At 34.4% G+C, this 72,089-nt stretch overlaps 1 protein-coding gene across 1 annotated transcript; it reads right to left on the bottom strand.

The window, feature by feature from the left end:
• Positions 1-27,727: 27,727 nt before the first annotated feature.
• On the bottom strand, positions 27,728-54,644 carry LOC124366747 (glutathione S-transferase-like). The gene is made up of 5 exons (XM_046823348.1): positions 54,542-54,644; positions 38,959-39,074; positions 36,977-37,106; positions 35,707-35,849; positions 27,728-27,987 (listed from the first exon to the last, which is right to left on the bottom strand). The coding sequence occupies exons 1-5, from the start codon at positions 54,642-54,644 to the stop codon at positions 27,820-27,822; spliced, it is 660 nt and encodes a 219-aa protein (XP_046679304.1). The 3' UTR covers positions 27,728-27,819.
• Positions 54,645-72,089: the final 17,445 nt, after the last annotated feature.

Here is a 72,089-nt window from a genome sequence, read left to right as displayed (position 1 = left end):
GTTGTTAGATATAGTGGACTGGAGACTTCTTTGCTGCCTAGAAGTACTTATTGAAGTACGTTGGATAGGTTTAGATCTTTCTTTGTTTCTTCCCGTAAGGTTTCATATTTGTTGAGTTGATTGTGGTAATGACTTTTATTTTTGATTCAAAATTTTGATTTACTTCAATGTTTATTGAGTTTTAAGTGTTAGGTGGTGTTTAAATTGGTGCTCTTGATAAGCAGTTAGCATTTGTGTTGTCGCTGCCTTTCTTATAAATTACCTCATAGTTTAAACCTGATAGGAATGCGGCATACCGCTGGAGTCGAGCTGAAGTTATTTTGGGGTATTTTAGAGTTTTGATGAAAAATCCTTGCTGATAAAAATGTCCTACTGAGAATACAATGGCCAAAGGCCTCTCTGTTCAACTGCGAGTAATGTTTTTCAGCCTGCATAAGAGAAGTAGATGGGACAAAGGCAATGAGTCGCTCTTGTCCATCGATGACGTGAGAAAGTATCCCCCCAACACCTTGAGGGCTGGCATCGCAGGCGAGTTGAACTGGCAAGGCTGGTTCAAATGGTGAACTAACTTGTTCACTGGCAGTGTCTTGCTTGAGTCGAGAAAAGGCTTTGATGCATTTTCTTTTCCAGTTGAACCTGGCGTTCTTGACTAGAAGTTGTCACAGAGGCGCTATGAGGGTTGAAAGATTGGGATAAACCGTGAATAATAGGTTACCATCCCTAGAAATCTCCTTACTTCTCCAATTGATGTGGGATGTTTCATTTTCAAAATTACATTGATCTTCCCAGGTTATTTTAGAATTTTGATGTGTTCGACAATGTGACCTATGAATTCTATGCGTTCTTGAAAGAAATACCACTTTCTTCATTGATGTGTAGGTCAAATTCCTGCAGTTACTTGAGACAGGCGTATAAGTTGGATTTGAATTATTTGATTTTCGAGCCGTGGAATATAATGTCATCAAAGTAGTATTCGGTCTGGGTTAAGACTCTGAGAATTTTGTTGATGATACGGTAAATTCTGCTAGTGTTGTTTTGATACCGAAGGATAGTTTGTTCATTCTGTATGTTCCTCGGTGATTGTTATTGTCTTTATCTTCTGGATGGATCATTGACCTGGATGTTTAGATACGTCTTGTACATATCCAATCGGCAGAAGTATTTACGTAATTTACGGGCTTGGTGCCTTTTCCTAGATGGGTGATACTTTGAAATCGGGTATACAACCTATTTTCTGTTAAATATTGCATGGGATGGTGATGACACGTCTTCGTTATTGATAGAGTTGATGGGATGAAAACTTGCTTGTTGGGTATCGACATCAAATAAGTCGATTTTGAGATTGCGGATCCATACTCGCCCTAATATAGGCGGGTGAGTCTAGTACGATGTAAATTTCGCCTTTGAAAGCATTCGATGTGTAACTCACATAAGCTTGTACCTTCCCATTTGGAGTAAACACATTATAGGTATACGACCTAATTGCTATGTTTGTAGGCTGAAGTGGTAAGTTTAGATTTAGTTGGTTGAACATGTTTCGTGGTAAAAAAGTATATTCTGACCCTGACAACTTTACTGGCGTGTCTTCAACATTTCTAAGGCATTGAAACGCTTGGTTTGATGGAATTGATTAATTTTTAAATGTGTACGATGTTTTCAATATCATACTGATTGTTTTGTATCTCATGTACTTGGTTGGTTGACTATTTGTTGGATTCGGACTTTTTGGAAGTAAGTGAATTGATGCAAACTTTACTGGCTCCTAGCCTAATATATATGAAGCATCTTATCTTGTTTTATCTGTACGACACATTAGATGGTTTGATTCGCCGCAACGTAAACATAGCCCAAAGTGTCCTAATTCATCAGAAATTTCAGATTGCAAGATTTTCTCACGGATAGAATTGTCTTTGATTCCACGTATAAACTGGCATTGATGTTTTACAATTGCAGGCAGATGTGTAGTTAAAGTTTGTTATTTTGATTCTTAGGCTGGTTACAAACTCTGAAATCGATTGCTGATCGTCTTGATAGATTGATAGAAATGATGTTGAGGGACAAGAATAAGTTTCTTAGACATATCTTAGTTCGTTAGGTAACTTCGTTGCAGAAAGTGATGAAACCATGTTGAAAATACTAGGCCCAATTGGATTTAGTAATAACTTCCAATAAAAGCACAATATTCTTCCTTGAACGTTTTTCGTTTTCATCTGGGTGTAACTTTCAAAATGTTGTTGTAATAGTTTGAAAGACATTCTTTTTTAGGATGAAAATTGGAAAAAAATTGGAACATACGCTACAGTTTGTTTAGTTTTTTTGATTCGTTTGTTGTTCAAACTAGATTTTCGTTTCTTGATGATGTTGAAAGTTTACTTAATAAAGTATTAATCATTGCTTGTTATTACGAAAACCTGCTTGAATTATTCTGGATCAATATTTAATTTGATATAAAGTTTTAGGTGCAAAGCATATAAGGTTATGTTGATGTTGGTGGGCTGGTATATAGTCGATCACTTACTCCCGTTGATGTTCTGGTTGTTTTCTTGTTTACTCATCGCCAATTAACTTGTCGAGTCTTTATGTGGTGCACTTGTTTATCTGTAAAATTTTAAATGATGTAAATAAATGTTTATTTTACAAGACTTGATAATGATCAATGTTAAATGTAAAATTATTAAAAAATGCAATAGATGACATAAATTATAACTTGAAATAATCATGGAAGAAGTTAATAGTAATATTAAAAAAAAACATATGTTTGTTTGTTTACATTGAGGAAACATTTAAGAATAAGTGTACAATATTTTTAACATCTGTTTAAAATACTATATGCAGTGTATTTTATTCATCGGTACAAGTCAAATTTACCTATAGTACTGAAAATACCTTAGACCGAAAGTAGTTAACAAGAGCTGGAAGTAGATGCTTTTTTACAGAAGTAGGTTTTGTAGACCTGAATATGTATATATTATTTTAATCGGGAGCAATCATGCAAGCCTACATGTGACACGAATAAATTTTTGATTCCAATGAGCGAAATTAGAGGCTTATTGACAGAAGTACGCTTTTAAGTCCTGCGTACGTATATATAAGCAAGACCGTAAGTATATTAAAAGGGGTGAAAGAAACTCGTTTGACCAAAGTAATATCATAGAACCTACATATTACATCGTAAGTAAGCTAAGGAGATTGATTTAAAATGACGTGGGGAGCAGTTGGTGACGGCAAGTAACTTAATATAAACGGTATTTTTGTAATTAGTTAATCAGGAATAAAAGTTTCTTCTTTGAACGTAGCACTATATTATATATTTTTTATTTATAATATTGTATTATACTATATATATATATATATATATATATATATATATATATATATATATATATATATATAATATTTTTGTTTGATTTAAGTTGAAACTTCGATGGGAGAAATGAGATAAATATATTAGTATAAAATATAAGTATTTTTATAAGGATTATTTCGTTGATTCTTATAAAATTTCATAGTAAACCATCAAAAAACGCACACGGAAAATTTTTAAGAAACAAAATAATTAGATACTCAGCTGAATTTTGCATGCTTGTTTTATAAACCGTAAGCAATATAGATCAGGAAATTTTTCATTTTGTCACGTCAGAACTTAGAGATTGATTTAATTATTATTTTTATCCTAGGATTGATACCATTACGCCTGTAATGGTAATTTTTTATGATTTATTTCAGGTGAATCTTTATTACAAAATACATTCTATTTTCAAAATTTTCTTTATTAAAAGACTTATCTGATGATCAACAACGAACTAAGCCAAATTGAAACAAAAATGAAGGTAATAATAAAGATGTTGGCTTACAAAGTCAACTGTGCTTTTCCCCTCAAGTTGAAAGCCTTTGTCTGCAAATCATAAATATTACACGACTTGTACCTTTTGACAGTCCTTTCTAGAGGTAAAGAGAAGAAGAAATTGCTGAGGAGCAAAGACTCCATAATGCAGTATTTTAATTTAAGAAATGACAAATTGAGAAAATATATTTGATCATAGTTAATTAATAGCTTAACAATCTCCCAACAAATAGTACTGTGTCACAATATATCCGAGACAGCTTTCTGGGACTGAGACCAAAAACAAGTTAGAACATGCAAAATTAACATTGATTTCCAAATAAGAACCAAAATAATGAATTTTTATGTTTATAATTTTTCTGTATTTTAAATCTAATTTAAACTCGATTATAGTATAACTATGTTGTGATAGACTCTTAGGTATATTCTTTAATGTTAAAATACTATCGATTACTAAAAGAGTTGTAGGATAATTACAATCCCTACATATGGTCTCCCATTGCTGATTATAGAACGGCTAAGAAACATTTCCGAAGAGTTATATCCAATATTTCACTGTAGACAACGATGATCTGGAGTTAAAACTACAGTAGAGGTAAACAACAATGATTCCTCTCTACCTGATTCGAAGTTCATCATACTGGTTAACAAAGAAGATTCTTGATATAGAGATTGACAATTAGAGATGTCATACCCTTGTCACTGTGAGGTATAACCTTTTTGTGTGGGACTGAAGAATCATCTCAACCACCGAGTGACACAAATAAAGCTGACGGGTAAAAATGTTCAAAGGTTAAAAGCAAACAAACATTCATTTTTACTTCATCTCACTCCCTTTCTTTACCATACAGCTTATTCCTGTCATGTTTTGTTCGCATACTCAACAAATTCAACTTTCTAACCAACATAAAACTTTTTGCAACAATTAAGAAATTTCTTTAAATTGCTGGTATGCCAGTGCTCCCAACTGGGCTCTTATAACACTAATATAAAAATAAATGGAACAGTAATTTAACTTCTTGGTTTTTAACACATTTGATACTTTTTAATTTGATGACAGTCTAACTAACATTCATGAAGTGGAAAGATTTTAAGCTTAAGCTATCTTTGTAAATCCGAGTCTTTAATTTAAACTTATCAACTAGAAACGCTCTAAATAATTTAAATCCTTTTTTATATTTTTTATATTATTTGCTGCTAGGCTCTAAAAGTATTCGGAAAGGAACAATAGAGTAACAAAACCATTAAAGGTTGATTGTAAAGATTAAGGAAATATACTAAATGAAGCAATATATGTATAATATGTTGTCATTCCTAATACTGATATTTTAATTTAACCTGGATACTGAAACCGCACACCTGGAATCCAAAGATGGAACTGTTTCATATGAAAAATGTATCCCTTAATATTTCTATTTACGTTTTTATTTCGTCAACGAAATAGAAGCTTGAATTTTCATGGTTTAGCAGTAGAATAGTTCTCATTGTTAAATCTTTAAAACACATTTGTATACTACCGTACTATGTATTTGAATAAACATGTGACTGAACTGTACAGAAATCTGTATTCCTCAGTAAATCCTTTCATGTAACTCAAAGGTTTATTTTCTGTGGAGCGCATAGGCAAGTCTATTTTGGACTATTTGATGCAAATTTACTTCTTGGGTGGTTTTGCTAGATCTTCTGTAACTGCTTCAATGTTAATTGGGCACTTGGAATGTAATGTTAACTCTACATCTATTGATAATGTATAAAGTTTTATTTTAATCTAAATTATTTTTTATCTAAATACGAGAACAATAATTAGATTATTCTTGATAAAGAATTCAACACAAACTACAACAAAACTTAGTTCTACAAAGATTTGGATTAAATAATTTTTTTTAATCATTAGTATGTTTACTGACAATAGATATTAGAGTCCATATGAACTAGTTAGTTAAAAATTATAGAAGCTGCTACTGACCAAAAGCATGAACAGGAAAGATGAACAAACTAGGGACCTTTTAGAGGTAAGAAAGTATAGTTTACCCCCTACCTAAGGTACCCACCCCTCATAGTATTAATCAATTTAGACCAATTTCAATTTTGCCTGCAATGTCAAATATTTTAGAGAAAATAGCAACTCGACAACTGATGAAACATATGTATGATGAGAATATTTTACCAAAAACTCAATCTGGTTTTCAGACACAACCACGGCACTTGCACTGCCTTGACAAATCTGTTTTGTGATTTTATTGATGCTAAAGACAGCGGAAAGTATAGTTCAGTTGTCACGCTGGATTATTCGCAGGCTTTCAACTCAATAAGTCATAGGATGTTTCTGGTTAAAATACACTTTTATGGTTTTGGTGTAAATGCTATTGAGTGGGTGAAGTCTTATATTGGAGAAAGAAGCCAAGTAACAGAGATCGAGAATGAGACATCTGCCTCTCTAGTCAGAAGGCGAGGTGTACCTCAGGGAAGTTGTCTTGGTCCTGTACTGATTAATCTGCACACTTCTGACTTCCCTACGTGTATCAAACATTGTACGGCACATTTGTACGCCGATGACTGCCAGTTGCACTTGGCCTATGATCCTGGTTAAGTGCATGAGGCTTTTAACCCATATAAACTCAGACCTTGAGCACATAAGTAAATGCTCTGTTGACAATGGGTTAAAGCTCAATGTAGGCAAGTGCACTGTCCTTCATGTCATCCCACAAAATCTGGTACGGGCCTTGACGGATCGAGGTGTGGGAATCGCTCTTGATGGTGAGTTTTTGGCAGTGTGTGACCAGGTCAAAACTCTAGGCATCTTGCTTGATAGCGACCTAACTTTCTCTGATCACGTCACTCATGCTATCCAGCGTGATTTTGGCAGATTAAGAGACCTGTACAGATTCAGAAGTCTGCTGTCGGAATTCGCCAAGCTTCAGCTTATGCTGTTGATGGTCTATTCTGTCATTTACTACTGCTATCCTGCTTACGGTAACAGCATCTCGCGGAGTGACGTCGGTCGCATTCAGAGACATCAAAACTCTGCCATACGTTTCATTTTCAATTTGAGACGATTTGATCACGTATCCCTCTTTTGGGATGCTGCTAAGTTTCTGCCAATGGAATCCGTCTGCAGGATGCTGACTGCTGCATGGTCCACAAAGTCCTATCACACAAGGAATTACGGTACCTGAGTGAGCGGTTGTTGTTCCGGGAGGAGGTCTCGCAGGTGTAGCACCCGCCATGGCTTGTTCCTCATTTAAAAGGAAACTTAAAGACTTTTTGATTGTTGAAAATTCACTTAGTTAATCTATTAGTATGTAAGAATAAGAAATGTTACAGTTTTTACCACTGCATTATTTAAAAATTAGCTACTAGATTTTATTGTACCTGTTTAAATTAAGTTTTTGTTATCTAGTTTTTAAGGCATTCAGTGACTTGAGTTGTTCTGAAAAACAGTAACTGTACTGAGAAACGCTTGTAAATAAAGGCATTTTTATTTATTTATAAGTCTTTGATTCATATACCTTCAAACTCTTAATATTTAACACATACTACATATGTTTAAATGCCAATGATTGCCATTGATTTTAGGATACAGAGTCTTAAATTAATTTATAATCTAGTAGCTCCTAGGAGTAAAGTTCATCGAGAATAATAATGGTGTTCAAGGAAGCTAGGCAGTGGTTCCACAAAAAGAACGGGAAAGACTTTTAAAAAGGTAAGAAAACAAAAACAATGTATTTCATAACGGAAACGTGTTGGCCGATTAATACAGGTCTGACAAAAATCTTTGACATCTTTTAGACTAATATTGCTATAGTCAGTGCATTTTAAGGAATTTTTATATTGCCTATACCGTAAGACCAGATACCAGTGGTTTTAAATGCTTGAAGTTTATTGAATCTTATGGTCCTTATGGTCAGAGACTTTTAAGTGAATCTATAACAGGAAGAAAATAATAAATTGTAGAGGTCAAAGGAATTAGTGAGTATTCCTAATTATTAATTATTCCTGTCAGGTATTCCCTAACCTGACAGGTGATTGGTCTCTCAAAAACTACACATTTATAAGAGCTTAAATTTTTATAGTTTTTATGGTAGTTTATTTTTATAATTTTAATGTGAATAGTAGTAACATATAGTTTTACGTTAAAGCTTATATTACTTTTACTTAAAAATATAAACTTCTTGTATTATTATGTAAATTTATTATGTAAATCAGTTTTACTCACTAATTAAAACTATTGCACATGTCCATTATAAGAGTTATTAGAGAACGCAATTACAGTATTCATGATAATAAATTAAGACGTAAACAAAGAAGTGGTGCTCTTTGGGGTGAAAAGAAACTGTTTAATTCCCTTGGGTATTCGCTTTAAGTCGGTTGGTATTTTTAAGTGACTCGGTTTGTTACAGAGTTAGTATTACCTCAGGTATGTAAAGTGATCTATTTGCATAGAATAATTGCTTTATTATTATGAAATTTAACTTAAAATATGTTTAAATATATTCTTTTATAGAATAACAATTTTAACCTTATTATTCTCGTTCTCATGTTCTACTGCAAGAAACTTATCAAACACAAGAAGGGAGGATACTAAGTACAATGTAATTAATTATGTTTTAGTTGATCTAAAAACTCTTAATTATTGTTAAGAGGAGGATTTTATACAGAATTTTAACATGACACATTTAATACAATTTATCATGTCGTACTCTACGACGATCATTATAAAGACGCCAGAAGAGAAGTAAATATTAATTTTCCTTCCTACTTGGCACGAACCTTAACATACCGGTAAAATAGGAACACAATAGAGATGTAGGTTTGACACTGAGCCTTATCATACCCTTGTCACAGGTAGCATTGTGGTTTTGGGAGGGTTATTTCAACCGCAAATTAACACTTCACACTCTCTTTGTCACACACATATTATTACCCCCTTGCTTTCTTTTTTCCCGTTTCGTTTTTGGAAGTCATCGTAAAATGTGAAAGTGTGATAATAAAGAAGAAATCTCAAGCAATGACTGTTATTTCAGCTTCATGACTTAACATTCCAATCCACGCAAATATAAATACACATTTTCAATAAAAATTCATTTGTTTTTATTTAAGAAGTGCTAAAAGTACTCTTAATTTATAATTTTATATTTCAGCTGTATCTTTATTACCTGACGTCTATATATTTATAAGTGGTCAAAAAATGTATTACTAAGGGGAAGAACAAAACGCTAACATCACAATCCACCATAGTCGTAGAGCATAACCTTAATAAACATACACCATGGAGTATCGAAGCACCCAAAAGAACATAACGGTAGAGTTATTAAAACAGACGGACGGACTTTCCTATGACCTTTTATTCACAAAATCAATAAAATTCCTTTCTTGGGGTAATAGACACATATACTGTAGTTTTCAAGTAATCTAGGAAATACTTATACTGGGTGTCTTAAAAGTCCCACCCCCCTCTATTAATTTTCTTATGAAAAAAGATGGAGTGATCTACTTTGGGGGAATGTTTTTATATGATGGGGGGGGTGGGGGGGGGGGGGGGTGGGGGGGGGGGGGGGTGGGGGGGGGGGGGGGTGGGGGGGGGGGGGGGTGGGGGGGGGGGGGGGTGGGGGGGGGGGAGTATAAAGTTATCAGAAATAACAAACTTTGTTTCTTTAGCATATATTCGGAGCGACGTTAAATAATAAATTATTTTAATTTAACTTGTACCATTGTTTTACATAACGTTTATAAAGTTTTAATTGGCAATGTAAGAATATAATTTATAAAAATTCAAATTGTAATCCTTTGGGTAGTTAAATATTCGACCAACTAGGTTGTACCAATGAAAGCAATGATAAGGTGCATTTAGTTATTAAAGTTTTAAACTTTCGATCTATAAAATAGTCAGTTATTCTTACGAACACATTATTACTGCAATATTATAATTTGTACTGGGCGGGCAAGCAGCCAGTAAATAAAATGCTTTTTGAAATTGATGAAGGCTTTTATGCGAATCACTGCTTAGAAATAAATAGCTTGGAAGAATATAAAGAATCTATAGTTTTTCTTTAAATAGCGAATTAGACCATATCAATTTATTCCATACTAATATTAGGAGCATTACAAAAAATATAGACGAGTTGCTTGTTTACTTGAATTCTATGGTGGAATGTTTAGATATAATTGTTCTGACCGAGTGTTGGCTGAGGGCGGGTGAGGGTGAGTTGAACATTGACGGATTTGACCTTGTACGCACTGATAAGACTAGGAACCAGAATGACGGCGTGGTTATCTTGGTTAACAAGCGGTTATCCGTAACTGCAACACAAACCACATTGGGGGACGTATACGGAATTTCACTAGACTTTACTCAATCAAAGAAACATTTTAACGTACTAGCTTTTTACAGAACATTTGATAGTAATATAAATAATTGTATTGACGCTCTAGACAATTATTACAATAACATGGAACGAAGGAAAAGGTGTATTTTTCTGGGAGACGCCAACATAGGCTTGCTTACATGTAATGACGACATTACAAACAGATACTTAAACTGTCTTAACGGTTACGGACTTGTACAGTGTGTGGACAAACCCACACGTGTGAAGGAACATAGCATTACTTGCATCGACCACATCTTTGTGAGTTACGACGACATGAGTAGGGTCCGTTCAGCCGTGTTACAGACTACAGTCACAGACCACTACAGTACAGGACTCAACACAACACTCAACACGGCTGTCAGTAGGTCTACTGATACTCCACTAGCACCTGTCACATACATTGACCAAACATTGCTCACTAACATGCTCTCTAACTCAAATTGGGAAACCGTCCTGGACAGTTTTGATGTCAATGAGTGCTCTACTAATTTTTATGCTATTATAAATAATTCAATTTCACAAGCAAAAAAAGAAATAAAAAACGGGACAACCCGAAAGAAAAAGGTTAAGCCCTGGATTTCTACTGATTTAATAAACCTGATACGTAAACGGGATAAAATGAGCAAAATTTTGAAAAGGCAACCATTTAACCGTGAATTGAAAAAACAATACATTGATCTTAGACAACACTTAACCAACTGTGTAAAATTTGCAAAGCGAGAATATTATATAACAAAATTAAATGAGACAAAAAGGGATCCAAAATTATTTTGGGGTATTATAAATGAGTTAGCTGGAAGAGTCAACACCAAGGACTCGTTTCCCATTACAAAGCATCTTCCAGGAGCCATCATGAATCCAATGCTCTTAAAAAAAGTTTCCAATGATTTTAATAATTTTTTTTCCGCTGTTGGAAGTAACCTGGCAACAGAGATAGACACAGGAGGGAAGCTAGTAGTGAGGGACTCTGACTACACACTGGACACGCACTTCACACTGTGTACTGTTTCGGAACAAGATGTACTACGACAGGTGACTGCACTTAGGAAAGGGTCTGCCCCGGGACTTGAAGGGGTATCGGCTAAACCTTCTTACAAATAATATTCACTTTATCTTAAAACCTTTGACACATTTAATTAATACCAGTATTTCAACAGGAATTTTCCCTGATAAATTTAAATTGGCAAAAATAATTCCCATATACAAATCTAAAGACTTTACAGATAAAAGCAACTTCCGTCCAATCTCTTTGCTTAGCGTGTTCTCTAAAGTACTAGAACGAATAGTTAAAAGTCAGCTAGTATCTTACTTGGAAAACAATAGCATTTTAAGTGAAAATCAGTACGGATTTAGGCGGGACAAATGTATAAATGATGCTTTATTTGACATAAATAAAGATTTAAATACCAATCTATCTAAAAACAATAGATGCATGCTCATATTCTTAGACCTGAAAAAGACGTTCGACTCAATTGGTCGCAGTATTTTATTGGACAAATTAGTAGCTATAGGCGTCCGCGGCACTGCTTTGGCTTGGTTTAGTAGTTATTTCAAAGAAAGGCGTCAAGTGGTTTCAATCTGTGGACATAATAGTGACGAACAAACTGTCGATTACGGGGTAATCCAGGGCAGTACGTTAGGACCAGTTTTATTTTTGATTTATATCAATAATATTTCCAGAATTAATTTATTTGGGAAGCTTTATTTGTTTGCCGACGACAGTTTGATTTTCATTTCAGGAAAAAACTGGCGAGATGTTAAATTAAATGCAATGAGTGACTTAAAAACGTTAAAAAATGGTTTGACCAAAATATTCTTTCATTTAATATTTCCAAAACAAAATTTATGCCTATTTCTTTACATTCTAGTACAGAATATAATTTGACAGATCTAATAATTCATCAGTGCGGTAGTTACTCCAATTCGACATGTGGGTGCAAAGAAATAGAGCTCGTAAAACGCTATAAATACCTAGGAGTTGTTTTTGACTCTCGCTTAAAATGGTCTGAACACATTGATTATGTCCTTAACAAAATTAGAAAGTATATTTATGCATTTAGGAAACTAAGTGAAATTTTAGACGGAAACGAGATAAAATTAGCGTATTATGCTTACGTTCAGTCACTTCTTTCCTTCGGTAACATTGCGTTGGGCGGTGCGTGTAAAACGCTTCTCGAACCTCTTTTCATCACGCAAAAGAGTATACTAAAGGCAGGGTTGAGGAAAAATGTGCGTTATCCAACTGAGTCTCTCTTTCAGGAATCCTCCCTACTTTCACTACGACAATTACATATAAAAAATGTACTAATTCACATCTACAAACATGCTAATACAATATTACCAGAAATTGTGCACTCTTACCAAACAAGATATTCAGAACATGTTGGTATTAATGTAATTAGATTAGATAAATCCTTTTCAAAAACCAATTCTTACTATATTTCACATATTCTATTTAGAAACATATGTAACAAATTTCAGCATTTAAATTTATTTGAATCAGGTAGTATTACAAAATTTAAATATAATGTCACAGAACTATTGTTACAAATTGGAGTCCAAGGATCCGAGACTTTCATTCACTCAGACTGGGGACCAAACTGACCTTGACCCCTCCTCATCCCCGGCGCTCATCATATCGTATGTGGTCTTAATTCTTTTTGTCTAATACAATATTATCTCTTATCTTCTTCAACACACAACTACATTTCTACATTTTATGCCTTAAAACACACCGACACGTAACAGTAACACTTTTTTACGACATCTAGATAACATACACTTTTTAGTACAACTCTAGCCTACGCACAGGCTGCTTGCCCATGTAGGCTATTCCATTTAGAATATATATTAATATGTGATAAATACTCAAATTATATAAATAATATTATCCAAATACTATACTTAAAATGTAAATAAATGTAATATCTATGTATATATGTTTTTGGAAATAAAAAAATGTTTCTATTTCTATTTCTATTTCTACATACCCAACAAATACTTCCTCAATACAAATAAAGGTGACTTGGTGTGTAGAGTTTTATTCTGTGAAACACTTAATGAACAAAAATGTGATTTAACTAAACAGCGCAATATTTTGAGAAATATTTAATATGTAGGATTTTAATGCTGCATAAAAATTTATATTTAAATAGGCAAGAATGTATTTTATTATTTTTTCCATTTCTATCTAAGGATTTTAGCTACTTTCATTGAAACCTACGAATCAGTAGACTGCTATGATGTCTATTTTGTTCACGAGGGGGGGGAGGAATTTTAACGTTTATTTTCTGTGTGTTTGTCTGTCTGAATGTCTCTTTACAGGACATCTCAAGTTTAAAAATAAGTTACAGACTTGCTACTTTTAAATTTTTACAAACTATTAGTATGTTTAAAATCTTGTTTTCTGCAGTTTTTTTATGCTTCTTTCGAAAAAGCCATAAATCTGAACGTATCTAGAAATAAAAATGTTATAAAATGTCTCAGTTTTTCACCTGCAAGTTCATATCCATAGCCTGAATATACAGAATAATTTATATATGTTTTCATCATATTAATCTATATTTCCGAATCATTTTGCTTAATTTTTTATGTACAAATGTTTGTCACAGTTGGTGACGTATGTCGAAATGCTGGAAATTTAGAGAAGATTTTAGATTTAAATTACAAATATTATGGGCTCCACCTCTAAATCTTGTAGTTGAATGGACAGTGATATGTAACTTTTTCACTATCGAATCCTTCAGTTTTACAAATGTTCAAAATTTAAATTTGTATATAAAATGTTTTCTTTTTCAATGAAGGTCATAGGTTTTTTGTTTTAGAATGATTTTTTTTCTATATATCCTGACAATCTCTTGAGTTTTGAATAGTCTTTTAACAACTATTGCTAAATCTTCTTCATCTTTTGCTATATAACATATTGGTTTGCACATTTTATTTGTTACATTTAATAATTAATATAAAGTAAATCCGCAAGAAATATGTTGCTAAATGTTTGTAGTAGTATATATTTTAGAATTATATCTAGAAGTTGGAATTTTTCTAAAATACTCTTGTAATCATATAAATTACATAAGGATGACAAAATGACATATTTTGTTTGCAAACCTAATGATGTAGGCTATACAAATTTCTAAATGATCTGATAACTCTCCAAACAAAACAATGACACTTTATCATCTACATATGAATGTTTTATGTAAATTTTTTGTTAATTGTTAATTTAATAATTTCTTTAAATCTGTTATAAAAATATAATGCGATTTTTCATGTTTACTTGTACTAAACCGATATTTATTTCCCCATCATAAATTTCTCAAATTTTCATTGTAAAAATATGTTATTGTATTTTTCATGATTACTAAAGATATATATTGACATTTTTAGATAGTTATATATTGAATCAAAGTTTTTTTCATATAATTTTACATTTTATATATCTAAGTAACTAAAGCTTTGAAACAGTACAAAAATGTAATATTCACTTCAATTAAACCAAAAGAGTGACTCTCATTGGATTTCAATACATTATTGTACTGCACTATGTCTACAAATCAACTCTCAATATCCTATTTATCAGCTTTTTTTTCATTGAGCATATGGTTAAATTGAAAATTTTACGTTAGAAATAAACATATTGTTAACCTCTATAGTTTTGGTGGTGGTCAAAATTGGAATATATCGAATACAGGGTGTGTTATAAAAGCAATGCACGCCTTCTAAAAAATAATTTATTCATCCGATTGTTAAATAAGTTAAATTCTTCAAAATAGTCTTCTCCTGCGTCATTATACCCAGTGGAGTCTATTTTGCCATGCATGGAAAGCACCCTGGAACTCCCCGACTGGAATACCTCCCACGAACAAGTAAAGTGAGCTTGAATACTCTCCACTGACTCCCAGTGCTTTCCCTTCAGCTCACTCTTCTCTCGGGGGAACAAAAGTACCTATACGGAGCCAATTCCGGGCTGTAAGGATGCTGGAGCACCACGGGAGTCTTGTTCTGGGTCAAGTAGTGGATAACGATAAATACCGTGTGGCTGGGAGCATTGTCGTGATGTAGCTTGAAAATTATTTTGACTTCAGGCCTGACCCGGCGTTTTAGTCTCTTGAACACCTCCAGATAACATTAAGCGTTGACAGTTTGTCCATTCAATATAAGCTCAAAATAATTCTTCTGATGTCAAAGATGACAATCTGCATTGTTTTGTTGAGAAATTTGCTCATGCGCGCGCTTTTTGAGGTTTGGGAAAAGATTGTGTGTGCCACTTCCGCATCGAGATCTCGAAATACATTCCTCCTCAAAGACATTGAAGCAGGTTCGACTGCATTCTTCCCAAGCCGCACAAAAAAATTGATCTCGTACTGCTTTTCCAGCGAGTGCTCAATCACGCTGCGACACAATCGAGAAACAGACTTCTTGGAAAGACACGTCCTACCCCTCTTACTGCTTGGAGCGGACTGAGACCGGTTGTTTGGAAGGGCAGAGCACCCACTACATTATACGATTGGTTCGAGAGCACTGTGATAAATATTCGCGTCACAATGAAATATGAAACTTTATTTTTATCTCAGATAATATATGCTCCTTAGCATGACACGTTAAAAATACGTGATAAAAAGAAGTAACAGTTATACACCAGACATAGTCGTGTGGCCAAATAGTCGCTGTATGCGGTTAGCTGATGCTGATCGAATATGTACTATTATATAGGTACGTTTATAACGGTTCGTTTAAAGTGTGATGAACTTAGAAAAATAATATTCTAACTTTTAACCCGCTTATTCCCTCTTTTTTGACCTCCACCAAAACTGGCACTGGTGACCATCGATTTCTTGGGGTGAATCCCTCTAACCATTACAATGCAAATTGCAGTTCACATTAACTTTAGGCTTCTGCAATGGAAGACGAATTTTCTAGAAGTGCTCTTAAAAATCAAAGCTGCTGATAGCTGTTCTTATTTTTTTATTATTGTGTATAAGTATAGAGAGAGAGTGAGGGGAGATGTCGCAAAATCTGTAGTCAATACATTTATATATGCACGAGTAAACGTTATTGTCAGGGATACAGTAAACTTTCAAAAACCTATATTGTATTGTAGTAAAGCAATGAAAAGTAAAATTCTATGATAAGTTCTAGGGTTTATTAATTATGTTGTTGAATTAACATTCACAAGAACGATGTGTCTACGGACATTCAGGTAATGATTCACTCCAGCAAGGTGCCCTCTCGATTAAGACGTTTAGCTGACGCATTATTCTCCACAACGGCTCAATCTATTGTGTCATGAAACAGAAGTTAAACTAACATTAGTTACAGTGAGAACATTAAATATTTATGAGTGCTAATTGAATCTAATTAGGCATTTCTACAACTTTATCACATCAATTGGCAATTTCCAATATCTTGAAGAGAGCTCTATTGTGAATTTCAGAAACTAAATGAGTAACTCAAATATTATAGACCATATTGATATTCAAAACAGATCAATACCGTTTTATTAAATTATTGAAATTATACAATTAAACTTAATTTGGTTAGGATTTTTATTCTTAGTCACATAGGATACGTTAATGTCCACTCATTGGCATTATTTAACCTACTACAAAACTGACTAAGTTTTATGTTAGGTATGAATTAGAATATAATTCTCCTGAAAATCTTTATATCTTTATCAAATATACATGAACAGATCGAGAAGTTATGTACCTATTTATGTTTATTAGTCATCGAATCTAACCCGGTTCTTTCTGTACGCTTGGGGTACAGAAAGAATGAAAAACAGCACAAAACACAGGACTTTCTGTTTATAGTCCAATCTTACAATTGCAATTTTTTCATTATGATCTTCTTGAATAAACAAAAAACGATAAAAATATAAATTATGAGATATTAACTGCTCTAGTGTTTTCTGCTGTGATGAAAAGTCGCTAAAATAGGATATGTACTGCTTGGGGTAAAAAGAGATATTATGAAGATAAATCTGTAATTTCTTTATAATAAAAGTAACTTATCCAAGTAAGTCATGGTCCTGGTCCTGATCCTGATCCTGGCCATCACATCTTGCTCCTGATGGCCTTTTCTTACGTCCTGCAAGTAGAGGGACGCGGTGTTTGAAGATGCTGTCATAGAACACTTTTAATTATTAAATCGTTGAAACCGACACCGAAATATCAGCCCTTTGTTGTTTCCATGGATACAAAATATTTTTCGGTTACCCTGTTTATTGATTATATGTTTAATATATATTCTAAAATATTAAATGGTGGTTCTTCTGCGCTTGCTTTTTTACATCACCATAACTATTAACCTCAAATTTAAATCTTCTTATTTGATTACACTCACACGTTCATTCTCAAGAGACAGTAATAAAACATAATTCTAAAGATTCGTTGGCCTACTTAATTTATTAGTTTCCATTTATTCTTTGAAGTTTCACAGACCTACATTTTTATCGTATTCTAAATACGAATGTGATTGTACTGCAAAAGTGATCTTCATATTTTAAACCCATGGATTTGTTTCCTTACAAGAAAGTGAATAATGAGACTTATATTGTTACAGTTCTTGTTGAGATCTCCTACAGAGTCACTAATGCTTGAAGTTCTTCAATATCATCAATAAATTATTAATTGTGAATAAAATCAAGCAGGACGCATTCAACTTCATGTGGCCGTTATTTGCTGTACATTCGTCACACACATAAACACTGATTCCCCAGTTCAGATAACATAAATGTCAAACTAATAGATCGAAAATTGATGTTTGTGACAGACGTCATTGGTTGATATGTTGGGAATTGCATCATTTTTTTATCCATGCAAATTGCTTTCATTTTTTTTTGCCTTCATTAAGCGCTTTCTGTAATTTTTTTCTTTTTTATGTAAAACTTGTCTGATTTTTTACGAAGGACATTCATAGTTTCTTACTTCTTTAAACATAATAGTTTTTACTGATGCTCAAGGCTTTTGTGAATTGAGCAATGTTTGCTTCTACTACCACGATGTCCACTTTTAGTATTCTTTAGACTTTTGTTGTGTATTAAATTTTATTCTCAGTAACGCCGTACATTGCACAAAATACTTTGGCACAAACATGTTAGTAATGTTTACTTTTAATCCTTTTATTCGGTATTAGTGTTTCATAATAATAGGGAAATAAAAATAAAAAAGACATCGTTTAGGAAAATTCCGCAGTAGTGATAGAATAAAAAGGATTTATATGGAATGATACCAGCCACTGACGTTGCTCTCTCAGGTCAGGTGCGCTGACGGCTGAAGTATCCCCCGTCAGGGGTTCCATGGGGTCAACTTGGTGACCGTGAGTGAATGGGTGGTGGAAGACGGCGCTAGAACTTCACAAATATCACTTGCTTCGGGGTGGGAGAAGTAGCTAAGAAGGAACCCACATATATCCAGGACCAAAAGAAATTGCATCACGAGATTTACAGCATCTAATCTGGTTAAGGAAGATTTAGAAATCACCACTCCTTGATGAGAGAGACCGCCCCCGGGACTTCGAGCGAAAGAGACACGTCAGTACATCTTTTTACATTAATTTATACTGCTCTGGCCGGCCTTATACCGAGGAAACGACCAGGCCATGTCACACGAACTTCCTTCGGCCAATAGCAACATCTGATTTCACGCAAAGTCCATAGTGCAACTCAATCCAGCTTATCGATTATTTGATCGAGAATACAAATGGCAACTCAATTATTTTAAGTAATAAAATCGAATCTTTCTCTAATAAGATATCATTGTAAATATTACACAATGAGATTTATATTGTAGAAGTAGCATAGTATTCCCTCCCTTTCAATTAAAGTTCAAAATATTTAAACGAGAATATAGGCAATCCCTACCCATTTCACGTGGAAATATCATAATTTGTTTTCCAATATCTGAAACCCACCCAGTTCTCTTCCTTTTATTTGTGCCAGGAAAACATTTCGTTTCCTAGTCTTCGTGCACAGACAATGTTAAGTTTGAAACTACTAATCAAACCATCTGTAACATCAAACAGCAGAATATCACACCCACAACAACATGGCGAACGTGAATCAAGTCAATAAGTATAACCCTTGATTAAAGATCCTTCTGAGAACTAACCTTATTCTATCCCAGTTAGCACCGACTTACTTAATTTTCTCCCTGTACTCAAAAACTGTAAGCCCCCAAAGCCACACAACTAGCCTTCATTCTTCTTTGTTTGATATTGCTAAGAGCTCATTTTCATAAGAAAATAAAAACTTAAATATGAAAAAGTCAACTGACCTGTAGATAAACACCTTGAACTTTTGACCTTGAAATAAAAGATATTTTGACCTTTCTACCCATCTGTGCGGTAATTCTTGATAGAAAGGTCCTAGTAGAGACTTGAAACTTTGCATATGTTCGTTTTGGTCCATGGAGGAACTCGATTGAAGGTCAAAATGTAAAAGGGCAATTCATCTGCCTGTATACTAACTCTTTCGTTACGATCCAGCTAAAAACCACTACTAGGATATATATTAAAACACTTTTATGTAACAAGATTTAATATTATGCATATTGAGATATTTTCAAGGGGCTCTTTCTTATAATTCCATTAATTTCGAAATACCCCTTAATTTCTTGAAAAGACAACATCGTTGTTGGAATTTCATATACTGAAGAAAAAATTTTAAATTAATAGTTTTAATGTACAAAATATATAAAATATGTTCTCCTATCTAAATAAAATTATTAATTCTTCATATAAATTTACCGTAGACATTTTACAGACTGGCAATTATAATATTTGCAGTTTATTTTGCAGTTTCATAATCTTTCACCCCACCATCTTTATACGAAATTCCCAGTAAATAAACCGACACTATGGAATATCCAAGTACCTAAACTAAAACCACAAGGAACATAAAATGAGATTTCTTGTTCACACAACCAATGTTCATTAAGTGTTAAAACATTACAATTTATACTACTTACAAATAAATCTAACTTTTATCTAATCAACTGTATATTTAAATGCAAAACACTAAGAGGTATAGGAGAAAGTCCCCCTAGGGGTTTCGGCCTAGAAACGCTGTGCCGGAGTTTCTCGACGGAGTCTCAGTGCCTGGTGGTGGAGGCTGCTCATACGTCAGATGTGAGTGTTGTGGCTGGATCTTTCTTCCTGTCGTTGCTTCCTCAATGAGTATGGCAAGCCATTCCTTTCCTGCATTGAGGTGTTGCTCATGACGTGCATGGAATCGCCTTTCGGATTTGCTGGCGTCTACAAGAGTAACATTAGGAAACCTGTTACACAGATTTTTTGTATGTGCTTTTAAGTCCCTTCTTTTACGAAAATCTGTCACAACAATATTTGGTTGTAATACTATTCACAGTAACTTTTATTTCATCAAGCGCTTCGTTAGCCTCACTGTTAGCCACATCATTCGAGCCACACATAATCACTAAAAATTATTTTTATTCAGATTCTCTCGAGCTAAGTTGTCACTATTTAATACTTGTTTTTCACGTCTGTTTTGTTCCGCACTTTATTTCTATGCCAGCTTAAGTTCCGACTATGGCTGTCTGCCCAAAGTAACATTTTATTTGAGTTACTCAAGGCGTTTCTATTTAATTCACCTACATTTTCCTATTTCTCCTTATTTGTTGCAAGCATCTCATAAGGATTTTGAGAAATAAAAGAGTCTACATTATTTGTTAAATTTCTGGTCTCTTTCCATGTTTTTTCCCTTTAACAATAGAGAACGAATTTAAATGATTTGTAGTATAAATCCATGTTTTGCCTTTTCTACAATCATTCTTTGTAATTGGAGTTGAATTTGGTATGTTTATATTTACGTTTGTTTGTTTCCTAAGTTTTGCATTTAACTGATAAATTTTATTTTCTAACAGGATTATTTTCTATTTTTTTCTATTACCAGAATTTCAAGATTTTCAGAGTGATTTCTAAGCCTCATAATTTCTTGATTTGCATTTTTTAGACTGTCACAGTCTTTATTATTTCTGATTGGTATTCTCCTGAGTTATATCCTGATCTCCTGAGATATCCACATCTGGAGTATCTTTTGTGTCATTATTACATGAGAGGCAATAACTATAAATTCATTTTCCATGAAAGTTCGTGTACTCAACGGTAATGATCTCCTTAATATATCATCGGATCACATGAGAACCACGTACTCCTTCTGCAGACCATTTGAGGTAAGATTTCCCTCTAGGGATGAATTGCTCACAGGAATGAGAACCTTCTCCACTTCGATCTAGAATGTTATATAGGCGGATTCAAGACTATTGAGGGTCTGTGTGGGATGTAGAAAGAAAGCTCTAGTGTGGAATTCTATCTTCCTTTAGGTAAATACACTTCTGCATTCCAGGCAGAAATAACAGCTGTGATGGAATATACTTGTGAGAACCTGAAGAGAGGTATCCAGGACATGAAAATCGGCATCTTCACACACAACCAGGCAGGCCTCAAAGCCCTGACCTCCAGTGAGCCCAGGTCAATAATCGCCTAGGGTTGTTAGATTGATGTTTCAAAGCTGAGTAGACTCAACAGTCTCACTCTTGTATTGGGTCTCAGAAAACTCATGAATTAGGGGCAATAACACCGCTATATCTTGGCAAATAAGGGATCATCAACGAAGTTCATGGAGCATCAGCCATTCTGTTAGATATCAAGGAGATATGTATGGAAAGTACTCAACTCCTGGGCAAAGGACAAGCAATATAGTAAATGGGCTAACGCACAAGAGAGTATAAGAGGGCAACCTTATGGATGTCCAGGAGCGGCATATCACTAACAGCAAATGTTAAGATTCTGGGGTCCAAGGGCAATTCGATATGTTTAGTCTAATGTGGGATATGACTATTGGAGTTGGTAGGGTTTTTCCCTAACCTCAGAGGTTTTTGCTAGCCTCAAAATGGTGTTTAACACCCTGCCTACTTTTACTGGAGGGGCTAGTTCAGATCTGGCCTCCACTTATTCCGGGGAGACATGAATTTGAGATTTAGGGCACTAATTCTTCCTTCATACTCCCTAACCTTACCTATCCTGAATATCCTGCCACTCCAGAAGCAGCGCTAAGGTTCTTACAGGACTAAGTGCAATTTATATGCTTCTTGTCCTAGGAGCACAAAAAAGATGAAGCTTAGAATGAGTAAGCTTGCTTAACTCTCCTTTTGTTTTAGAAAGGTTGTCCTAGAGCCATTACAGCTGGATAGAAGTGATTTGCGGCGATAAAAGGACTTGTAACAGGACACTATAATTACAGCACAGTCAAAGGATAGGTCTTCTACACTGACGTAACCTTGTGTGTAGAATGTGCTAGCAGCACAAGGAAAATGCTAAGCAATTAATTTTTTACTATGATGAGCTGGTGGAGGTGAGGGCATACACTTTTAGAAGAACTTTGACTCTAAACGAGATTCTCGAATTCGGGATTTCTTACTACAAAAAAAATCTACTAGCAAGAAGTTTCCTCCAATGACATGACCTTAAATAAAAAGTATGATCAGTACTAATCTGAGCTGGAAAACCCTTTGAAATTTGCAGTTTCAATAGTGTTATTTTAAAGCTTAAGTTAACGAGAAATTTACTTACAACAGACAATTTTGATCTGATAGCTTGGGTGTACCAATAAAAATGACGTTGAAGAGGATAAAAATAAAGTATTAAATTATAGGACATTAGAGCAAAGCCATGACGGTAAGAGAAAATATAAAAGCACGTACTAAAAGAAACAGAGGTGATGAAAAATGGTTAATTTTATATATACTAACACAATGAATACAGTGTTTGAATATTTTATTTTCTGGCCTCTTAAATGACTAATATGACAAGAAACAATGAAAACTGCCACTTAATATCCATATACAGGTTTATTTTACGCTGTTTTGTAATGGGTATAACAGAAAGACATTCAAATGTCAAATGGCCTAGACGGTAAGAGAAAATATAAAAGCACATACTTAAAAGAAACAGAGGTAATGAAAAATGGTTAATTTTATATCTAATAACACAATGAATACAGTGTTTGAATATTTTATTTTCTGGCCTCTTAAATGACTAATATGACAAGAAACAATGAAAACTTCTATTTAATATCCGTATACAGTTTATTTTACGCTGTTTTGTAATGGGTAGAATAGAAAGACATTCAAATGTCAAATGGCCTTTAATTTGAATTGGTGAAACGTCTCCATTATCATTTTAATTTTTTGGGTTACGGGCATGTTCATAATTTTCAAAAAATAAATTTTACAGTGGTTTCAAAAATGCAGCTATGCATGGTATCATTTAAAGTCTTGTATGAAGAAGTAACGAAAAAAATTATTTTTATATTGGTTCATATCACAGGAATGGCAATACAAACAACGAAAACCCCTGTTTTCTATTCAATTTGGATAGCCATTTTGAAACCAACAGAGATAATTACATTTTTTTCCAAAATGTGAATATGTGAAGACTTTTAAAATGATATATGAGACTCATTCAATAAATTACTACTGCTTAAAAACGGCTGAACTGATCCATACGAAACTTCAGGAGATAAAGTTGGATACCTTGCGATGACATCTGGTCATATTAATATTACAATTATTATTGTTATTATTATTAAATTGTCATTACTATTTATTATTTAATATAACATATTTATATATATTAATTATAAATTATATTTTCTCTAAATAATACTTATTTTATTTTTACCAAACATAGAATATTAAAAGAAATACTTTTGGTCCATATTACTATATCACTATGAATATTATATCTCGAAACACAAATCTCTTGTACGACGTTTGATGTTTCTGCGAAGCTGTAGCAGATGCTCCATTGTTATATATGACCGGTTTTTTTTTTACTTTCTACACACCGTAACGAATGAGTTTGGAATTTCTATGTATAAGTACAGTAGTGGTGATTATTTATAACCTTGTTTTAATAAATACGTCAAATATTTACAAACACATTATGGGTCAAGTATCGTTTTTGTATTTGATGGTTACTCACACTACACTAAGAACATTAAAGCAATGGAACAATTAAGAAGAAATGTTGGTTTTTCAAAATCTTACGAACTCCGCTTTGATGAAACAATGGAGGTGCTAATCAGCCATGAACAATTTGTATCAAATTCATCTAATAAAAAAATATTTATAGACATGCTAATCAAGAAATTAAAAACTGTTAATATCACTACAAAACAAGCCAGAGAAGATGCTGATGTTCTCATTGTAGAAACAGCTATTGCAGAGTCTGAACTTAAAAAAAACTTCTGTCATTGTAGGAGAAGATATTGATTTGCTAGTTATCTTGATAGGACGTGCTCAATCACATCAATAAGAATTTTTTTCAAAAAAATGGGTAAGGGTAATGTGGAGACAAAACTGTATTCATCCAAAAGTTTTGATAAATACCCTCATTCTAAGAAACCCATATTATTTTTACACGCGTTTAGGGGATGTGATACGATCTCTGCGCTTTATAAAAAGGTACAATATCGTTAATTAGAATGTTCAAAAATATCACGATTTAAATCAATCAGCTCAACTATTTAAACAAAAAACTGCTCTGTACAAGAATAATTTGAAAATGGAGTACGTATTTTCTTAGCAACGTATAATGCTCCGAAATCAAAAGACGACATTGAATAATGAACAATAAAACTCATTTATTTATTGTATTCTACTTGGCTGACTTCGCATTATCGTATATACAGGTAAGCGGTCACCTACTCTTTGCGCTGTATCTCAAAAAGGGTTGAACGTACATAATATTACTTTATACACAATTTGACGATAAGTTTCCGTGATATAAGTTTTCTAACCACCTTCAAAGTCATTTAGCGTAAGGGAAACGAGATATTTGCAAAAAACTGATTTTCGTGACTTTGGACCTTAAATATCTTAAGTCGCGTACACGTGATTATATGAGACTTTTGAGGTAAGTTTTATACCATCAAAATAAAGACGTATGCAAATTTTTAGCTTATTATCTTTTATTCCGAGGTTGCATTCTTACTTTACCGGACTCTTAGTCATTTGGCAAGACCGCTTGAGAGTTTCACTGTTGAAGAATAACATGCAGTGATCAATTTTTAGTCACAGAAGGTGAGAAATGTAAAATCCATAAAAGAATGTTAAAAGTGAACGGAGACAATTTTTTGAATTTATCAAACACTTGCAAATGGTTAGAACAGTTTCACAGTGAACGTACAAAAGTTTTTGGCGAGCAACGTAATGGGTGACTGGTTGAAGTTGAGACTTCCTCTCTTGATTTAGGATTGACTCGTAAATTCAAGACAGTAGGCATATCTCTGTTGAAATGATAAGTGTAATCCTTCCACATCCTCTCTACAGCCCTGACCTCGCCCCATCGGTTCCATCTGTTTGGACCCCTTAAAGAGAGAAAATATTTTCAATCTAATGAAGAGGTCAAAGATCACATACAAAAGTGGCTTTGAGATCAATCCAAAGAATTTTATGCCAAGGGCAAGAAAGATGGGACAAGTGTACAAGTGCTGCTGAGTACTAAGTTGAAAGGGAACCAAAGTTTTTGTTCTGATTGAATACACTGTTTTTGAGCAGTATTAATTTGTCTCGTTACTTATTGAATGATCTTCGCACAAATGTTTTTATTTGAAAGTTTTAAGATTTTAACATGAGAAACTCTGCTTTTGGGACACTGTATTTTTACAGAGTAGTTTAAATTACTTTAAACAAATTCTTAGGTTCGGTTTAGTGGGGAATCTGTTTTAACTAAACCTCTGCAGTTAGCCGTTTAGCAACTACACATTTTAGCTGGATGGTTTGAGACACCCTGTATATGCATGAAATATTCAAATAAATTCAAATCATACAGAAGAATAGTGTTGTACGGATGAAAAACAATATTTGGTCTATGACTAAAATAATTCATCAACACTTCCGAACATTGCTGTCATTCATCGCATCAGGGCTCTTCACTTCACTTCACTTCACTTATCTCTCCATAAAAATCTGCTGCTGGAACGTTCCTTGCTGTCAAAAACTGGATAACTAATCATATTTCGAGTCAGCGGCTTGATAGATTATTTTGAAAATCTTAAATTCCCACAGTAAACAGCAATCTACATTTATTTCTCTGCAAATGGTGCCATTTCGTAAAAGCAAGGCATGCTGTGAGTAGGTGCGTATGCGTATAGTGCAGTTTGCTCATCACTCGAATAGCGCTAAATGGATCTTACTTTCCGGAAGACCCTCGTACAATATATTTGTTAATGTAAAATACACTAAAAAGCAAAAAGCATTAGGTTTTAAATATTTCAGGGAGGTCTCCTTTATATCCCACCCCTTTTCTTACAGTAATGGCTCGTTTATTACATAAAAGTATGTAAGTGTGGTTTTTTGTTTTAATAGAGTACATTAAGTTAAACTACCTGCAATTTATCAAATCAACTTAATTATTTAATAACATGTCTATACTTAAAATCCACATGTATTCATAAGATGGCAGAGAATAATGAAATTGTTACAGAAACATATAATTTATTTTTAAATGTAACAAGTGATATTTCACGTTAAATATTTAGTAGTTTAGTGAATAATCTATATATATAAAAAATGAATGTTTGTATGTTTGTCATTTATGGAATCGTGAACTATTGGACCGATCATGATGAAAATTTGTACGTATATGTATTTTTCCACGGAGAAGGTTTATAAGCTATGCCCATCCCTTTCCCGATTCAGGATTCCGCCCCACTGGTTACAGAAATACCCATAAGAAATGCATTGCAGCAAACATATGTTAACGTCTTTTCAAATTTTTAATCAGCTGTTCTTTGTAAACATATATTACACTTATAGTTTTAAAGCATAGAGTAAGCTTAAGAGAAACGACAAATTTTGTTTAAACTGTTTTTTGCAATCACTGTTAAACATAGACTTTACTATCCAGATAATACAATTCAAATTTGACGTAAAAATTCACCTTTAACTGCAATATTTATTTAATATAAACCATGCTCATGCTTGACCAGAAGAGTAATGCAGATATCATAATTACTATCTTACGTTGGCTACAAATATAAAGAATGTTATAAAATCAACCTTAGTTGTTTTTTTTTTTGACAGAAGTATGGTTCTCAAAACTCCGTGTGTACATATTCTCTCGATCGAGACAACAAAGCAAGCTCAATCGTGGCATCGGAGATATAACTAATTTAATCTAAAATTTATTATAGTAAAAAAAAAATTTACTAAGTAATATAAGGACTTCGGTTCTTAAGATTTGCGTGCGAAGCCGTGGGTAACAGCTAGATAGAGGCAGGAATATGGTACATACCTTCATAATACGCCCAAGAGGCTCACGATGGAACGACTATCAATTATCTCAGCAATGTTTAGAATGTGATAGAAAAAGAATAAGTGAATATAGTGTACTGTTTTCAACGGGAAATTGCGTGCGAAGCCGCGGGCAACTTTTGCAAACAATTATTGAAATGCGCAGCAAAGCGCGCCGGGCCCGCTAGTGTTATATAACTTAAATATTGAACAAAATATAATTGTTTTGGAGTATCAAACTTATTTCTTAAAATTTAACATGACCTACAGGCACATCTTGGGATATTCAAACATTAGTGACGGGTCTCTTGCTGACCCACTCCTTTATCTTGGGTAAGGCCAGGATTTTCTCTCGTAGTTCCGTCAGGTTGGGATACCCGGCCGAGATGTCGGATCCATACATGGAGCTTAGGTAGTCACTTATTGCAGCAAAGTACAAATCAGCCCAAGACAACTGTAACTGTAGATCACGTATGACAGTGTTTTTGTGGTAGCAGGTGATTCTTCTAGTAAGGTGAAAATAATGTAAGTGCACTGGATGTTTGAACTGCCATTTGATCACCATTGACCTGAGGTTTCACGTGTGTTATTTGTTACTAAAGGAGATATAAGTTAAATTTGTAGTAATTAAAACTAAATAATGCGTATTTTATCAATTTCATAACACACATCATGAGATCATTTAAATAATTCATTTTGGGTTCATTTTGGGTAATTCAATCTGGTCAATGAATAAGGGTTGGGCCCAACAAAAAGTCCTATGCATTTTCCTATGGATTTCCTATGCATTTAAAGCCTATGCATTTTCAGATTCTATGTGTGATTCTAAGTTAAACTTTTTATAACTTTTTTTCCAATTTTCACTTTGTTTACCCGCTAGCCGCCATTTTGTAATTTTTATTAACAAATTATTATCTCTAAATCTATTAAAGGTAAAGGAGCTAGATTAGGCACATAGGTATGAATAAGTAAAGGAAAATAAAAAAAAAATAATTGTAATATTTTCTTTTATATTAACAAAATGGCGTCTGTTAAATATTTTAAAAGTCAAATAACAAAAAACCAGTATGGTTATAAAAAATTTAATAGAAACCTAAATATTTTGCTAATCCAATAGTAGTAATTTCAACGGAATCTGTCAAGGCATAAACGAGAACAACTTTAAAGGTACACTTGCACAAGCTGTGAGCAACAAATATTTTATCTTTTGATAGGTATCAGCTGTTCTACATTGGTTATAACAATTTAAAAAATACCAACTATTTTGCAATTTTTATAACAATTCCTATGTTACTTATTTCAACGAACTCAGTCCATGAATAATCCAGCGATTTAGAAGTAAAATAATATACGGTCATTCAAATACAAGATAAAACATTATTTTTGATGAGTAGTGATTCTGGGAAATAGTAAAAACAAAAAACTGGTGAACTCTGCAACCGCGTGTTCCAGTACAATCTTATGAATGCAAATTAAAGGAGAAAAGACTTTCAATCTTTCATAATGTGTACCGTACATCGGAGGTGAGTATGGTATATTACTAACACCAGGTACATAACCACAACAACAAAGGGCATCTGATAACGTGGAATACAATATCTAAATCTATTTGAACAATGTGCAGCACTATTTTAATTTCTACTGATGGCACCACCCACCTATTTGGGATCTTAGGCCTATAAATAATTGAACCCAAATTTCCAAATTTCAAAAATTGCAAAAATCTGTTTAGACAATCACACGATACCAAACTTGTACATTTGGCGCAAACAACGTGAGACGAAACTATTCAAATTCGACCAACACACATAACACTATACCAGATGGCTCAATCAAAACTGGACAGTTAAAAACCGACATATCCCGAACAATCCCAGATGACGTCTCCAAGGTGGGACTGTTAACACAACATGGATTCATACCAAGGCGTTCTTCAGCGACTAACTTGATGACATTAACTCATTATAATTCATCTGATTTGGATGTTTTAGAAGAATGGATGTTACATACATTCAAATTCAAATTCCTTTAATGTCGTAAGATAACTTTTGTTGTATGACAGAGTCAAGTACATGCTGTGTATACATAGCTTATAAAGTAAAACAATAAGAATACAATAGGTATACAACAGTAAATATTATACTAAATATATTTTTTAATTAGTCTACATAATTATTGTAAAAAACAAATAAAAATGTAAAACGAGTCACAACTTTAGAATTATTAGTTTATGCCCGATTAAAAAGAAGTTTACAATTTTCCAACTAATAATGCAAGAAAAACAAAACAAAAAAAACAAAAACATTATTATACTAGAAACTCTCCCACCGTGTAAAAAAACCCGCCACTAAATGCTTCTTTAGTTTTCTTTTAAATTCTTCCTTACTTTGGTCACACTTCAGCGTTTCAGGAAGTCTCCAAAAGCACCTGGTACCGACATTGTGCGGTAAACTCGCTGCCCAAACGGTCTGGTGTGGAGTTTGGTGGAGGTTTACTCGAGCCCGGGTGTTGTGCTCGTGTACTGCGGATCCATCAGTAACTGCTACACTGTTAAATTTTGCAAGCATTATTGTTTCAAATATATAAAGTGACGGTAGTGTTAAGAGGTTCAATTCTTTAAAAGCAATTTTACATGATTCTCGTTTTTTCTGTCCAGCGAGTACAGGACGAACAGCACGCTTTTGCAACACAAGCACTCTATTAATTTGTGCTAGTTTACCTGAGCCCCAGACCAGCAGGCCATATCTCAAGCGAGACTCAACGAGAGAGCAGTATACAAGTTTAAAAAGAAACTTGTTACGGTATTTGGCAAGTTTGGACATTAGGAATACAGTCGAAGACAGCGACTGGCATACACAGTTGATATGAGTACGCCAGCTGAGGTCATCATCTATTTGTACACCCAAACATTTTAACCACCTAATTTGTTGTACTACTGAATTATTAATTAGAATAAAAGTGAATTATCTTTCATACGTTTTGATAATTCCAAAAAAACTGTCTTTCTGAAGTTCAAATGCAAATTTAAATTATTTAAAAATTGATACAACTGTGTCAAAACTATATGAATATTAATTTCTAAGTCCTCGACTGCCCCGCTAGAAAACCCGAGGGCTATTTCGTAAGCGTACATAAAAAGCTGGTTATGTGGAATCGCCTGGGGTAAGTTGTTTACATATAGGTTGTAGAGTACTGGTCCCAAGATTGAACCCTGAGGGACACCAAAATTGACTGCAGCCCACGATGAACGACTACCCTCGACCTGCACACACTGATCTCTCTGAGTTAGGTAAGAGCTCAGCCACTGTAGAGCCAAGCGCCCCAGACCGAGACACCTTAGACACTCCAGAAGCTGTGGGTGACCGACACAGTCGAACGCTATTGTCAAATCCATCATCACCCCCACAGTCCGCCGATTTTGATCCAGCTCGGTCACAATATCCGACACGAAAAAACTTATTACCTCTCCGGTACGTTTACCCGTCGTGAATCCAAATTGTTTCTTATGTAGAAGTTCATTCGAACTCAAGAAAAAATTTAATCGGCCAAGAAAAATTAGCTCGAAGACCTTACTAAAGGTAGAAATTTGAGAAATGGGAATATAAGAATCCAGAGTATTACAATAACAACAGCCATCGACAACGTAATTACTAATATCTCGAATGTCTCTGTTTCTCTTTTGAATGCGGCCATCTGACAACGTAATTACTAATATCTCGAATGTCTCTGTTTCTGTTTTGAATGCGGCCATCTCAGACCATTTCGCGCAGGAGGTTCTTATTGACGATTGTCCGCAGGATGGAGATGGGGCATCGGAGCTCCAATACAAACGCGTTGTGCGACCAAAAAATATTCATGAACTGAAAATGCATCTAGCGCTGGAATCCTAGGATTTCCTAGACGATTATAATTGCCTAGATGACATGTTTAATGGATTCAACAATAGATTCATCTTTTGTCTGAATTTGTCATGTCCTTTAAAAACCAGTAGAGTAAAAAAAAATTGCCAAACAGAGTACGTGGATTACTCGCGGTATTTTAACTTCCAGGAAAAAAATTAAATTTTTTCATTCAATTTTTATAACAAAAAAAATGAGGAATTTAAAATCTTTTTTAGAAATTATAAAAGAATTTACAAAAAAGTAATAAGAGCGGCTAAAGCCTACGAAATTGATGAAAAATTAAGGAACTGTGACAATTTTTCAAAAACGGCTTGGATAATTATTAACCAAACCGCTAAACTAAAGTCCACAAAAAGTTTAAAATGTTCGGAAATTGTTAATGAAGATAAAATCTTTACACAGCCGGAACATATAGCGAATAAGTTTAGTGCCTATTTCTCTTGGGTGTCTTCTGCTTCGTTTTGTGGGAGGTCCGGCTGCGGTACGGGTCGAAATCCGGAACCGCTGACATCCATGGTCGTTGCCCCTGTTGACGAGGATGAGGTGGCCCGCATCATACAGAGATTGAAATCAAAAAAGTCGACTGACATAAATGGTGTCTCAGTGTGGTTGCTCAAGTTATGCTTTCAGCATATATTGACACCACAAACCAAATTAATAAACTTTTCTTTCATTCAAGGCTCTTTCCCTTCAATTTTAAAGACTGCTAAATTAACACCGATCTCTAAGAAAGGTGATTCCAGGCAAATGAGCAACTACCGGCCGATTTCAATCCTGCCGGTATTCAGTAAAGTCTTTGAGGCTGCCTTCCTGATTCAGCTAAATGCATTTCTAGAGCGTTTTGAGATTTTGAGTCCAAATCAGTTTGGATTCAGGAAAAACAAATCCACAATCGATGCAATTTCGAACCTTCTGGATAATGTTTTCGATGGGTTGGAGAGGCGAGAACATGTGCTCAGCGTATTTCTCGACCTTTCCAAAGCGTTTGACTGCGTGCATCATGAGACACTGATGAGTTAGAGCTTTGTGGTGTTCGGGGTCTCCCTCATAAATGGATCTCGTCTTATCTCAGGGACAGATACCAGTGTGTGCAGATCTCGGGTGTCATGTCGAGGAGAAATAAACTGGTTTCATGGAGTCCCACAGGAATCTATTCTTGGCCCGGTTCTTTTTCTTCTATATGTAAATCGAATAAATTCATCGATCCAAAATGGAAAGATAATTCAATATGCCGATGATACGACTCTCTGCATAAAATCAACTTCGAAAGAAAATCTTGAAATTGAATCCTTCATTGCTGTCAATTGCTGCATTCAAAATTTTTCTGAGATCAACTTAAGAACAAACAGTACAAAATCTAATGTCATCAACTTTTGTCTCCGACAAAATGAAGATGTATGCCACCCGGCAGTTTTTGTAGAGAATGAGCTCTACCAAGTTCCTAGGGATGTACCTCGACAAAGGTCTAACCTGGAACAATCATGTAGACTATATCTGTGCTCGTGTTACTTCAGGTATCTACGCCCTGCGTAACCTTGCCAACTATTGTTCACAAAAAGTCTTAAGAATGGCTTATTTTGGCTTGATTTATCCATACCTGACATATGGTTTAAGACTTTGGGGCAGCTGTGCCAAATACAATCTAGTAAGAGTATTCAGACTACAAAAAAAAGCTGTCAGAATAATTTTCCAATTAAACATCAGAGAGTCGTGCAGGGATGCTTTCATGGAGCTCGGATTGCTGACTCTGCCCTGCCTCTATATATTGGAGGTTGCCCTGTATTGTCGATCGAAATGTGTTCTTATTCGGGGTAGTGACATTCACTCTTACGAAACTAGAGGCAGGGATAGTTACCGTGCAGAACAGCATAGGACGGTGGCTTTCGAACGCTTGCCGTCACAGGCTGGAGTCAAATTTCTCAATCGGCTCCCTGAGGGTCTTATACAATCGGATAATTTAAACCAGTTTAAAGCTCTTCTGAAGCGCCTACTGGTGTCAAATGCATTTTATTCTGTCGAAGAGTTCATGACTGGCTGCTGGGAGAATTAGAAAAAAATTTACAGAATCAAAATTTACATAAAAATTAATTAGTAGAGCCCCGAGTCTCATGTTGAATGAATGTTGGCGTGAAAGGACAAGATATGTGTGTTTGAATGAGTATTGTAAGTATGAATGTGTATAGTAGGGATTTTTTACAAATACTTAAACCTGACTTTTGCAATTCAATGTATTATTGCCAAAATGCAATAAAAGAATTATTATTATTATTATTACAATGCCCCCCTTGTGTATTGAAATCGTAACTGTTCTCTTCAGTGCCCGAGGGAACCGGCCCTGTCCGAAAGAAGCTGAAACTATGTTAGACAAAGGTTGGCTTATGGTTTGACTGCAAGATTTTACTACTTTACTATGTATACCGTCAATACCAGAGGATGTTTTGTTTTTCAACCTCTTCACAGCAGAGACCACCTACCTAGGGGTCACCGGGTGCATCGATACTGGATTATCATGCAGTTAGTTCTGCATCTGGAACTGTAAAGAAGGTTCGTGCCGTTTTTATTCAAATTTTCACCCACTGTCGTGTAATGCCTGTTAAATGAGTCAAAAACTTCTTGCTTTTTCTTTACCATACGTCCCTCAATCTCAATTTCAAATTCATAATTCGAACTCAAGCCTTTTCTTACATTCGGCTTGATGAGTTTCCAAGCGTCTTTGCTTTTATTGGAAGATAATGCGAGTGTTTCAAACATATATTTGGACTTGGCATTTTTTATAACTTTAGAGTAAAGCTTCTTATAGCATTTATAATGATTCTTTTTCTCTTATGTTGGGCTTACTCTTAAATTGAAATGTAAAGATTTTAATGCTTTGCTTGAAGTTACTATACTTTTTGTAATCCACTTTTTATTATTGTGATTATTTTTTAATTTAACTAATTTCTTAGGACAAGCGACTTCAAAATTATAACTAAAAGTTTGTAAAAATCTATCAAATGTATTATTTGCTGCCCATTCCTATATGTGCTAGACATTGTTCTATGGCAAGGTGAACATGTCTTTTTGTTACAAAACTTGTTTACTTTTGTTATTTCACCTGAACCTTGCCGTTTGATAATGGATAGTAAAAAATAGCTCCCAATTAATTCCAGTTCGTAATTAGTATAATTCATTCAATTATATAAACACTATATGATGAAATAGTGTTTATCATATAGTGATAGACACTATATTGAGGCACTGGTGTACCTCAAGGCTCTAACTTAGACCGTCTTAATTCTTCTGGAATTATCTAACAAATTACAAGAGCGAAAAGTTGGAAATAGTTCAAAAACTATTATGGTCTATAAATTTTTAAAAATATAATCATAATAGATTATTTAATAATAACACTGCAAGTATTTTTGTTGTTGCCAATCCACTGATAGGTAAAAAAATTAATTAGTCTTGATATTTTTTGTTTTTAACGTTTTAAAGGAAAGCATTGATAGTTCTTTTTTACTAAGTAATACTGATATTATTTTGATTTAGGCTGACTTATTATAATGTTACATCATTTATTACATTTTTATTGCCAAGGTATAAAACTAAAACACGTTATAATTTCCCATTTTTCAAAGCATTGAAGCTAGTTAATTTTTATCAATCCGTAGGTGATATTGTTGTGTTTTTAATGTAATGTAAGCAAATAAGTGCAATTTTTTGTAAATTGTTACTTTACCACTTTACAATATTTCTATTCCATTTATTAATGATAATGCTTAATCCTATAAGCACTACAAGTCATGATCAAAATCAAGTGCAATAACTGACAGTCCATGTGACAGTCTAATACATCCCCACACACTACCACGTCGTCAGGGCTAGCAGTCGACAGCGACAAGTCGCAGCTGTCCGCAGCGATCAGTAGTGATGGCGGTTGTTTGTGATTGTCATACCTGCATGTTGCAGCTGGTTGCAATGGGCCGGCTTGCACTTACTTGTAAGAACCGCTCAATTTTATTTAATACATAGCTAAATCGCACCAAGACTGGTTGCCACTAATAGGCTTTCAAAATTCTCGCTCTTGTGAATTGGACCCTACAATAATTAATAGAACATCTCCACAGACATCTCTATAGTAGTCAGAATATCATCCTTCATGTAACAATCATAATCCCACCACTTCCAGAAAAATTTAAAGAGGTTTATTACAAAGAAATATATTACAGTAGTGCTAGTTGGTAAATGTCTCCTAATGAGTAAATTCATGAATCAAACTAAAAATCCTTTACCTTTTCGTTAGCTAGATAGCCATTGTTTGCTTTGACATGAGCATCTAGTATGGCCAGGTAGAACGGGGCAGATGTACTGAATAGAGTGCCCTTTACTTCTTTCTTTCTCTTCTCATGTCTCTCATAATGGCACTTAGCTAGTTCTAAAATATAGCATGCGGGTAGGAAACACCATGCGTTCATATGTATAACACAAAAATAAATCTTTCAATTGGTAAGTTATTATCTGAATACTTACAAACTATGATGTATTCTACTCAACAATTAAAAAGTGAACACGCATTTAAAGACATCAACACTTGTTAATGTCAAAATGTTTTCTGTCAAAGGTAAGGCATTCTAAGATTTTCAGTTCTACCCTGAGGCAAAAACACAAAATTAAAACAAATTAAAGTTTGTCTCCTTTTAGAAAAAGTTTGAGTTGACCGATCTGTTATATTGATTATTATGCATAATTGATATATATTCATCTAAATTAATTCAATTTATTTCTTATAAATATAACAGATTTAAATAATGTATAACATATTACATTGGTAAAGTGTTTACATATGCAAATGAACCTAAACAAATCAATATAATTTTTAATCTATTATGTTTTATACATTGTTCTATTTTAGTTTAATTTTCACAAAAATGTTTTATAAAACTGTATAAGGAGTAGTATTTTCTGTAAAAATATTTTACGAAATATGACATGTTTATAAAAATGTATAAATTATAATGTTATGGACAATTTAGTCTGCTAAACAAAAACATGAAATAAGCATTTCAATAATTTAACAGCACATAGTTTTAATTTCATTACCAAAGAATTTTAAATAAACAAACATTTGCAAGTATTCTGTGATAGTCCCACAGGTTAGCTTACAGGTTATAATTTTTAAGCTGGCAAATATTATTGTAAGTTACTCACCAGCACGAAACTCATTGATGACATAGACAATCTCATCAATTCTCATATCCTCCCTTGCGTCAGCACCACACAAACCGGCCTGACGACTAAAATATCACTTTATGGCTATAGACTGCCACAGTTTGTCCCTCTGCTTCCAGTACTAGTGTCTGGCTTAAGTTAATGTAAGTTACTCACCAGCATGAAAGTTATTGATGACATAGACAGTCTCATCAATTCTCATATCCTCCCAAGCGTCAGTACCACACAAACCGGCCTGACGACTAAGATACCACCTTATGGCTATAGACTGCCACAGTCTGTCCCTCTGCTTCCAGTACTAGTGTCTGGCTTAAGTTAATGTAAGGTACTCACCAGCATGAAAGTTATTGATGACATAGACAGTCTCATCAATTCTCATATCCTCCCAGGCGTCAGCACCACACAAACCGGCCTGACGACCGAGGTACTGGGCGATAGCTATAGTCTCAGTCTGTACCTTTGCCTACATTACTGTAGTTTGGCTTAAGTTAATGTAAGTTATTTACCAGCACGAAAGTCATTGATGACATAGACAATCTCGTCAATTCTCATATCCTGCCATGCTTCAGCACCACACAAACCGGCCTGACAACTAAGATACCACCTTATGGCTATAGACTGCCACAGTCTGTCCCTCTGCTTCCAGTACTAGTGTCTGGCTTAAGTTAATGTAAGTTACTCACCAGCATGAAAGTTATTGATGACATAGACAGTCTCATCAATTCTCATATCCTCCCAGGCGTCAGTACCACACAAACCGGCCTGACGACTAAGATACCACCTCATGGCTATAGACTGCCACAGTCTGTCCCTCTGCTTCAAGTACTAGTGTCTGGCTTAAGCTAATAGTTAAGTTACTCACCAGCACGAAAGTTATTGATGACATAAACCAATCTCGTCAATTCTCATATCCTGCCATGCGTCAGCACCACACAAACCGGCCTGACGACCGAGGTACTGGGTGATAGCTATAGTCTCAGTCTGTACCTTTGCCTACATTACTGTAGTTTGGCTTAAGTTAATGTAAGTTATTTACCAGCACGAAAGTCATTGATGACATAGACAATCTCATCAATTCTCATATCCTCCCAGGCGTCAGTACCACACAAACCGGCCTGACGACTAAGATACCACCTCATGGCTATAGACTGCCACAGTCTGTCCCTCTGCTTCAAGTACTAGTGTCTGGCTTAAGCTAATGTAAGTTACTCACCAGCACGAAAGTTATTGATGACATAAACCAACTCGTCAATTCTCATATCCTGCCATGCGTCAGCACCACACAAACCGGCCTGACGACCGAGGTACTGGGCGATAGCTATAGTCTCAGTCTGTACCTTTGCCTACATTACTGTAGTTTGGCTTAAGTTAATGTAAGTTATTTACCAGCACGAAAGTCATTGATGACATAGACAATCTCGTCAATTCTCATATCCTGCCATGCTTCAGCACCACACAAACCGGCCTGACAACTAAGATACCACCTTATGGCTATAGACTGCCACAGTCTGTCCCTCTGCTTCCAGTACTAGTGTCTGGCTTAAGTTAATGTAAGTTACTCACCAGCATGAAAGTTATTGATGACATAGACAGTCTCATCAATTCTCATATCCTCCCAGGCGTCAGTACCACACAAACCGGCCAGACGACTAAGATACCACTTGATGGCTATAGACTGTCACAGTCTGTCCATCTGCCTCCAGTACTAGTGTCTGGCTTAAGTTAATTTAAGTTACTCACCAGCAAGAAAGTCATTGATGACATAGACAATCTCGTCAATTCTCATATCCTGCCATGCGTCAGCACCACACAAACCGGCCTGACGACTAAAATACCACTTTATGGCTAAGGACTGCCACAGTCTGTCCCTCTGCTTTCAGTACTAGTGTCTGGCTTAAGTTAATGTAAGTTACTCACCAGCACGAAAGTTATTGATGACATAAACAAACTCGTCAATTCTCATATCCTCCCAAGCGTCAGTACCACACAAATCGGCCTGACGACTAAGATACCACCTTATGGCTATAGACTGCCACAGTCTGTCCCTCTGCTTCCAGTACTAGTGTCTGGCTTAAGTTAATGTAAGTTACTCACCAGCATGAAAGTTATTGATGACATAGACAGTTTCATCAATTCTCATATCCTCCCAGGCGTCAGTACCACACAAACCGGCCTGACGACTAAGATACCACCTTATGGCTATAGACTGCCACAGTCTGTCCCTCTGCTTCCAGTACTAGTGTCTGGCTTAACCTAATGTAAGTTACTCACCAGCACGAACGTCATTGATGACATAGACAATCTCGTCAATTTACATATCCTCCCAGACCACACAAACCGGCCTGACGACCGAGGTACCGGGTGATGGCTATAGACCGAGTCACAGTCAGCCCATTTGCCTCCAGCACTGGAGTCTGGCCCCATGGTGTTGCTGGAACAAATAATCATATGATTTCGGGAATTAGTTGATATGGAAGGCACATATTAAAACTGTATTGTTATATTTAATATTGATTGTATTAAGTATGTTGAGAAAATCTGCACACAAAATAGTATTTTTGGTGAAGGTGAGTACCAATGAAGATAACTTTAAACAACACACTTATTATCTTGGAGCCGTTTGTTTGATACACATATCCTAAACTTTGACATGATCCTTAAAACATGAAATGTTTTTGTAGTTTAGTGAAATATGTAGTTCTGGAGACAGTCATAACCTGTAAGTGTTGCTTTAAAGTGCGACAACACTGTATTTATTTATCCCTGTTTTCTTTTGCATATTTATCCCCTTATCGAGATTTTATGATATCAATTGCGTTCAAAAATGTATTAAACTTGTTTTTTTCTATTTTACTGCAGACATCTTATTTATTAAACAAAATTTTTTTGAAAAATCAGTGTTTTTTTTGTTTTACTGAACGATAGCAAATGTCCGGAAAAATCCTGTTTCCTTTGCAATCCTTCTATTGTCAAAATTAAACTTCAAACAATGATTCTTTATGTATTTATTATTTTAGAAACGGATATTTTGAGTTCGATTTCGGTGAATTATTACCAAACCAAAATTAAAATAGTTCCACTTATAATATTCTATAACTTAAGTTATTTGACTTTTCTACTCATTGAAATGTTGTTTAGTTCAGCAGGGCTATAGCAATAGATTAATAATGCATAACTCGTCTTTTGTACTACTGTCGTTAATTTCAAATTTACCGTTTACTATGTTATGGATGATTATATTCTACATATTTTGGCAAGTTAATATTTTTCAAAAAGGTTTGGTGCATAGCTTGGGAAATTAATATTTGTGGTTTTGCACTAAAATTGCTCAGGGACTACTAGATTTTGCAAGGAACTTTTTCTATGATTGCATATATTTTTTGAAGCATGTATGCCTGCAATATAATAAGCGGCCACCACCACAATCGAGATCAATATTCATGAATTTCATCCTTGATATTCATGACTATCTAAAAATATTGGAAGCAACATGTTGAACTTAATTATGTAATAGGTATTTCAAATAGTAAAAGTATAGTTCTGTAGGTTTTACAACTTAAAAATTAATATATTAACAATAAATAGACAAATATTTAGACTCTGTATATTTATAAAATGTTACAAACAAAACAATATTTGTAACATTAATTACTCTTTACTACTTTCAAGGATAAAAATGTATTTACTCCTTGTGACACAAAGAACACATGTTTATCGCCATTGTACTTGGAGGGATCGGAAATAAAACAAACAAGGAAAATTAATGAGCCATAATAAACCTAAAAGAGAAAGTTATTTGTGACTGATAGGACCCGGGACTTTTTGGACACCTTGTATATACTGTATATCCATGTATATGTTGTTTTATTTTCGGTTATTAAGTATAGGTAGTAATTTAAAAATTATACTTATTATAAATGTGTTTAATTGAATATAGATAAAAATAAATCTTTCATCTTGGAAAAAATTATAATGTTTTTAGTTTCAGTATGAGAAACTGGGGACTGATTCCTTGTGCTATAGAAGGTCTAATATTTAGAGGAAACTAACTAATCGCTAATAGTTTACTATGATCACACAAACTTTCTCACCTTGTTGTTTATTAAATTAACATATGCCTTTTGAAACATTTGTACTTCTCTTTACATTTAGAAAAGGCTGTCCAAAGGCACAAGTCGTGTAATATTTATAACTTTCAGACAAAGACTTTCAAGTTGAGGGGAAAAGCAAAGTTGACTTTGAAAGGCAACAGCTTTATTATTACCTTAATTGTGGTTTTAAATTGACTTAGTTTGTTCTTGTTCATTACACAAGTTTTATTCTTTCTTTTATACAAAAGAAGTTTTAAAATTAAATGTTTTAAACAAGATTTACCCAAAAATATCCTTACAGTTTACAATTATAGTTTTTGGCCCTAAAATAAAAAGTACTATTTATATAAATTTCTAGGTTCTAATTTTTCCAAGTAAAAAGATAACTGACATATACCGATTAAAATTTCTAATTATTTAGTTTAATGACATTTTTGCATGATAATTTTCTTATAAAAATTCTATTGTGGGTACTTTAAAAATATTTATTCCTTCCTAGGAATTGAATAAATGACAGTTTTTATTTTATTACTAGTAGTTACCCAATGTCTCTCAAGCAACTGTCAAAATCAAATTGACAATATGATGGTACCCTATGATATTTTAGAAATGCAATTAGGCATACATCAGGTACACATTATTTCAGTCCTCATGGTTAGGAGGATCAGAGGTTAAGTTAAACAGTAACTGACTCTTATATCAGGTTTGGTGCGTGTAAAATCATTTCTAGCTCGAATGAATTAAATTTCTGGTGCCACAGCTGAGTTTTACTTATTGTGCCTTTCAAGTAAATATATACAAAGGTTTCAGAAACCAACTTCGGTCAAGAAGAGTTTACGTCCAGCCCTTGCCTACTTACGGTCTACAATATTACCACTGACAAGTTTAGCTTGCTTTTTTGTCCCGATGAAAAAGTTACGTATCTTTACTCCCACTCATACATATTTAGGACTAATAATCGTACTTCATCAAAAGCGTCTAATTCTGGTAATTGAAAGTCACTTCCAGTCCTATATTTTACGTGTCACAGTTGAACTTGCCTTACTGCCTCGATTAAGAATATATATACATATGCAGGTCTTGGTAACCTACTTTGATTGAAAAGCATCTACTTCGAGCTCTTGTGAACTATTTTATGCCCAAAATATTTCCAATGTCATATTTGCGTTTGCCTTGTCCCGATGAAGAAGACAAAATACATATGATGGAGAAGTCTAATACGACAAAAAAGCATGTAATCCCGGAATAATATAGAGAAATACTGTACTGATACGGTTTATTTAAAGTTTGAAAATCATCGTGTATAATAAGTTTTCCATTATAGAAGTCTTACTGTTTCTTGAACTGTACTGTGAGAAAGAATGGGACTTTGTGATTTTTAGTGTTAATTGCTTTTTTATTCTTCTGAAAAAAATAACCAGAAAGCGAAACAATTGAAGACTAACGTTCCAGATCTTATGTGTAATCGTTGACAGCTAGGTTCATTGAGGTAGGTTTTATAACAGTGTTTTATTGTATTGCTAGTAAATTAGTCGTTTTAAATTCATCACTGGTGCAATCTGGATTAAAATTTAAATGTAATTTTGTATTTCCTATCTGAACTATTGTATTGATTAATAAGTTACACTCTATAAATTAATAAGTTCTCAAATGTATATGTGAATAAATGTTTCAGCCTCTTTGATGAACTTCGGCTTAACGTGTCGACTGGCGCTTAGTCACTTAAATTTGTATAATGTTTCGTAAATGTAGTAATATTTTTAGGAAGTTTTCAAAATTACGGGAAACATTTCCGATCTTTCTCTTCATATAAAGCTTGCACAGACGTCAAGAATATTTAAAGATATCCGAATTGGCCCAGCTGTTCTCAAGATTAACGATTAGCAAAACGTTTAACGGTTTACTAATAATTATAAGGTTTGTGCTGATTATTTTATTTAATACTCGAAGGTGTTATATTTACTAGTGTTTAAGTTGCTTTAATCACAAATTAGCAATGCCATCTGACTGAATGCTGCTAAATGATTATGAACGTGCAGTAATTTTAAAATTTACGTTAATCCGTATTTGAAATTTGTATTCTAAAGTACCAAGGGCTCACTTCCGGCGTATTTATACTTTCCAGTTGGATTTACTTACACTTTGCAGAAACTCTTGATACCCTAAAACTTACAACTCAGCAGCTCAATGAAAGTCCTGGACCGGCACTTCAGTAAACGCCACTTTCAATGAAGATAATTTTCATCAAGCATGGTTGTTGGAGTGATTTTGCCTCCCTTAGTGTTAAGGGCTTTTAAAAAGCCTAAATGTGAAGGAGAAGCTTTCCTTTCCTCCTTCGGCTGAAGGAAGTAGAAACAAAGCTAGCCTCCCTTTCTTTCAAGGTGGCATGAAGGAGAATACGCCTCATTAAATACTCTGAAGCTAACGAAAGTGATATACATCCTTGGCATAGTGTGGGATTTCTGTCACTCCTTAAATATTCTACTCAAGCAACACTGAGTTCTTATAGGAATATATAACGAGGCTTCTTTGTTTTAAGTTAACAAAATAAAATCAATTTATAAAGTTTAACAAGTCTCAACGAGTGGTTTATTACATAGTTTTATTTCATTTTTTGCTTGTTATTATAGATTATTTTCGAATTATCATAGTAGAATGTTTTTAAATTAGAAATAATAAATCACACGAAAATGATTCGTGGTTTAGATTCATTCTTTTGTATACGAAAAAGTAACAAGATTGTAATTTTTCACACGGGGCCATACAAATTCAATATATATTAATAGCAATACACAGAGAAAGCAATAATTATGTTATACTGAGCCATTTATTACCATTGTTACACTCGCGTCAAGGTATTTATGAAGGGTGGATTATCTTGAGAGAGAAGTGACAGAAATGTATTCACAAAGACTGTCCAACAACAATAAACGTAGTCACACTTATTGCCTTTCAATATTCATTGCAGCTAACTTGCAACATTTATTTGTGTAGTATAAATTAATTTTAACTCTGTAATTTCTTATGCTTCACAGGATTATTTTACTGTAAGAGCAGATTTCATAAGACTAAAAGAAGTCAGTAACGATGAGATTCTTTGGTATTTTTGACTATTAGATAGATTTGTAGTTTATAAGAAAGAGAGAAAATTACGATGCATATTTAAGGTAATCAGAACAAATGAAAGTATCTAAAATAATAATATCTACGATTAAACTTCATAGTTGGCTGGTATAAAATTTGTGATTACTTTAGAAAAATAAACGGTGTGTAATAAGGACCAACAGTCAATAAAAATTGATATAATCTGAAAAATAAATAAATAAAAATAATATAATTTGTAAACAGAAATGTTCTATTATAACTGAAAATGACTGATCTGGGTCTAATGTTTGTGGCTCTTTTTAAATCCACTTCATTTCTCTCTCTCTCATGAATGATTTTCATGAAGTTTTGTTGCGCATTAAATACATTTTGGCATCGTTTTATTTGCACATTTCGATCATATTAGCTTGATAGTACCTTATGATGTGTTAAAGCAAAATCCAAGGGATAGTAGCTTCGCACCACCGGCCGCTCGACCGAGTGCATGAACCAATGTCCGAACCTGTTGTTCCTCTTGTAATGAGCAGGATTAATACTGAAACGAGTCACCAGAAGGGTCGAATTAACCTGTCTCTAAAGTGACAGGTTAAAGCCAGCTTATGTTCTTTACTGGCGGGTGAAAAAATCTGACGCTAAGATAATTCTGCTTCAGAGCCTACCTCGAAGGATCAAAAAGCAAAGTCACTATGAAACCTTAGCCAAATAAATTATTCCTGTGGTAAATTTTTTGACATCTATTAATGAAAAGTCTTGAATCCAAAAGTCACGGTAGACCGTGCTCTCGTAGACTCTATTAGTACTGAATATTAGGATCAAGCTAGCAATTGCTTTTTTGCTGTACGTCAGGTTTCTTTCTTAGCTGAGCTGGCCTTGGAAAGTTGCGTTATTATGTGTCCCACATTCCACCTTCTCGTCTGACAGTGTTCTCGAATCGGATCACGCTATCCGGCATGTTTTCCAGTCTGTGTGAAAGTGAAGGACGGGATACGCGCTACATTTTCTCTACAGGATCCTCGGAACTTACGCTGAACAGTTACCTATCAATAATAATCTTATATTAAAAACACAACATAGTTTTTGTTGAATACTAACCATTTTAAAACGTGTAAACAATACGCACATAATAACAAACATTAAGATTGAACATATAGTTTCAAAACTTCTAAGAATGCTTTTTCCCCACAAGACGTTCTTAGTAGCGTGAAATATATAAAATTGAAAATGAATGATTTGGAACATGATGAATGATATTTTAAAAATTTGCACAATTTTATACTATGTTTTCAAAGTTATGGATTGTTTACATATGTTGTTAGATCAACTGTTTAAAATAACTGTTTTGACATAACAACAATACACACGTAACTAGATATTTACCTTAGAATTATTTGTTTTTCCTATAAAAGCACTTCTGACGATTTTCCGACATTTTTAGTGATTAACGCTTTTTGTTTCAGTGCGAGATCTATGTAACCTGTTCCAGGCCACATTGGTGGGAAGGTGGGGACTAATCCCAGTTCTTTACAATTACATCGACTTTCATTGTTTCATCTAATTTTAGATTCTATCAAAAAAATATATTCAGAAAGCTACCACCATGATCATTATAACTACCCAAAAATCGCCAACTCTACACCAGACTAGTGGATTAAAGCTTGCCGAAAGCTACAAACTATGTAATATTTATAACTTTAAGACGTGGTCTTTCAGCTTGGAAGGCAAAAGAAAAGTTAATTTATACACAAAGAGTTTACCCATTACCTCAATTGCTGATTAAATTATAATTTTGTTTGATCTTAGTTATCTCATCAGCTTTAATGCCTTTGTTTGGAAAAGCATAATTTGGTACCAGTAAAATTTTTCTAAATAAGGTTAATTCTATTGATAAACATCCTTATTTTAATAAATTTTTACAACGGTAATTATTTTGTTATCAATTAGGCAACTTGTTGAATTGAAGACTAATTAGATCATAAAATGTGCGTCTGTGTGATAAAAACAAATATTTATATGAGAATAGTGCCAGTAATAAAGTAGTAACTGATTTATACGATACTCGGTATATAGATAGACTATATTAATTAGACGTAAGTAATGAAAATGTTTTCCTAAATATTCACAAACACTAAAAGTAAGTTATAGAAATTGTATTTACTGTTAAGATAGGCAATACGTTTGGCAGCTGATCAAATCACAGAATTAAACGACAAACGCTTTTTCCTAGAATGTTTTTTATCTCCCTGAAAAATATTAACCGTCGTAAAGTGATGAGAATATTAATGACAAGTATTAACTAACTTTTACTATAGCTGGCAGCAGTATTAAAATCATATAAGTTAATTTATTCTAGACTTTTATTTAATTAAGGGATAAGTTTGATGTGTACGTGTAAGTTACTCGAACATCCTTCATTTGCCACTGTAGGATGTCATATTTAAGGTAGCTGAGGGAATAAAACGGAGAACCAGGCACTATTATGATTTAACAAACCATTCACTCTATGACAAAGATTGAATGAAATGAGTGCAGTGAGTCAGTGGCCATAGAGAATTGAATTGCCAAGTAATACCCTAGATACTAGATGCAATTTCTCATATTAGAAAATCATTAAAGGAACATTAAGAGTACATTTTTTTACATTAATAAACCTATTCAACAATTTTTTTTTTTATTTCCGTACAATGTAAATTTCAAATTCTATGAATTCATCTTCAGGTACTATTCTACCTGAATATGTATTGAATAGTACCTGAAGATGAACTCCTAGAATTTTAAATATACATTGTACGGAAATAAAAAAGATCAAAAAGTGTTGAAAAGGTTTATTATTGTAAATATATTTATCTAACCCTTTTGGAGGCTACGTATCTAATATGATGAGTACGTATTGCACTGACGAGGGATGCGATAATATTTAGTGATATATAGTTTAATATTGTTGCAAGACTGAACCAACAAAATAGGATGTAATTGAGAAGAAGAATTGGGAAGCAAGAGCTCACACTAACAATTGGTAAACCAACAGCAATTCCACGCCATAAAATTCTCAGAGACATTTATTAACTACTCGTAAGAAGCATGCACTGGGTCCACGATCCATTATCCGACTCTCGAATTTCTTTTAACGAGATTTGGCAAAGAATTGTTATACTCACACTAAAGTACTTGAGCTGTACTAGAGATGAGGGTGAAAATAATTACAGCTTCTAAGTATAATGTACATTATTGAGAATTATATTCTGGCGAAGCAGCCTTACAAATATCCCTTCCTCTGAACATTTGAGGGAATTCTCCCTCCAAGAAGCGATGTTAAGGAGTGAGGAGTAGACTGAGTGGACAGTGGACAGCAAAGCAGACGGACCGAGGCGGCGACGGGACGGGAGGTGACGATGACGACACCCAAGAGGCGGCACGGCGGGACACCAACGGCCCTGGATTGGATAACGATGCCGGTCAGCCGAGAGTGACTTTATATTATTGTGTTGTTCAAAAGTTTGCAAAGTTATGTTTTGGTTAGGGAAGTTAACGGAGAGGGAATCGTACAACTAAATAAATGGGTAAGTGAAAAGTAAACATTTATATATTCTTTTATTTAGCATCCCTTGCTACCCTCCCCCCGCGTCATCTTTCTACTGAGGGGTGCGTGACAATATACATTAGTATGAATGCTTATTACTCAAATCGTACGAGAATATTAACTACAAGTCATTGTTATTATATTTCGCATAACATAAATTATAGTTTAGCAAAATGTTGTTAATATTTACTACCATAGCAATGCGCACTAAAAATGCAGTGGAAGCAACACGAGGGTGAATTTTTAGGTGGAAACACTAACGCTCAGCCAGGCGAGTTTCGAGAGTAATCAGTAGTCCACGGTTGTCGGCGTTAACTCACTTTTCCAACTTGTAGAATCATAACGTCAGCTTCTCTCGTCAAAACTAGAAGTGATCTTTCAACAGATATATTTGATTTAAATTTATGTCCGCATGAACAATACTGTTATTCGTTAGGTAAATAAACTTGAATGAGTAAACTTTTGTAAAATGTATTTTATAACGTATTCGTATTTATCTTAAAAAAACTACGTAGTGGTCTCTATTACATCAGGAGGAGAATGTTTGCTCATGCTACAGTAAAAGGTAAGTATAAAACTCCATTTTGTTTGTTCAATATTGTTTAAAAATTATATCAGGTTCGAATGTTAAGGCGCCAGGTTATAAATACTATACTGTCTTCAAATTCCAGGGTTAGTAACTACTTGATCTGGTGTATCACTAACCTGATTACAAGGACTATGAGTTACTACTGGGATGAGAAAAGTAACACTTTTTAATTATTTAAATGTTTTTCATGTCGTTAGTCCTAGATTAATATATTTAGTAATAGAGTATACTTCTTTATATTTTGCTGAATATTCATGTTACAGGAATTAGAGGAGAGAAAGCAATTTTCCTATTGGTTTGGTTAATTTAAGGAGCAACAATAATATGAATAGTGAATGTTGTTACAGATAATTAGTTAAAAATGGAGTAATAACAGAGTACTAATTGAAATGCAAATGGCTTATCCCAGACAGTATCATTGTTAGGAATTAGTCCAATCACTACCGTCCCACAATTATTAGTATAGAAAACATACCAATGGGTTTTCTGGTTGTTTCAATATAATCTAATCTCTATCAGTGTTCGACCCTGGATGAACATTATACTATGTCCAAGGATATGAGACTCCTTTAATGTTACATTAGTCCTGGATTTGCATTCGTCTTGTAGGAGGGCGAGAAGAAACGCGAGTTAATGCACGACCGTCAACTCGAATAGTGCGAATGGTTGGGCGAGTCGAGTTAGATATCTAGCTAGGGGGGAGGGGGTTAAGAATTTTTACCTGCAAATCATTCGATGTCATTCGCTATTTTTAAACCTTGACCGACCTTCACCACCATTGTGTAATTGGCATCCAATATGACTACTTTAAGGCACAGATATCGAACTAATTATGCGTTTAAATAATATGTTGTTTTTACCCAGTGGGTTGTAATCAATATTGACTTATAAAATAAACTTCAAATAATGACCTAATCATTTTATGATATATGACAAAGTCGCCTCGTCAACAGCTTTTTATAGATATTGTAGAAAGTTGCTCAAAAGTCTATGTCTGTTCAAAATTTAACTGTCTCCTTTACAAGACATTTTTGTGGTAATGAGCACTCTGTAACAATTCCGGTCAGAACAATATTTGTAACCGATCGAGGCTGGCAAACTAGACCAAATTTTACAAATAAAAAAAATACATAACAAAATCCTTATAATAGATTAATAGATTGCCTTTGTACCAACCTGATTGTTACTAATATCAGACTGTAGGATCACTCATCTTCTGCCATCTAACCTCACTTTCACAACAGAACTATGAGGTTGTGAAACCATGAGAAACAAAATAATCTATAAACGATATTAAAACAAAGCTGACGATAAAAGACGTTAAAAAATATATGCGCTGATTCCAACTGCCTAATAAGTTACTGAAACATCGAAATTTCTCGTTTAACTTATCTTACCATGATTCAACAAAAACAACTTTCATTTCAATAACCTTAACTATAACTTGACTAACCTTCATAAATACCTTACGAAGGACTAAAAATATGGAACTAAATAAAGGAAACTCATTCATAGGCATATAATAAAACATTAGGGTTAAATAAGACTAAGTAGTCACAATGTATTTAATGAAAATATAAATACTAATTATATGCATTAAATTTCCTTAAAAATGCTTTCATAAGAGCATGAAATATCTGTTGTCAGTTCTCTATCGTCGATTATAACAATTAGGTACTAAAGTACACATCTCTTAGACGTGTGTAATTATTTCATCATAGCTAAACAGTATAGTATTAATTTTTTTCATAAATACTAGTAAATAAAATTATCCAAATTCTATTTCAATTTTTTACCCTCCCGTCTTCAGGAAATTTAAGAGTTGTATACTGTGAACCCGTAGAGAATCTATCAGCTATAAAAAACATAGACTTTTATTTATATACATTTAGCATTTTATATATAGGTATTACAAATTAAATTTTCATATCTGTATAATAATAAACTTTTGAAAACGGACAACAACTACAACCAACGCCTGGGTATTAATAATAATTAATATTGAAGAAGTAACTAAAAGTAAAACACCTAAACGAATAACAATTTTTTTTACTACCAAATCTAGGGTTGTCTTTGTTTTGAATACGTTAATCGTTATAAATTATATCACGTTTTTCTTTCTGGGACAGAGCCAGTTGAAATATAAATATTTCTATGAAAAGGCAACACAGAAAAGAAGCCTTGTTAGGCATTCACAGCTCTTTTAATAACTTGTTCAACGAAAGATGAATAATGTATTCCTCTAAGTATTTGCACTTTCCGTCTAGCCTCTTAGTACATTTCAGCAACTTGTATTTTTATGTAGAGTTATTTTTTTAATCGTTTGTCCAATAATTTGATTGTTTGTTGTGAGGAATATATTCCTTCCCTTTTATTTAAATAAATAACCTACATTAGTTTTTAATTAAAGCGTTATTCCAGTTTTTCCAAAGTACTGATATCAGTTATATTCACTGAAACAGGTTCTTCTCTTTAACAAATAAACCACGGTACAATGGTTCAAAACATTTATTAACTGTGAAGTGTATCCAAATATACTTCTTCTGATAAATATAAATTGCATAAATATTTACAAAAAATATCACAGAAAAATAAAATAAGAAATAAAACAAGAAAAACAAATATTGTATATAAATACAATAGATCCGCAGCGTATGGTCCATGATATGACGTGTGTGAATAAGTAGAAGAATATGGAGACTGAGAGAGAGAATGTGGAAACATATATGGAGACTATAACTTTATTTTAGTGTTAAAATAACAGTGAATATATTTAACAATCAAAACATCTATAAGCACTAGAGTGACTTAATTGTCGTATAAAGTTACATCTATAATTTTATAAGAGTTATAGAAGCCTATTACTCCAGATGATGGAAACTTATTTCTGTATCTATGCCTATATGTCCAAAAGATAGATTCAAAATGTATTAATTTTCTTATAGGTATAAGATTTTTCTTGACACTTTATTTCAATATAGATAAAACCAATGTCGATGTTGGTTCACGCCATTCCACGTTTTGGCTGAATGTTAACAAGCCGTTTTAAAAGGGTTTCTATGAATAACCATGATAGCAAGAAAAGATTTAAGAGCAAATAAAGTTAAAATTAAACTAAGTACAGTCATATGGCATCTTAAATTATGACTTATTAAACTGAAGTGTAGCCTAGTTATCCCAACAGATACATCATAACTTGTGACTTGTTGTTGTTGAACGTATTGTTTGTTTGTTGACACTACTATGAAATACAACTTAATAGATAAAATTGTGAATGTATCATGTGGCTAGATACGACAAGCAAGATTTCAGATGTAGACTTTCAATTGTCATGCTATATAAATATAATGAGTTCTATGATTGTGTATGTCCATCCATGGGATTAGCTAAACGTCGATGAAGCGTATCACCCAGCACTCTGACACTCTCTTTTTCTGACGAGAGGTCATAAAACTAAGTTTTTGTATGGTTGCTTGTCTGTACGCAGGACTACCTAATAAATAAATGAGCTATATAAATGGTGTATTCTTCTACCATGGATTAGAAGAGGAAGAAGACATTTACTTGCATGATAGTTTTCATATATTGGAGACAACATAGCAAGTATTATAATAAACATAAAGTGTTGCACTATAGTGACGTAGTGAGAGACTGGTTCACATGTGGTTTAACCAACGCCAACACACTAGAACAGACAAACATCAAGGCAAGAGTGACCTAGTCTATAGTCCTGCGAGTGTCTGCTTGTGAAATCGGCGCTACGATATTCTAGGAACTCATACGGTCCATGCAGACATTCTCAGGTGTAATTTCAAGTGTACCGATTAGGTAACACCCCAAAAAATCACCACCCTATGGGAGAGGCATCAGTATCAATACTTAATTATTTATCTGTAGTACAAGGGGGACAAAGAAAATATAATGGTCGTATTTGGTGCCCAAAACGTTTAACCTAGCAGTTTTTCATTAAAATCAACTGAAATCCTAAAAGTGCCCAACTAAATGCACAGTTAGATTACGCGACACTGCGTGTCGAGTAACAAGCTCCGCTGAGGCTGCATGCAAAATTCCCAATATATAGTGCGTTTTGTTCTCATAAACATCTACCTGTTGACAGACAGTCATACAGAATGACTTTCATTGTAAACGCTTCATAATAAAACATAACTGTATCAAAGTAGTAGTAAGTCCGGTAGCCTCACGGTCAATATGTTAGAATTTCGATACTGGTTATAAATAGTGATGTTTTCAATATTGGATTCAGCGTTCTATTAAAAAATATAATATTTTCTAAGATGGACCTAACCTATAAATATGCTCTACTTATTCCGTTGAAGATTGTTTTCCCACATAGTCTAGTGAATATCAATAGAATGACGATAAATGGAACTAACTAATATTATTCATAAAATATAGTTCAATAATAATTATCCAAGCAATCTGCATTGAAGTTAATACCGACATTATTAAGGCTATTACCATACACAAAGGGAGCATTTCACAAGTCTTAGGTAATCTTTTTCAAACCAAATCAGCTCAAAACAGCAACCGGCTGAAAGTGAACACTCCAGGGACTTAAATTAAGTTTCTTTTAATCCCAGAGAGAAACCTACAGTTTTTTATGTAATAAATACATGAATAATTTCATAAGATCTCATAAATATTTATTATAGTTCTTGTAATTAATACTCTTTAGTATTACGAACATTAAAATTGTAGTGGTAATTGCAATATATTAATTGTATATATTAGGTAAAACTAAATTTTTTTTAACGTGTGAGGAATGCATTTGCGCACGGAGTGTGGGACTCCCTTGCGGACTACCCACTAAACCCCCTACGGGCCACGGAGGGCCCAGACCGGAACCCTTTCGGATGACATTTTGCCTGGTCCGTATGTCTTATGTCCCAACCAAGACAAAGCTACTTGTTTCGGAAGCTAGGGGTCAGCCAGGCATGGCCTTCACGCTTCTGATGAGTTGTGACTGCATTCCCGGCGTCCTCAATCTCCAGCATCATCTCCACAATGGTCTCTGCCGAAACATCACCAACTGTGGTAGCGAGCGTTCGCCTGGCCTCGGTGAAGCGCCCGTAAGCGAAGAAGGTGTGATGAACATCATCATCTTCCTCCGGGCAGTAATCACACCGAGGCGACCTGACTTTTCCCATCCTGTAGAGGTACTTCCTAAAGTAACCGTGCCCCGTCAGTAACTGACATAGGTAGAAATATCCCCGTGGCCACGATCTATCCAGGATTGAAGCTCCCGAATGAGACGGAAGGTCCAGCGACCGTCCACCTCCGCTGCCAAACCTGCAGAGTCTCCACCCTGGCAGCAGCCAAGGCATCCTCTCTACCCCGCTCGGCAGCCTCCCGGACGACGGTCTGTCTCTCGATGGCCAGCAGATCAATAGGAATCAACCCAGGCACGACCGCCACGGTCGAACCGGAACCGGTGCGATAGGCGCAGACGACCCTAAGTGCCGCTCTTCTCTGTACCGATAACAGCTTTTGACTGTATCGCTTTATTCTCGTGACACCCACCCAAACCTCTGCGCAATACAGAAGGGTTGAGTTTACAGTAGACATGAGGAGGCGTCTCGTACTTGACCTAGGGCTTCCTACGTTAGCCATCAGCCTGCCGAGAGACATAACCACCTTAGAGCCTTTGTCACACACCGCCTGAATGTGCTCCCAATACCGAAGACGGCAGTCGAGTAACACACCCAGGTACTTCGCCGCAGTACTTTTCCAAACCTCGACACCCCCCACATTCATAGAGATCAGAGTGGGGATTCTCCGTCGAGTGAGCATAACGATTTCGGTCTTGGCGACTGCCAACTCAAGTCCATGGCTCGTCATCCAGGCATTGACCCGAATCACTACCTGATTAAGGCGTAACTGTCCCAAGTCCGGAGTCCTCGCCGTGACGACTGCAGCCACGTCATCAGCATAACCCACGAGGAAGACGTCGTAGGGCATTTCGAGGTGAAGCAAACCATCTTATGAAACATTCCATAGGTCTGGACCGAGAATAGACCCTTGAGCCGCGCCGGCAGTGACCTCTTTCGTTTTCCTTCCGTCTTTGGTTTCATACAACAGCCGACAGTTCTTCAGGTAGTCCTGCACAACGACCAGGAGATAGTCGGGTACACTGAAGTCCCGCTGCAACGCCTCTAGCATGTCCTCCCACCGAGCAGAGTTAAACGCGTTCTTTACGTCAAGGGTGACCAAGAGCAAAATCGGCTGGGCCTGGTGACATGCTGTTTCGGCTTGCTGGACGGCACTGATCACCTCTGTAATGGCGTTCAGAGTTGAGTGTCGCTTTCGAAAGCCGTGCTGCCGGGGACAGAGATCTCTGGCGGCCTCGATGGACGACTGCAATCTCGGTTTCAGCAACCATTCATAGAGCTTCCCCGTGGTGTCAATCATACAAAGTGGCCTGTATGCCGACGGGAAGTTCGGGTCACCTTTGCGTTTGCTGATCAGCGCCAACTTAGCAACCTTCACGCGCGACGGGAACACACCCGCTACCTAACATGCACTAAAAATATTCAGCAGCAAGAGCGGATAACTCGCCGCCACAACCTTCAAAACTTCAGCTGGAATGCCATCAGGTCCTGGAGCCTTCTTGTTGTGCATGGTAGACACCGACACTACAAGCTCCTGCTCCGTAAAAATGGGAACGTCTGGAACCGGTCTCGCTACTCTCTCCTCCTGCCTAACAGGGTGACTTGGGAAGAGAGCTTCCACGATTGCCGAAATCATTCCAACAGGAATTTCTGTGCTGTTCCCTATTCCTCCGAGCTTTTTTCTCACAAGTTTTACCTCTTCCCCAAGAGCCCGAGTCTACCTCCTGGTAGAGCTCACGCCAGCATCGCGCCTTGCTCAGACGAATTGCTGCACTCAGAGCTTTCTTAGCAGCCTTATGCTCTGCCAACCTAATTATAGCTTCAGGCCGGTTTCGAGCTCGCTGCGCTCTACGTCTGCACATTAGTGCAGTTCTCCTGAGCTCGCCGATTTCTTCCGTCCACCAGAAGGCTTGGCGACGGCCCTGGTGGGGTCGTTTCCGAGGCATTGACGAATTGCAAGCGTGTTCTATCAGTTTCATGGAAGAGTCGATATAAGCCTCAACTTCAGCTGTTATAGTAGACTCGGGAAACCCCGGAACACCAGCCTCGATACTACTCGACGAATTTTTCCCTATCCAGCATAGCCAGATTCCAGCCAAGAGTGTTTCGGGTATTCGCTCGCGCGGCAGCCGATTATCGATAAGATGGAAAGCGATGAATTCGTGGTCACTAGCAGTGTAGACGTCCATCACTCGCCATTCCGCTACTAAAGGGAACAAATCGGCCCGATACCATCGTAATATCTGGTATTGACTCACCGAGAGTGCTTCGGAAGGTCGGCCTTGTCCAAATCACGACTTCCAAATCTAGTCTTGAGACCATCTCCAAAATATGTCTTCCCCTCACGTTAGTCACGGACATACCCCATTCGACCGCACCGGCGTTGAAGTCACCCGCCACTATAAAACGCCCAGGGACGTTTCGGAGGCTGTCTTCCAGCGCTGTTCCAACCTTTCCAGATATTCTCGCGCGGAGTAATTGGGGGATAACCTAAATATTATCCTAACCAAAAACCTACTTAGTACCTTTCTTTTATCACGAAAAATCTCACTCAATATTTGAAAACATCAATTACTTACTTTTGCTTTACATGAGGTTTAGATGTATGATTCAATGTGGTTTGATAATTGGTTTCGGTATCTAATTTTGGTTAAGTTTAAAGTACAAGATAATTGGTTTTAACGAAACTAAAATTAATATACTATACTTCAGGAAGTGTTCTCCTTCATAAGGCAAATTAAAAGTTTAATTTTATGAAGAACCCTAAACAATGCTGATCCAAAAATCACAGCTTCATGTACGATTCTGCTAAATTTAAAGGATTATTTTCATCCGCTAGCCTACGATCGTGAAAACTACTTTGAACATCATAAATTCTCGTGGCTTTGCTCGAAATTTCGTATTAAATAACAGGTACATCATACACTTATCCTATGTAAAGGAAATAATAAACACTCTTAAGTGATGATTAATGGAGATTATTCAAATCTCCTGATCCGTTTTATAACAAATTGATTGTAAAGTTTAAATAATAATGTTTTTTACCCTGGTATCGGTGAGTTAACAGTCTTTATGAGTAGGCATACAAGCGAAATACAAAATTTCTCAGCAACATGTCAGCATAATTTAATATCATTATCTCCAACAATGTATGTAACTCGATCAATTATGTTAGGCTAGTGTGGACAAATACTAAGTTGGAAATAGTCATAGTGGAAACACTTATTATAGTAATATGGTGAAGCACCATAGTAATTGTTAATCAGAAGTAGACATGTTATTATTGATCAATAATATAATGATCAGTGTTAAGAAGTTTAAAAGTGAATAAAATTGCTACTGTTCCTTTTTTCAGCGCGCAAAAAAGCATGTCTGTTCCGAATAAATTATGTTTAAGTTCCCTACGCGGATTGTGGTGTAAGTGTTTTGTATCTGCCCCATAGTACTTAATTTTTTAACCAATCAGAAATACATACATGTCAGTTAATTTACAGTTAAGGTACAGATTAGGTATAAAATTTATAAATGAAGAGTACTGTTAGCACTTCCTAACTAAAAACACATGAATTTTTAGTGTGTGCGTGGATTGGAATGTTATATTCACGGAACTGAAATAACACTCATTGATTGAGGTTTCTTAATTATATCACACTTCTACATTTTTCTATAGCTTTCAAAAACGAAACGGCAATTTAAGAAAGCACAGGAGTAATGATATGTATAGATAAGTGAATAAGCATTAATTTTCATTGCTTACTAGCATTACTCTGAGAGTTAACTGTTTAATCTTCAAGAAGTGTACATTTATTTTATTTTCTAGTTATCAAAAGATCATATACCGTAGTGCTAATATAAATATATAGTATATTGTGTTAATTGAGTTTACGAAATGTTACGTGAAGTTATATATCGTTATTAAATGAAAAGTAGAATGAGAGTTAATTATGTATGAACATTGAAACTTGTCTTCAATTAACATTTTGCAAACAGAATAAGATATACATATAATACTCCATCTTTTGTAGTAGAGATCTAATCGAGTGGTTTATTATTGATAAATTAAATAAAAATAATGCATTTGAAAATCTAAATCGTAAACATAATTTTAAATAAAATTTAAACTCTGTAATAGAGTGAGATATTACTTAAAACGGTTTTTACCAACAATATCTAATATTATGGAAACCATTCCATTGCTTGTAGTTATTTTAGTAGAAATAAAGTTTTTTATATAAACGTAAAGTTTTATTCTTCTATAGTTAGTTACTAGAATAAAAAATTGCCTCGTACCTAAAATGATGAATCATGAAAGAATCCAATATTTCAGTATTTTATCTCATTAGAGGTCGGCGCAGCTGGCTATCGTGTTCGCGGCTACCGATAGATTACGCGTACTAAATTCAAATCTATAGTGGCAATCGCCGGACACTACGTAATAATAATGCTTCATGCAAAGTTGTCTATTACTTCTTGAGATACTCTGCGGACAGAGAGACATAGTTACACAGAAGATGAATATTTGCAGCTTCCTGAGTGATATATATTGTTAAAGCTTAACAATCAATATTCTGTATTTTAAAATAAATTAATGAATTAAATTGATTACGAACTTCGTTTTAACACATTCAACGCAGGAATATATTCGAGTGATATTGAGTTCTCTCAATCGAATTCCGCACTATAAGACGCCTCCCTCAGCCACGCTGTTAAACACTGGAAATATATAAGGCCTATTTACGTCTATTATTTAAATGTCGCAATTAAGTTAATAGAGATTTGAAATAGAAAGAGCCTTACATAGTATTTCACTTTCATAGTACAGCATGTAGTAATACTTATGAACAAATTCAACAATAATTATTGTTGCAATAAATCCAATCTTAGCTGATATGTTTACGTATTGCCCTGTGTATCATACAAAATACCATTTAAATATCGCTAGGAAACTGGAATAATCGTGAATTGAAGTATTACCCTTTAAACTTTCTGAGAACAGTAATAAATAACTGTGCTGTTTATAACGGTGCAATTATTATAGAAATAATGAAAACATATTCCAGGATTTTATTTTATGTTGTGGTGCCTTTAAATTGAAGTTAGTCTTATGGGTTAACCGTAAATCTAAATATATAATAATAATAGATTTATATCATATATTATTGTTATTAATTTTTCACATAGTGGAATTAAATTGTGATTGAGATTATGAGTTTTAATTAATCAATATCTATAGCCTTAACGTTAGCTTTAACATATAATTATTACAATTCTAGTACATTTGTCGTCATATCAAGTTTTATTGTTCCTTACAGATTTTTAGACGAAGTTTTGCTAATTTAGGCAAAAAGATATCCTCAGGTTTCCAAGATGTTTGTTTCCAATTATGGCATATGTTTCTTCCTTAATTATTTTTATCTGCTATGTACCGGTATTTAAGGGTTTTTTGAACAATTTTAATTTACCTACACTGATTAGAAAACAACACCTTGTTTTCTAGCCTGGCTGGTTTACAATTTAAATTAGAAAGCAACCTTGTTTATATGTAAATATTAAACAGGCCATTACATCGTGACGGATACGGTTTACCATTAAAAAAGCGTATTTTTTTAAATGATAATTATTTATTCTAGAAAAATTTACTTGCATGAATAAATTACATGTTCATGCGCTACAATATTTATATCAGGATTATTATCTAACTTTTGCTATATATGATAGAAGCTACGAATAAAATACATTTAATTTATTTCTAATATTCTAAATTATTTTCCTTTGACGTTGTGGTATGCCATATGAACATTACCTGAAGGAACAAAATCTTAGGAACTGAACATTAACATGATTCAACGAACCATTTTCTATGCACTGTGATAACCGAGAGCCCATTGCTATTTAAAATAGAATCACAAAGTATTACATCAAGCACAAAGTGCAATTTTTATAACTGAACATTATCGATGGAGTTCATCTGCTTTAGAGACATTGGACACTAGATATACTTATACATATAGGTTTAAACATTTACGTAACTCCTAGAGCGAACCAATACAATGGGATTATATGGCGAACAGCGATTCAAAATCTAATTAATACACTGTACAGTACCAAGTTTATAGGTATTCGTACCTTTGAGGAACTAATACTCAGGGTACAAAGAAAGAAAGTGGGCGAGGGGGCTTGCAACCTACGCATGTATATCATTTTAGGGTATTCAAATAATTATATAATATTGTTAGCTCATTTGGATAGATCAAAATGCCCTGGTGTATAGACGTAAACCTTTTCTTGGCCGGAGTAACAAGACAAATGAACTATAATATATTGATGGGGCAAGAAGAAAATCTCACCTGTCACGCATATAGTACTTAAATTCTAAACTTAACAGAATATGCCTACTATGTCACATTTTTCAGTAGGAAAATGAGTGTGAAGCATGGGGTAATAGCTAGCGCTTCTATATTACCTGAGTTACACATCTTTCGTGAATTGCAAGACGCTGTTACCAAATAAATATACTCTCACTGAGTGCAGTATTAAACTGAGTGATAAATACTTCCATAAACAACTTAAAATAACTATATCCATCACAAATGTATGTTAAACAATAAGTTTTTGAAAACTCTCTGTATTTTAAGCACCCTTCCTTAAAATAAATAGACGTTCCCTAAATTTAAATTGACATTAACAATTTTCTTAAACATTAACTAAATAAAGAACTAAAATTACGTTTTACATTTTTCATATCATAATATATCCTAGCAAACAACTGAATTAAACTGGAAAACTTACGAAAAGTGTAACCAGTTCTTGTAAAACTCCATTAAGAGCTCTTGTATAAGATCGTTAGTAAATACTTGTCGAAGTAACTCTTCACAGAAAGTAAACAGAATAGAAGTTACTGGAGAGGTAAGTCAGACTGAGACGATACTCAACCTGATTCTTTAAGTTTGCAGCGTGTTATTAATGAGGATTATGTATTCAATCCACAACTGCTCCTCTCGTTATGTTAAAGTTATATACAAGTTATTGAGAACCCAGCCAGTTTCTTCTTAAACCAGTGTCATAGTCTGGCAATACGTTTAGCAGTAACTCTTGATAAAAAGTTCCTTTCAATTAAAATTCGGTATTATATTATACGACGCTATCAGTTACCCACGGTTTTTGGATGCAATTTAAAATTGAATAATATTTACTTCATAGGCATATCTTTTCTAAATGCCATAAGAAACATTACGGAAAATAAGTAATAATCACTTCTTATGTTTTAATCTCACGAAACATTTCAAAATAGTTGGACTTTCAAAATTAAAAACCTAAGTTTTGGGGCCATGAAAGTGGAGAGCGGAATAGGTTTTATGAGTACCAATATAACAAAACAAATTTCTCTCAAAAGTTTCACAATATTTGTTTGAATAGCTTGTATAGTGCTCTGTGTGAGATATATCCAAGGAGATCACTCTAAATCAATTACTTGTCCAAAGTGAAGTCTAAGTACTTTACTATCCTCGATCACAAAGAGGGATACTATTGTGAATGAGCTTTTCAAGGCATATGAGCTTTTTCAATGTGATCGGAAAAAGTACCGCTTTATCAGGCTTAATTCCTTGCTGGCTGCACTACAATTTAACCTAATGAAGATCGTAATTTATGAGCACCATCACATATATAGTGGTTAGGTGAGCCACAGCCATTTTCTAGTAAATCGCATTATGCTTTTGTAGTTGGACGTCATCATACCTTGCTGAATTACAATGCTGAATTGCAATGGTTCGTGATTTATAAAGAAATGTATAGTTATTTTGTGCACTCTTTAATTTTTTTGTTAAATTCTGCATAAGTAATATAGAAAGGGAGAATTGCTTTTGTATTGCCATAAATATCCGAGCAATTTATAGATGTTTTACATTCTGTGTGGTATGAAATTTCAACAAAAGGACACCTGTTACTTCCAAAAATAAGAAATTTATGAATAAATGTCAAACAATTATTTAGCTACTCAAGATCTGACGCTATTCGTTCAACTTTAAGTTAGTGTCGTATAATATCCTTTCCAGGACTCCTAAATACTTGACCAGCCGAACCACGGTAGTGAAGGATAACAGATAGAATTAGAAACTTTATAATTTTAAGATTCATATCTTCCTATTAAAACAATGTATTTCTTTAAAATTATACTAAAAATAACTTGTATGATTTATTGCAGGCAAGAATGTATCCACTGACCCAGTTAGTTTAATACTCTATAATAATATTAATATTATTAATGAATGATCTTGGCAGTAAATATTTATAAATATGTTAATCGTAGGATAATACAGGTATATTTAAATTTTACTATTCAGGTTTATTCCTGACAGTAGTATTATATGAGAATGACAATCATATTTTCTCCACTATTAGTACCAATTAAAATTACATCTTTATTTGGCATACATATATATTTATTTATTTATCATTTTATAAAAATAAATCAAAGGTGTATTAAAAAATTAATTTATTCAGCTAAAGTCGACTAAATTAGTGTTAACCGTTACAGTTCCAAAGTTCCGTGTAGGCAGTGACGTGTAGTATTAAAACCATCATTCGGACACATTCCACCATTCAGTGATAAAGTTGGCAACTGAGGTTGAACAAAACGTTCTTGGAACTAAATTCTTAGTGGATTGATAACCTAAAGCGTATAAGCTTTTTCTATCGGGAAATTTGTAGCTGCTGAACCTCGCTAACGAAGGAACACCTCGCACACCTTGTCCTTAAGTAAAAATGTATATTTTTGTATTATAATTTAGCCCTTTCATGCGAGACATCTAATTTGAATGTAATGTAAAGTAAAATTATAACTTGTAAAGTAACTCACCTTGAATGTGTTTTATTTGCCAGATTAACTTGCATAATATTTGTAGCGATGTCTTTCTGACGAGACCACGATGTCGTGATTATAATTTGTCTCGATAAATGGCTAATACCATCGCGATTTTTTTAGCCGAGTTGTAGTTCGCTCATTTCTTGAGTTCAAGCCCAATTACTTCATGTTTTAGACTTCCTGTCTACTAATTTCACCCTTTTCCGATTACAGCTGCATTGTCGAGCCAAGAATGCTGACTCCCCGTTTGTGAGACTAGTTCATCGAAAAGGGAAGTTATTTTTGAAGTTTTAATAATTATTAATTTGGAAGGTACAATCCATTGAACATTGAAATATTTAGGCTCATCACATGGTATAATATTTTAGTTCATTCATACTCTACTTAGCAGTAACGTGGCAATACTTTATTTTATTTTACCAACCAGAAGTGGTGCTTTTATGTTTGTTTTCCAATATTAAACATATAAGTAAACTTCGAATTTCGAACATTCATTACTATGACCTCAGCAGTATCCAACACCATGTGTATTGTACATTCGGTACACCAACTTACATGTATTTTATGTTATACTCTATTTTTCATGACATTATCTATAAAATTCCATTAACTGCAACTAGTGATCCCCACTCCTCTAAATTTTAAAGCGATCGTAATTAGTCAATATCCATGATAATTATACACAAGCATCTGAGAAATCCCTCTTTATTTAAACTCTGATGGATAAATAATTGATGATTTATTCTGCCACCCCTTGGAGACGATTCGAATCGGGGTTTCGGCTTTGCATGTTCCCATGGTAACACAAAATAACCAGAGCTAAGCCTGAAATAATTTTATAAGTGATTATTAAGTCCGATGTGTTTAATAATAATGAACATTAAACAGGATGAATCAATAAAGTATGTTTTTCACTTCCAGATTTAGTACATTTTGTATATTTAAGGGGGGCAGATCACTTTGATTAGACGTATAGTTGATGACCTAGGTACACCTTTCTTAGGACCGTTTGAGGGATTAAATTTTGTAAACTTATAGAACTAACTGTTTTACTTAACTAGACATGTATCATATTTAATATTTTTCCTTTGTTAAACAGTTCTTGTCATATAAAAAATTATTTAAACAAGCAAGATATGAGCATATGTTTGTTAATTTTCAATTGTCCTTTTGGGGTTTTTTACTGCCTGGGTGTCTTTCTAAGTTCCTATAATTGTCTTATCTGCTTTTGTATTCATTAAAGATCAAATATTTTATTACAAACACCCGGTATTCCCTAGTTGGCACATCCTTAAACGTTAATTCAGACACATAACTATATTCCTTATTTTAGCCTCCTTTTGCGTCATATACACCCAAGCATTAACATAGTCTAATAAATATATTTTGAGATTTGGAGATTTTCAATATAATGTTAATTATATAGCTATTACCTAATATTTTGTAAACTGCCCAGAGCACGCTTTCTAAGTAAAACTAGGTTGGCTAAGTCCTGTAACATTAGGTTTTATTTCAAACAGTGCTGCAGGGGAAAGGTTAGTATGCTCTGAATGTTTGTATTCGGTCCCCTCTGTTGTTGGTTTTTGACACTTTCACCAAGCATTGTTGTCTGTAGGGCACAACCCATGTTCAGTTTTTGACCGGACGAAGCTAAACGAAAATATTCCACGTATATTGCAGGTTCATAGCATTAACTCCAATTGTAGCATTTCTCCTGACTCTATGTCTTAGAAGCCGGACTTGGCCACAAATGTTATTTCTTTGCACCAATTCTTGTGTTTTACGTAAGATATCTCTGAAAGTATTGCATTTACAGCTCTGGGACGAATTTTAATAAATTTGTCAGATATAAAAACATAAAAAAACAATCGTATTTGTATCTTTGTAACTACCTTTACCATTTTTATACGGCCTGACTTCACCAAGGGTTCTGAAATCCGGGCGAAATCTTTCGCTAGGCGTAACTCGCTAACGAAGCGTTTCCGGGCATATGGTTATATGAACTTTTTTACTTTTTTTTAGCTATAGAATAAGCTCCCGAGAGATTGCCGTTTAGTTTTGAATCACCCTGTATATATATATATATATTTATACGAGTATATAAGTTTTAAATTATATTTTTAGATATGTTTTACAGACCAAAAACAAATGGTTCCAATGAAAAACCTGCTTGTAGAAATGTAAGATTTTGGGTTCAAATTAGTGTTTAATCGTCATTTCAAGGTCACAATTTTCAAAAATTTTCCGGGGGAGAACCCCACACAGGTTATGAGGGAGTGCCCCCGGACCTCCCATTCTTCCCCCCCAAAGTTTTGATGCTGACGACGCGGATATTTGAAATTGTCGTTTCCTTTGTTACTAGGTATTAACTCATTGTCCCCGCTATCAGTAGCACAATAGCATTTCCTGGTCTGAGGAACTTGTGTCCTCAACCACATGAGCACTGCAAGACTTTATTCTCTTGTACCATTTTATCAAATTAGAAAAAAGGTTCTAGATCCTTTGTTCATATGAAAAAATTTACTCGGCAGCATTTTCCAAGACCCCAAGACATTAACTAGTTTTAGCGTTTTAGAAGAAAATAGCTTCTAGAGAGAGACAGAGAGCTTTCAGAGACAAAGAATGCACAGGGAGCAGGAACTTCATGACACTGAGGATAATTGTCAGAATCCGTATTTCCCAGGATATGTGGGATTCCGAAGTCAGAAATCCTGTCCTAACCATAGAAACTAATAATTGTCCCTAGGTTTTTGCAAAGTTAATCTATAACGATATATCGATAATAAGTTGTCCATAACGGTAAGATATGGAAGCCAGGTAATAAAAGTATAAGTTAGTGACTTTTGTACCGACATTGCAATTTTATAATATTTTGACAGACCATATTTTATTAACTAAAGTTTGTAATATAAAGCATTCCATTGATCTATGTGATTAATTTTTAACACTGTCCAATAATTAAATACTTAACCAATATAATTATTACTTAACCAACTAACCTTCTCGGAAATAACTATCTAGAGTTAGTCTTGATGAAATGCAATTCCCTGCTTATATCCGTTTTATTGCAGAACCATAACTAACTGTAGCCGACGGCTTTTCAATTTCCTGTTATCAGATTGCAGTGTAACAGGATTCATCATGAGAGCCTCTGTTTCTCTAACCTATATTGTCTGGTTATTTTTTAGATATTCATAATATTAGCAAAGCTTCAATCCGTTGTGTTCATCCTGTGTTCTAAAAGGTTTGTAAAATTCAATTAATTATAGGTAATTTGTTGAGAGTACACATTTGTAATTTAACCATAGGATGATCAATATCCATCCTATATAGTTGGAGATTTAATAAGTTTAACTAAAAATCTTTCTAGAGAGAACGATCTAAAACGATTTAAAAAGTGTTATTCACCTCTACGGGAAACTAATCCTTAAACTCTTGTTTTTAGAGCTACAGATTTACTCCCAAGTTGCGGTGAGTGAGTTGCAGTGGTAGGACTGTATACCTACTGATGATATATTTGTTAAATATTATAGTAAGAGTGTTACATATTATAGATACTGATGTCTTCGAAGCTGAACATTATTCATCTGATTAAGTTGTTGATGTCCATATGGGTTCTTTTTTGCATTAGACGTCACCAGCGATGAATTCCTCAAACAAAGACTATGGACGCAATTCCAAAATGTGGAGTCTGCCAAATTTTATGTTGGCCTGTTGTCGGCCGATAGCCGTGCCAAGCCTCTCTCTGGTACAGCTGGTACTGTTGTCTAACCTCTTTGCTAGTTGAAGCTGTGTTAATTACTTGTGTGTACTTGTTGCTTGCTAAGACTATTCTGCAAGAGGTTTAGCTTCCTCTTCTCTTATAATCAGCGCCGACTGAAGACGTCCCAAAGATAGTCCGTGGACAGAGTTTTTAGAATAGTCATTCAAAGCTGCCTGTCCTGCTCTCTATAGGACAGTGTTGAATTAAGTCCTTGCCTTCCAGAAAAGGTCTACGGGCCTCACAGTTTTATATCAGGGCCCAGTAGTGCTTCTAAATTCAGTAAACCAACTCTTAAAACCACACATTAACGTTGCAACATTTAAATAGTATTCAAGTACGTTTTGAGACAGCTAGATCCCGTGCCTGGTATAAACACGTATAGGATGCACAAAAATGAACAGACCCTATCTGAGAAGCATATAGATCGTCCCATCCTCTTTTTTTACCGACCATCTGTCTTTTGTCATTATAATAACAAGATTTAGTAATGCATCAGAAACCCCGAGATCAGCTATTTGTTGCCAAATAAAAACTGAAGTGATACCATAAATAGCAAATCACAATATTCTACATTAAACTGCGTGCAAATTTAATTAACGAATGTTATTAAAATTCTATGACAAATTAACATCATGAATGGGTTGGCCACTCCACTGCTATAATGAAAGGAAACCTCTTAAAGCAAAAAAAGGGGCTCTGATGGTAAATTAGCACAATTAAACTAATGATTCAAATATTTTTGCTATAAACTGGAAATGGAAGAAAATAAAAGAATGTGCAATACGCTCTACAATTTTAAAAACCGGAACTTTTGGAAACAATATATATGTAATACCCATAAAAGTGCAACTCGATAAAAATTAGATTTACTCAACAGTCAGTCAAGGATAGACTTAATAATTAACAAATACTTTTGCAAACCTGAATTCTTCTAGGTACATGTTGAATAGGTTATAATTTATGTAGACATATTTGCCTATTGTTTTTATTGCCTAGCGCTAGCGCTATAGAGGCTGAAAAGCACATTTTGCTGAGTGTTAGTAAATAATTTTACATTGGACTTATCGTTAACTATAATGGCAACGAGAAAAATCATTGAATAAACAGATTAGTGTACAGACTGAGCTCATTTATGTGATACAGGGCGTTTCAGAAAGGACTTCACAACTTTTAAAACTCATATAAAATTTATTAAACAGGGTACAGAGCTGGGTTTGGTGTTGTTTTAAAGCAAAACAATCAAGTTTTGACAAGCGTAGTCCGCTAATACTAATAGCGCCGCACAAGCGCTAGTGACAGTTACGTTAAACATGGCTGCCTTTACTGGACCGGAGCGTGCTAGTTGTGTGTTTTGGTTTGAAGAATCGAAGTCTGCGACAACATTTTAGCGTAATTTTCGTACCAAGTACGCTAAAGATCCTCCTAGTAGGCCTACAATTTATGAGTGAAATAGTTTTTTTGTAGAAACAGGGTGCTCCGAAAAACATAGAAAATCCCCAGGTCGTCCGAGCACATCTGACGAAGTCGTTGAGCAAGTGAGACAATGTTTTTTAAATAGCCCTACGGCGTGCATCTCGTGAGCTGCAAGTACCACATACGACGGTTTGCACTTGAAACCATACCGATATTCGCTTTTTCAAGCAATAAAGACACTGATAAGATTGCCCGTAGGAACTTCTGTGTGGATATGTTAAATCGAGTGGATGATGATGCAAATTTCTTGGACAACATAATCTTTTCTGAGAGTCCACTTTTCACTTAAATGGCAAGGTAATCACACATAACTGTAGGATTTGGGGTAGCGAAAATCCATAATGAAACATTACAACATGTTCGTGATAGCCCTAAAGTGAAGTTTTTTGTGCGTTGAGCAAGAGGAAAGTGTACGGGCCCTTTTTTCCCAAGAAAGATCCATCAATGGGATAGTGTGCCTTGATATGTTGCAACAATTTTCAATACCACAGATCGATGAGGATAACCGAGAACGAAATGATTTCTTTATGCAAGATGGCGCACCACCACACTAACTGACTGACGTCCCGGATTTTCTAAATTACCGCTTCCCAGGTGAATGGATTGGCCGTGATGCGCCAATTGCATGCCCCCCCCCGTTCCCCAGACCTGACACCGCTAGATATTTTCTTCTGGAGTTTCATAAAAGATATGGTGTACGTACCTCCTTTGCCGGCCACTCTACCTGAACTTAGAGCAAAATTTTACGCTGCTGCTGAGCAATTTACACCTGAAATTCTAGTTTGAGTCTGGGAAGAAATCGACTTCCGATGGGATGTCTGCAGAATAACCAACGGAAGCCACATAGAACATATTTAGTTTAAGGTAAAAAACTTGAAGTTTTTTCCTTTAAAATTACTCCAAAACCAGCTCTGTACCTTGTTTAATAAAATGTATATGAATTTTGAAAGTTGTAAAGTCCTTTTTGAAACGCCATGTATATAATATATAATGTGATATTTAATTGATTGGTTTGTAAGAGCTTCGTTGCATTCCGTTGGGTCGTTAGACACGCCGTTTTATAGTTTATTTGTATGTAGACAAGACATAGTTCAATGATGGTGCATGCCTCTCAATCGATCGTGGCTTAGCATTAGCAAAGAATATACGAAATAGTGTGAAGTGTTGTCACTAAAGTGTCACAATAATGTTTTAATTTTCAGTAAAACGTTTAATACTTTGAATATATTATAATGATTTTCAATACATTTTTCACTTCTATTTATTGCAAAATTTAACTTATTACCGTATGTTATATTAATATTTTAAAATTTAAAACCTACACTCATGCAGTGTATAAACTTCGCATTAAATGGCTAGTAAACGATGTATAATGTGTACATGGCAAGATTGTGTATGGTATAGATGAATTTAATCTGTAAAACCTATGTGTAGATAGATATACAGCTAAATACGAAATTTATAGTATTCGCCATGATTTAGACAGTCAAGTAGCAGTATAAGTAAGTACGCTTCTGTGTTACTAGACACAGAGGAATTACTTAATACATACGCCGAAGACTGGGACTGACAAACATTCCCAGCGGAAGGGATTCAAATAAAAATGTTATAAATGAAAATGTATTAATCCAAACTTGGTAAGTGATAAAAACAGATACTAGCAGATTGAGGCTATCTAAGAAGAAAATATATTGAAATTGTTGCCAACAAAAAATATCTGTATGATATTTATTGGTTTTTATCGAATGTTATAAATGATTTCACTTGTTCTTTTCAAATGTTATTTCTCCTTCCTCAAGAATTATTATACAGGTCACTTGTGTACAAGAGCGCGAAGAATAAGGTGAAAGAGAAGATTATTGGCTTATCCTTCCTTATAAAATATACTTTAACTAATCTACGAAATACATAGCTGCCGATGATGAATTGTTGGACATTATTGTGTATGAAATGTTACTGTCGATGTACAATATTATCTGTCACAGGTTCTACGTACCTTGCGAGACTAACATACACCAAGTGTAAACCAAAACAGATTGATTGGTCACAGTCGGAGATTGAATGTTGATTGCTATATAACACCCTAATGGAAGGGGTATTTTGCACAGCTTGGTGAAGTTATGCAATACAGAGATCCTACACTATTGGAGAAACACAGATACGTCCAATTTGAATATGAACGCAAATATATTCAAACGCAATTAAATTATTAAAGTCAACACAATTAGTGTGCTCCCGAAATAATACGAAAAAGGTATCAAAACAGAATTTTCCTTAATATACCTGTCCCCAAAGAAATCATCAATTATAATATATTATTATTGGTTTTGAAAAAATAGAAAAGGCATTAAACTGGGCTTATAATTATTACTACCAAGTAGTTAAAACAAATACATATCTACAGATTTCTAATGATGACCTTTCTGCGACCATAACTCATGTGCATTAAAAGGTATGGAGACAAATTAGTGAGTAATCTATATTTACCTCATTAAGGAGGATGATTGTTGGAGTAGATAGGGTGACCTTAGTAAGCTTTTATATGTCTAAACGTGAAGGAGCGCCCTAATATGCCCATTTGGAAAAGTAGAAGCTACAAATAGAGAGCCTCTTCTTTTTCCAATGTGCCATACTAAGATGTCACTATCATTACCATGGAATCTTCTCAGGAGGCTGTACCAATGTCCTGCATTCGTATCCATTCTGCATATCCTGTCAGTCTGGAAACCGTGAAGAAGCCCTTATATGATTTAGTGAAGTAATAACTCCTAATTTTGCTTTTTGAGATTGAAGTGAACAAGAACTCGAACACAGTATAATACAATTGGTGATAGGTGGCAAATTGATCGGTACACACAATTTAGTTCTGACAGTTTCTACAAATGAATTACATTTTCATAATTAAAATTGATTTACTATGGAATTCTTTAAACACAATTCAAACGAGAAACATGGTTTTGGTTAGTCCTGTTATGCGGTATTTATTTGAGAATTGAATGTCCTGGAAAAGATAAATTTCGAGGTTGGCTACACTAGCAATATCGAGTAACAGCACTCATGTTGGCAGTACTGTAACAGCTGATGTCGTTTGTGAAATGTAACTGCGCCATTTAGTATCTCGAGTGTTTGCATTCATCCGTCCCATTTCCAACGTAATAATTTTATAGGATGAGGTGTGAATTTGATACATATTTCTCAATCTACATATTTCTCAACTATTTTATTCAACTATTATTTTAACAAACATTAACGCTTTTTTGATCGATATCATATTCTACATGTACTAAAATATTATACTAGTGGCTGAAGATGGAAAATTATTGTTGATGAGACTTTAGTGTTCAGTGCATTAAAAATGTTGAAATTTCAGGGGTCTATACGTCAAAATATCAATCCTGTGTAATATAAAATTTTAAGTAAAGCGTGTTTTCTGTTATTTTATGTGGCCCTCGTTTATTTATGAATAATTTATTAAAATATACTTGTCACATTGATTTAAGCATTGAAATAAATTAAAACCTCACAACATTATATAATCTTTATGCGTGTTATTTAAAAACAAATATATGAATATAATAATGATTATAATAAAAAACAAATAAATGCAATGAACATATTAACTTATTAATTTAAGAACTACGACAAGCTGGATTCAAATTTTTACATTGCATTAACAATGTAACTTAAATGGACATATAAAACACTTTCTTTAAATTTTGCAACAAGTGTAACGACTTACTAGAAATTTAGGTTTTATTGATTTATGACAATCCGACCATTCCAAATAATCCCTAATCTCAATTTCTGGAACTATCTTTTCCCTTACATCTTTTCCTAAAAAAATCTTATTAATTATCCACGTATACAGTTTGGAATATATATTTGTACGTGATAATGTAGCAACTATAACTTTAAGTTTCATCTATATCGCTGGCACCAAGTATCTCCTTCAATCTCCCTGATATTAATTTCATATAGATCCCAAATCTTAAAATATCTTCTTCAGAATTCTTTGACCCAACTTTTATATTGGAGAATTAATTTCTCCTGTTTTCTGTAACTTACGATATAGCGGTTGATTACCGTCCTTCTGCATCCTAAGCACACTGACAACAACTATTTCATTTACTCGGATACGTTTTGGGCCTAAAAGCACAGTTTTACTCTCAAGCGTCCTTTTCTAAAATTTATAAAACTTAGTAATATTTAAAGCTTAAAAATCTTATATCTATTATTGTGATAGTTAAAATCCTCAGCTCCATATTGTTTTGGTGTTCATATTTTCCTTCAGTTATTAATTTTAGAGCAGCCATCAAATTACAAAGTTGAACGCAATGGTAACAGGCCAGTTAAATTTATATCTATATATATATATAAATGCGAATGTTTGTTTGTATGTTCCGTTATAACTCTGGCACCAATGCACGAAACATCGTGAAATTTTGTACAGTGATTCTACGCGTTGCTGGAAGTAACATAGGAATATTTTTAGAGAGGTATTTGGTCCAATTTTAATAGTTTATTTCATTAATTTTTTAATTATAAATTGTTATTGATGTTGGTGTGTTTTATATTGGATCTGACAGACTGCGCTACGACACGTAATACAAAGCGAACTGATACTTAATTAACAGCTGATAATACTTTCAGCTGAAGTTCATCAAAGAGGCAGAAACATTTGTTTACATTTAAAATTTAAAACATTTTTATTGTAAAGTGCTTGATCAGTAGTGTTTTTAAATTCAGATTGCACCAATGATCAATAAACTATTTATTTCAAAGAAAATACTATTAAACGCTATTATGAAAACAACGTCATTATACAAATCCGTGAATGTTTGCACATAAGGTAATCG

The sequence above is a fragment of the Homalodisca vitripennis genome, chromosome 7 (assembly GCF_021130785.1).
Source record: "Homalodisca vitripennis isolate AUS2020 chromosome 7, UT_GWSS_2.1, whole genome shotgun sequence".
NCBI classification, from domain to species: domain Eukaryota; kingdom Metazoa; phylum Arthropoda; class Insecta; order Hemiptera; family Cicadellidae; genus Homalodisca; species Homalodisca vitripennis.
This window is presented reverse-complemented; position numbering and strand designations above follow the sequence as displayed.

What these genes read in the sequence shown, in the direction of transcription:
- LOC124366747 (XM_046823348.1), bottom strand. Translation starts at nt 54,644, where the DNA reads ATGCACAACAAGAAGGCTCCAGGACCTGATGGCATTCCAGCTGAAGTT. An exon ending in TGTGTGGTCTGGGAGGATAT is followed by an intron (nt 37,107 to 38,958) that starts GTAAATTGACGA and finishes ACAGTAATGTAG; the next exon opens with GCAAAGGTACAGACTGAGAC. An exon ending in GCTATCTAGCTAACGAAAAG is followed by an intron (nt 27,988 to 35,706) that starts GTAAAGGATTTT and finishes CTACAGTTACAG; the next exon opens with TTGTCTTGGGCTGATTTGTA.